The sequence below is a fragment of the Gossypium arboreum genome, chromosome 4 (assembly GCF_025698485.1).
Source record: "Gossypium arboreum isolate Shixiya-1 chromosome 4, ASM2569848v2, whole genome shotgun sequence".
NCBI lineage: Eukaryota > Viridiplantae > Streptophyta > Magnoliopsida > Malvales > Malvaceae > Gossypium > Gossypium arboreum.
In genome coordinates this window covers 106,653,192-106,725,280 of record NC_069073.1, presented here as the reverse complement: position 1 = coordinate 106,725,280, position 72,089 = coordinate 106,653,192, and the positions used below count along the sequence as shown (strand labels likewise).

The 72,089-nt window shown below is 34.1% G+C and overlaps 2 protein-coding genes, 1 long non-coding RNA gene and 1 other non-coding gene across 5 annotated transcripts; 2 read left to right on the top strand and 2 right to left on the bottom strand.

Moving 5' to 3' along the window:
- Window positions 1-12,615: 12,615 nt before the first annotated feature.
- Window positions 12,616-13,469, top strand: LOC128291834 (uncharacterized). Its single transcript, XR_008281771.1, has 2 exons — window positions 12,616-12,812; window positions 13,111-13,469. It is a non-coding gene; the product is annotated as an uncharacterized LOC128291834 (long non-coding RNA).
- Window positions 13,470-14,899: 1,430 nt separating this feature from the next.
- On the bottom strand, window positions 14,900-17,138 carry LOC108459365 (NADPH-dependent aldo-keto reductase, chloroplastic-like). Its single transcript, XM_017758724.2, has 7 exons — window positions 16,843-17,138; window positions 16,350-16,400; window positions 16,174-16,250; window positions 15,983-16,070; window positions 15,603-15,878; window positions 15,285-15,533; window positions 14,900-15,199 (listed from the first exon to the last, which is right to left on the bottom strand). Exons 1-7 carry the CDS (start codon window positions 16,960-16,962, stop codon window positions 15,113-15,115), a joined length of 948 nt encoding a protein of 315 aa, XP_017614213.1. The 5' UTR covers window positions 16,963-17,138; the 3' UTR covers window positions 14,900-15,112.
- A 21,240-nt stretch (window positions 17,139-38,378) lies between these two features.
- Window positions 38,379-40,559, bottom strand: LOC108457895 (NADPH-dependent aldo-keto reductase, chloroplastic-like). Of its 2 annotated transcripts, none has more exons than XM_017757096.2 (7): window positions 40,250-40,559; window positions 40,086-40,136; window positions 39,816-39,892; window positions 39,572-39,659; window positions 39,218-39,493; window positions 38,746-38,994; window positions 38,379-38,636 (listed from the first exon to the last, which is right to left on the bottom strand). In XM_017757096.2, exons 1-7 carry the CDS (start codon window positions 40,376-40,378, stop codon window positions 38,550-38,552), a joined length of 957 nt encoding a protein of 318 aa, XP_017612585.1. In that variant the 5' UTR covers window positions 40,379-40,559; the 3' UTR covers window positions 38,379-38,549. The 2 variants fall into 2 exon arrangements, with proteins under 2 accessions (XP_017612585.1, XP_052882412.1); XM_053026452.1 differs by having other exon boundaries at window positions 40,086-40,165; window positions 40,250-40,380.
- Window positions 40,560-57,839: 17,280 nt separating this feature from the next.
- Window positions 57,840-57,945, top strand: LOC128292067 (small nucleolar RNA R71). Its single transcript, XR_008282052.1, has one exon. It is a non-coding gene; the product is annotated as a small nucleolar RNA R71 (small nucleolar RNA).
- Window positions 57,946-72,089: the final 14,144 nt, after the last annotated feature.

Genomic DNA, 72,089 nt, shown 5'->3' with positions numbered 1-72,089 from the left:
TTTAATCCTTTTTTTATTTAATTTTCCATTGATGAATCATCATACTTATCTACTAACTCTTTTTAATGGTCTACCACAGAAGGACCTCAAATTTTGAATTTTATAGCTATTTGATAGCTATAGCTACTAGAACTCAACTTTTGCATTTTATGCAATTTGGTCCTTTCCATCTAATTAGACTGTAACCGATAAAATTTCTTTACGAAATTTTCATACGATATTTAAATCATAATGAAGACCATGAAATAATATTAAAATAATTTTCCTTTCAGATTCGGATTTGTGGTCTCGAATACCACTGTTCCGATTTCACTGAAAATGGACTGTTACAATATGCAAATTTCATGGTTTAAAATATATGAAATAAGTCGAAAGGTATGCCTCATTAGAGTGAGAAGTTTTAAGTTTTTTATTCACCAATTCAATTTCAAGCAATGTTTACATCTTTTGTTTGATAACATAAAGATTATTAGACATCCATCCATTACAAATAAGAGTATGGTTTCTAAACATTGCAACACTATTATTGAAAGTCACGATCAAGCCATCTTTAAATAAACATGCAAAAAAAAGAGTTTCTTTTGAAACTAGGTACATAGATTACGTCATTCAAAATAATCTTCTTAAAATTATCAAAATAAAGATGTAAATCTCCCACTGCTTCAGCTGCTACACTTGTTTCATTTTTGGCCCACAATGATAGACACTTATCTCTAAGATCTTTCATTTCCTTGAACTCTTGTAGAGAAACACACATATGATTAGTGACTCCAAAATCAATGACCTAGGGGTCTATTGAATCTTCCACTAAACAAATTTCTACTATAAAGAGTTCCATACCTTTTCCTTTAGTGGCTAGGTAATCCTTCCACTATTTTCAATTGGTCATGAAGTGCCCTTCTTGTTGTAGAAGAAACATTTGGACCTAGAGAAGTCTTTAAGCTTCTTGGTTCTTTTTCTTTCCACTTTAGGTGGCTCAGAAGACTTAGCCTTATTTCTCTTAGCATGTTTTCCCTTTCCTTTAAAGGAAGAAGCAACCGTTATGTTTGTTTCTGCTTTTTGAACTAGTTGACTACCATTCAACATCAACTCATAGGATTGTAACTCCTTCATTAGTTATGTAAGCGTTAGATCCTAAAGCTTGCTAAATCCTTAGACGAGCTTTTGAAAATCATCTCTATTTACGTGTTTTAGTCCAGATTGGCCTCATTACCTGCGGCCTCAACAAAGTAACCTATAAGTGTAATCATATGGTTTTTGACAAGAGTACCAAATTTTGATGGACATTCATCAAACTAGTTATAGTCGACTATCGAGCCAAGGCAGCTTGGGCTCTGAACATGTCCTCTAGTTTGTCTAGAATCACTTTGAAAATCTTACAACTCTCTAGTTTCTTATAAAGAGTGTTGGTTACACTTGCCAATATATAGAAACGATTTATCTCATCTGACTCCTCCAAATGCTTTCTAGCTTTAGCTTGAGTGACCAGTGGGCATTTATTATCAAGAACCATTTTGAGTTTCTCACAACTTAGGAAAATCATAAGTTTCCTTTTTTATTCCTTATAGTTATTTTCATTCAGTTTGTTCTTAGTAAGTATTTTAGTAAGAGAGTATGTGTCATTTTTCGAATTGAAAATAAAATATTCATTTATTAATATCTTTGTATTAAGAAAATATTAAAAATCTTTTGCAACAAATGATATGCATTAAGATGGTGTACAGGTCATACATTAACCTTGAAAACATTTGTAAGGTTTACAGCTCGTTTTTGGGTCAAATTGAAACAGTGGTTTTGGGACCACAAATTTGAAGTCAAAATATTTATTTTATTATTTTAATAAGGTTTACAGTATGATAGATTAATTACGTGAAAGTTTCGCAAAGAAATTTTACCGTTTAAATGCTTAATTCGGTAAAAAGGACTAAATCGCGTAAAGCGTAAAAATTGAGTTCTATTAGCTAAAAGTGTTTAAATGCTATAGAATTTAAAGGAGGAAGTCCTTATGTGTTAATTAGTCCAGTTATGAGATAGTGGCTGAAAATGGTTTGGTAATGTGGTAAATTGAATTAATTTTTAAGGTTAAATTTGTAATTTGGTAATTAAGTAAAGTAAAAATAAAATAAACAAAGGTGTCATATTCTACCCATTATTTTTCCACTGAAAAATGAGAAAGAAAACACCATGGATATAGCTTCAAAGGTTCAACCATCTCAAGGTTTAATTGTAAGTTCATTTTTTACTCAGTTTTTAATAATTTTTACGTTTTTGAAATCGTTACAGTCTAATCTAGCTAGCATGTATCTCCGATTTTAAAAATTGTTATAGTATTTGAATGTTGCCATTGAATGCATGAGTATTTTTTAGTTGATGATGGAAAATAAATCATTATTGTTAGATGTACAAGTTTTGTAAAGTGAGTTTTGGTAAAAATGTCAATTTTGGATTAAAATGTGAAATATGAAAATTTAATTGTTGAGTTTTAAAATAAAAATATGGGCTGATATGAGAATGGGTAATATTCAGCCAGCATGAACTTGTATTAAATTGAATGAATTGTGATTTTATGCGATAAGGACTAAATTGTAAAAAAATATGAAATAATAGGAACAAAAATGTAATTTTGCCAAAATGTGTAAATTGTTCTAAATTGAATGAAATGATGATTAAATAAGTAAAATTTGATATTATATAGATTGAGATAAACGAGATTTGGATCTAGAATGGGGAAAAACAAAGTATCGGATTAGTCGACCTAATTCGTCGTTACAGCGAATGAGGTAAGTTCATATGTTTAATAAGCATTAAATTATATATGTATAAATGCCTAATTGATATAATTGTGGTAAATTCTATATTATTGAAATGAAATATGAATGCTTTTGAGTACAATACTACAGAAATGACCGATAGAGATTTGATACAACGAAAGTCTCGGTTGAACCTTAGGAATAGATAAGATACAAATGTCATGACATTAGGGTTACTGAGATTTCATGTAAGACCATATCTGGGATATGGCATCGATATGAGACTTCGTGTAAGACCATAGCTAGGCTATTGCCATCGATATGAGATTACATGTAAGGCCATATCTGGGATATGGCATTGATACGATATTGTGTGTACGAGATTCCTAAGTATCCTTTAGCATTCCAATGGTTCAACGGGAAATGTTGGCGAAACATGGTTACAAGTGATGGTACGACTCAATCAAGGTACTCGTGACAGAAATCAACAAGTGTTAAAAGTAAATTTCATATGATGAGTAAGTGGGAAATTATGAGTATTCATATGGTTTAATTGAATATATATAAATGTGATGGCTATGAAATTGAATATAGTTCATTTCTATTTACTTATGCTTATGTAAATGTGAATGAATTGATAAGAAATATTCAAACCATATAAGCATTGAAATGAATAAACTTGTGAAATTCTTGGTTAACTATGTGAATGGATACATGACATAAAGGTGGAATTATACAAGTTATATTATAGTATTTATAATGGCTTAAAATGAGTTTATTTGATGAAATGAGTTGTTATTATACGAGCTTACTAAGCTTTATAGCTTACTTACTTGTTTTTTCTATGTTTATAGTAATTCGGAGGCTTGCTTGGGTTGAAAGTTATCGGAGATCATATCACACTATCCAGCTATGATTTGATACTTATAAGCTTTGTGATATTGGTTATATGGCATGTATAGGTTTTGTGGTTATTTGTTGAGTATAAGTAATTTGTTGGTTGATGCATATGTGCTTGATATGTACTTAGCCATGAGATTTGGTCTGATAATGATGTAAGGTTTGATAAGTATAGGCTATGGTTAATTTGGTTTGGTTGTTGGAAGTGTTTTTGACTATTTGAAATGGCATGATTAAGTTATGTGGTTTAAAGTATATATATTCCCATGTGATATGGGTTATTTTGGTAAGCTTAATGATCGTTTAAGATATTCAAATGGCCATTTTGGTATGTGTTGTGTAATAGTTTAAGATGTGCTTGGTTTTGGTTTGGTATTTGAATGCCAGATTGGTTAATAAAGTACGTTGATTTAGTATATGATATATATGTGAATTTTGGCTTATGAATCATGCTGTTTGGTATGTGATTTAGTTAAGTAAATGATTGTGATATAAGCTTTGAACAGATTGGTATTGAAATTGTTTATAATGTGATGATTTGAGATTGATTTGGCTGTTTAATTGTGTATGAAAATGGTATCATTTACACTTGTATAGGTGTGTTTCCTTTGGGTGAGAAAGGTGGCTTGTAACTAGCTTATTTTCGTCCACACAGGCAGAGCACACGGGTGTGTGACTCAACCATGTGTGACACACGGTCATATTACACAACTGTGTGTCCCCTAGTGTTGCAATTGGAAGCAAGTCAGTATGCTTCACACGGCCTCACACACGAGCGTGTGAATGGCCGTGTGGCATAATTTAGTATACCTACAGGTTTGGCACAACCTAGTATATCGTCTGGACATGGGCGTGTGTCCCCTATTTGAAGCAAAATTTTCTAAGTTTCCCAAATTTGTTCTGAATTATCGATTTAGTCTTGAACCATTTCTAAAGCATGTTTAAGGCCTTGTAGGCCCTTTTAAGGGATAAAATGATTGTATTTGAATGAGATATGAATATGAATGTTGAATTATGTTATAATTTTAGTAATGCCTCTTAACCCTATTCCGACAACTGCTGCGGGTTAGGGGTGTTACAAGTAAGGACATAGATTTCCATCCAATAAATATGTTAACCTAATGCCTTTGGTATTCATACATACTAATAATCGCTTTATGTTTGACCATCACTTCAACTTAAGCATAGCTTTTTGGGAAGTTACTTAACTAGAATGATCTTGAGTGTATAATCATCAACTTAACAACTATCCTTCCATGAACCATGAATGAGTCATCTTGGGACAATCTCAACGAGTAACATGTATGACTAGTTTCCCTTTATAAAAAGAAAACTTCAACAAATTCCACATGATAATACCTACCTCAGGGTCGACAAATATCCTCAGTGAAATCCACATTACAATACCTACATTGGGGCAGGCAAATTGTCATGCCATCACAAAAGATTATTTATGTGAGTTATAGGTCTTATCCCACTCAATTTTTTTAAAAACATTCAAGGTTTTTATTTCCAATTTCAATCATGAATGATTAAAATGTTTTGACAAGTACATGCAACATTCTTCTTCTAAACTAAATGGCATGCTTATTATATAAAATTAAATGACTCTAACCAGCCAAAGTTTCCATGATTCCATCATTTAAAAAATAGATAATAATAAAAATTACAATTATTATACCAAAGCATTCTTTGGGTTTTCTGGTGAAAGTCAAATATCTTGGTTTTTGGTTTTTCAAAAACCCAAATGACCTGAAAAACATCAAAGGGATCTACTCTCAAACTATTATTGCCACCACAGATCTTTGTTGCCACCATCATTAATGTCACCATTATTGTTGTTGGGCTGTCACTAATCGCCATCATTAGTGTAACACCCCTTACCCGTATCCGACGTCGGGACAAGGTTCGACGTGTTACCGGACTTAAATATTCATAACATGCAAAATCGGGCCACAAAATTTTTTTCCAAAATTAAAACATCTCAAACACATGCATATCGTCCCTTATACAGGCCTTCGAAGCCTATAACATACATCGGGGTGGTTCGGGACTGAACCGAGAACTTTTGACAAACTTTTGACAACTTAACCAATTTTCTTGCTTTGGAGAGTCACACGCCCGTGTGAGTTGGGCCGTGTGGTCACACACGTCCGTGTGGCTTGGGACACGCCCCCGTGTAACTCTCTATTTATGACGTCAGCCAAACAAATAAATCCATACGGTCAAGCCACATGCCTGTGTGCTAGACCATGTCCTCCACACGGTTGAGACACATGGCCGTGTCTCTGCCCGTGTGGCCAACACTTAAGCTATTTTCCAAGCCTTATGTTGTCCTTAATTCTTTACAATACTTTACACATCATGGACCCAACTTATAGCATCAATTTAATGGTTAATCGACCTTGAGAAAGATTCAAATAAATAATTTGCATATTGTCTTACATGTACTTATTACCTAGCATTTAATCTCTACACATTCTACAATTGTCCATGTTTAATCATTATCAACTTACTACCAGACCACATATTTATTCCATGGCCACGACCACCTTGAATGGTTCTAGGAAATTCATCATATACATGTGTTATTCTAATTATTCATAGCAACCAATCATAATCACACGACATGCATTAACCCATAGCAGGAATAATTAGGCTTACAAGCCATAACCATAATAAGCCACATCTCATGGCTATATACAATAGATCAATATAAGTCGGTACATTTGGATAATCATAACAACATCTAATGTAAAAACTAGTCATTATACATGCCACTACTTGAAAGTGTTTAATACACGTATGGCAATACTTTAGAGTTGATAGCTTGATAGTGTGATGCTGCCTCCGACGATCTCTAACCCCGAGCCAACCTGAGAACACTAAGGAAATGGAGAGGAGGGAGTAAGCTTAAAGCTTAGTAAGTCCATATGAAAATAATAAGCATTATAACAACATGTTTCCTTAGGCGATCAACCATAATAACAATTTTACTCATATTCTGGTTAGGATGTTTTCTCGAGTCAAAGTTATTAATTTATTTATATCTAGAGTTACGGAACTCTAAATTAAGATCTGTTAATTTTTCCTGAAACTAGACTCATTTATCTTCTTACAATAAAATTTTTAGAATTTTTGCTCCAGCAAATAAGTACAGAATAATATTCTCCCCTGTTTTTCTGTTTGACAGCTTCGACCTTTCTTCACTAAAATTTATTTATCTTATGGTACGAGACTCGGATAATGTTCTCGTCTCTTTCTCCTGAAAGTATGATTCCTAACTCATAATTATTTTTGTACAATTTCTAGTGACTTTCCCAAGTCAGAACAGGGGATTCCGAACTCATTTTGACACTGTCTCATAAGAATTCAAATATCTCATCATATGAGATTCCTTTACTAGCACCATTTCCTATATCTAAAACTAGACCCAATAAGCTTTAATTTCATATTTTTTTCAGTCTCTAACTCAATTTCCACTATTTTTGGTGGATTTTCAAAGTCGGACTATTGCTGCTGTCCAAAACTATTTTAGTGTAAATTCATAGTAACTATCATAAGCTCATTAATCATGGACTCATCATTTCATGAAACCCATATCTCATTACACAATGTAAGTTAACATGATATTACAGCACAATTCATAATCATAAGCATAAGGATGGTTCATCTTTCAAACCTTTGTACTTGTTTATCATGTATACACATACATATGCATGAATTTGCTTACTCATCATTTATCACATTTCAATTAGGCATCACTTATGAGTATAATGTACATACCTGTACATATCCATAACATATCAATTAACTTTACCTTTATCACAGCGCCTATCTTGGGACTTTTATCGCATTATTCATTATAATACCCGTTGAATTTCTTGAAAATCTCGATGGATAATCCATTTACCATCAAGTCATACAAGTGATCATCTCGAGTACGCACTCCCGCAAACCTCACATCTTACGACAGGATTACCAGTCCAGGCTAACTCCACCGTAATATAAACTCATAGAGTATTTTCGGGATTACCAGTCCAGTCTAAATCCCCTACAATGACATATACTCAAATGAGATCGGATCCGAATTACAAGTCTAGGCTAAATTCAAATCCTAATCGAATTACCCGTCCGAGCTAAATCCTTAATGCACACATATTCTTCGGGAGGCTCGATCACTCAAGGAACACCCGTCCGGGCTAGATCCTTTTCTATATTTGAGATCAATGGATTACCCGTCTGGGCTAAATCCTTTTCTGCAACACATGCAAGATCTCAAGTCATGTAAGCCATAGTTTATCCATCGGATTTCCCTTTTTATTCAATCGGGATTTTCTATTTTCATCAAGTATCTCATTATGCATAGCTAATCATGCAATTTACATCCAATTCAACACATTTCCATGTTTATTTAAACATTAGTCCATGAAATAAACATGGTATTGCATATAATTATATTTAGGCATTTGTTACAATATATAATCTTTATATCAACTAAATAAATATCCATCACACTATGCTAACACATAAATTTAAGTTCAAGTATGAACAATAATATCGTTGCATTATCATTGACATATGAACTTACCTAGGTTTCGAGTACGACTATTTATTTTGAGCTTGTGCTTAACCTTGTTCAACCTCGTTCCAAGCCCGAATCTTGCATTTCTTAATCTATAATATCACATTTAGCCTAATAATTAGTCACATTATTCATATGTGTCCAAAAATCATATTTTTTACAAATTTTCATTTTGACCCCTAAACTTTCACATATTTGCACTTTTTCTCCAATGCTCGTAAAATTATTTTTATTCAATTTCCTTGCATTTCAAGCCTAGCTGAATCATTTTCATAACTATAGCAGCCTCCAATTTCCACTAAATCACCCTTTTATGACTAATTTATAACTTTTACGATTTAGTCCTTTTTAAGCATTTTTACCGAAAATCACTTAGCAAAAGTTGTTTATTACACACCGAGGCTTCATATTCTACCATTAAACATCAAAATACATGCATATAATTCATGGGTAAATTTTTAAACATAAACCCTAGCTCAAAATAATGGTAGAAATGAGTAGAGCATGTTACCAGGATTTCAAAAATGTAAAGAACATAAAAAATAGGGCTTGAATGCATTTACTATTGAGCTTGGAAGCTTGAAAACCCTAACCATGTCTTCTCCCATGCAATATTCAGCCATAGGCAGAAGATGGACAAGAAATTTGGCTTTTATTTTGTCTTTTAGTCCATTTAATGACCAAATGACCAAAATACCCTTTTAGCCTTTCTTTAAAATTTTATCCATCCAAGCCCATTTTTGTCCAAAATTTTAGAACTTGGTCAAATTTATATTTAAGACCCTTTAATTAAAAATCCAATTCAATTTCATACTAAAAACTTCTAGAACTCATATTTTTCAATTTATTCAATTTAGTCCTTAAAGTCTAATCGAGCACCTTAGACATAAAATTTCTTCATGAAATTTTCACACAAGCATGTAAACATATCATATTCTTTATAATAATCAAAAAATAATTATTTCTACTTTAGATTTGTGGTCTCAAAACCACTATTCCGACTAGGCCCTAATTCGGGATGTTACAGTTAGCCACAGTTGAACCATGGTTGACTGGCCACTATTGTCGACAACCACTGCCAGATTACCAATAAACATCGCCTCCCAACCATCGCGGGTTGGTCCTTTGTTGGTTGTTTAGGTTTAGTTTGTGTTGTCTCGATCAGTTCTAAATGTGTCTCGATTCTTTGGGATTCGTTGAAAAATTTAGTTACACAAAAAACTTAAGTTTGTTTCTAGCTCACATGAATTTTCCTAAAATAAATAAAATAAAACCTACGTGGAAATCATAGTTCATGGTTTAGTTACATCCAATCAAAATTCTAAGAATCACAACTTTGGCAAAATTACATTATCATATATATATAATAAAATAATAAAATACATTTATTCACAAACATAACCCAAAAAATTCATATAATTACAAGAAAATTCGGTATTGGTTTATACTATAAACAAAGCACAACCTAACTTCGATACCAATTATTGAAAAAAATTCGATTTAGAAAAATGGTGTTTAGTCACAGCGAAAAATCAAAATTTTGAAAATGAACCCAATTTGTGATATTTATAGTAATAATTTTTTTCCTGAAAAATACATGTGCTTTGTGCGATTCAGATCCTAGTTATTCTTGGCTTTGAACCAAATAGTCTTATCTACTATTCTTGTACCACGAATTGCTAAGAGTGGTAAAGTAATACTCTCTCAAAAGAAACCAGTAGAATTGTTATTCCTAGAAAATATAATTTATACTTAAAATAATGTAGTGTTGAAGTAGGCATGACATAATAATGAGGAACATTTTGACGTCGTGACATGACTAACTAAGTTAATGAGGTCGCGACATGAGAAAAGAGTAGTCGTGAAGTCAGATGTTGAGGTCGCGACGTAACTCACTAAGTTCACCCAAAACACTTAAAAATCATTCCAGAACATATCCCAAACATCACCATATCATTCCCACATAAATCATGTCATTATAAATCAAAACATAAACTTATTTAAGCTTAAAAACTTAGCATGAACACATCCAAAACAAAAGATACATATTTGTTTAAGAGAAACTCAAAAGAGGCTCAAGTTCATCATTTAACTTTACAGTTGCTCGAGTAATCTAAGCTTTTATATACATGCCAATAATCCAATATGAATGGTATTTAAACACTTGAATTACAACCTTAAAAGCTCGATGGATGATGCAATGCTCCCAAGCTAATACCATGACTTCTTGGTAGGCCCAAACCTACATGTCTTAAACAACTAATGCATGAGCTTAAAAAGCTCAGTAAGTAGCCAGGGAATATATCCGCAAAGCAATTTAAAACTGTGACGATGCGCCTTTCAGATCTCGTTTTCAGTTTCGATCACCTTTGATTAACTCTGAATAAATATTAAATGATTTTAAATTATTTTTAAAACTTTGAATCTTGTTTATAACATATTTTAATTAATTTATAAAAATGTTTTAAAACTTCCAATTCTTAAATGAATCCAAGATTTCTTACTCATACATGCTTATGTGGCTCTCTCATCCGTACTGATCGTCTGAAACCGGTGAAGGGTGTTACAGGTCTATATTTATTAAAATATTCTTATAACTATTTCAATTTAACTTATGCCATTGTTTGGCCTCCCTAATTAAGTAGCCCTCCTCTCATTAAACATCGCAGTAGCAAGTTGTTGATGCCACATGGTCAACTTATTTGTAGGTTGAATTTTGGAGATTAATGTTTCATCCGTATCTTCCCGATGTTATGTAAATTGAATCAGATTAGTCAGTTAAACTAGTTGGATCGAGAACCGGTTGGGGTATTGGTCCCATGAAAGGTAAAAAAAAATGATTAACTTATAAACTGGTACGGATTGGTTGAACCGAGCTAAAAAAAATGGTTGAATCGATAGTTGAACTGATTCCGAGTTGGTGTGACCAATTAGTTCCCAAAACCACCTACTTGATTGGTTCAAAGCAAATAAATTATTAAAAATAAAAATATTAAAAGTTATAAAAATCTGTTCACCTACCAATTCAATTGGTTTTTCGGCTCAGTTTAGCTAGTCCATATCGGTTTGTGTGTCAACAAGTTTTTAAAATTTTAAACTTTTTTAATCATCAACATTTACATTTTTTTGTCAATTTGGTCTATACTCTTTAAAAGTATGTAATTATTTTTCATATTTTAAACAAAAAATACAAAAATTTTAAAAAATATTTAAAATTAAAAATTAAAAATATTTTTAAAATACAAAAAAAAATTCAAAATTCAATCTTATCCAAATCGTATTGGATCGATTGGACTAAGAATCGACAAGAGTATCAATTCAAGGGAGGTAAAAAACTAGTTGGCTTGCGAACTAGTAAGAAATAGTTAGTAAGAAATAGTTGAACTGGTTTTTAAAATTTTGTTAATATTTTTATTTTTATTTTAAAATAATTTATTTGATTTGAACCAGTTGGACCGATCATTTTAGGAATCAATTGGTCAGACCAGTTCGAAATCAGTTCAACTGTCGGTTAAATAAATTTTTTAGCTCAGTTCAATCAGTCTATACTTGTTCATGAATCAACTGATTTTAACTCTCACTGGACTGATAATCTAGTCAATTTCCAGTCCAACCAATTTGGTTGGATGATCCGTCCGATTTAGATAACATTGAATTTTTAATTTTTATATTTTAAAAATGATTTTTATATTTTAAATTTTAAAGAATATTTTTCATAAAAATTTTAAATATATTTTTAAGTTTTTATTTAAAATATAAAAAAGTTAAAATTTTAAAACATATTTTATGTACTTTTAAAGGGTAATGATCAAATTAATGAAGAAGTATAAATGTTGAGGGTTAAAAAATATTTTACATTTAACATCAATAACTTTAACGATGAAATTAATAAAAGGGACCAAGATTTTAAATGGAAAAATGGAAAAAAATATCCCTATACTTTAACAAAACTTTCAATGCATTACTTTTTGTTTGATTTAATATCTATATTTTTGTTTGATCTAGTATTGTGGTACTTTTGTCTAAGTATGTTAATTTTAACAGAAATTAATACGCGAGGCAATGAAAGAGTGGGACCAAATGGAAAAGCTAAAATTTTACCTTTTATATTTTAAGGTAAAAGATATTAAATAGATTAAAACTTTTTTATTGAAAAAAAGTTCTTTATCTTTCAAACCCTTTTTTTTTATTTGTTAACATTCTTTTAATTTCTTTACAGGACGAAGGCAGAAAATTTTTTAAGAGGTCGGATGAAATTTTAATTTTTATAATTTATATTTTTATAATTTATAAATGATTAAATTAAATTTTTATAATTTTAGGGATTAAAGTAAAATTTTATCTTTATTAATTTAAAATTTAAAAAAAAAAATTCAGGAGCTAAAACTGGCTAGGCCCCTGCTTCTTTGAAACTTATTTTTCTCAAGACTATGTTAAAGATGAAAGCAAATTGCTTGGAAGACCATCACAAAAGGAAAAAGAGCAAGTTATTGCCTTTTTGTCTTTCTATTTTGTAGAGAGGAGGCCTACGGAAAGACCCATGGTATCCTTGAAAATCTTGGGAATAGCTAAAACGGGTGAGTTGCTCTGCTACCTTCTGCATGACAGTTGGGTGTTGAGACTGATCCGTACTGACTTCCCTTAAGAGTAGAGCTTGATTGGAGGCCACGAGAGATTGTTGCAGGACTCCGCCTTCCTTTGGCTTTCTCTAATAATATGAAACAAGTATTAAAAGAAAAAAGAAATCCTGAAATGGTGTTTCTTTTTGGGGGGTTTGTGAAAGTTAGAAGATAAAATAGGATTGTCTTTAAGATTCCATTCTTCATCAAACCTTTCGATTTTTTTTTATTTTTTATTTATTTTTTTTGGTTATAGATGTGATTCAAGATATGCCGGCATGGCCTGACTGCCACTTGTTCGAAGGCGAGGAGAACTGTAGATACTTGGATTGAAGACGGAGATGCACTGGATGGTTGAGTTGGAGAGCAAGAGTATGATATTTGGACTCCAGATGTGTTAAGGCTGCTCTCCATCGCTGCAGAAAAGAACAAGAGAAGTAAGATTTGTTGTGTTATTAGTTTTTGACTAAAAATAGATTAAAGTTTTGAATCAAAGCAACCAAACCCGTGTGTCAGAAGTTAGATTGGAGTACCATAAAGCTAGATGGAACACAAGCACAGGTTTTAATTTGGATCAATTAAAACTACCAATACCACATTGAAAGTTTTGTTGAAGTACGGGGAGATTTTTTTTGCTATTATCCCTTTTTCAAATGGAAAAAGGTAATAAGGACTAAATTTTAAATTTTAAAAGAATATAGAAACCTTATAAATCAATTTAAAATACGTATCCGTTCCTTAACAATTATCATAAATTTTAAATTTTGTAATTAACAAATGAGTATAAATGATATAATTTAATTCAAACTTCATTTTTATTATTAATTAAAAGGTTAATGTGCAAATTTACTTAAAGTTGAAAGTTTGCATTATATCTAATCCATATTTGTCATTATACCTTTGAGATAAAAATAAATTTACAACTGCATTTTAAATTTATTATGAATTTTTACACTTGACTTTTGTTATTCAATTTTAATTTTAAATCATTTTAAAGACAAATTTAATAATTAAAATAATAAATTAATATAGTATCGACAATTAATAAAAAATTTATTTATATTTTTAACTTTTCAAGTTTTTCTTTTATTAAATAAAAATTATTGGTTAATTTATTATCTTATTAAATAAAAATATTTATTTCAATATTTTATAATTTAATTTATTATTAACTAGTAAAATAAAATACTTGAACCCAAGTTGAATAGTTTGTATTTGAATCATTGTTGTATCAAAATAAATAAAAATAACACTAGAAACCCTATCACATGCATATGTATGTAGAAATCATGTATTTAAAATACAAAAGTTTATTTAAAAATAACATAAATAAATAATAAAATATATGATTTGAAACTAATAAATAATAACACGTAAAATATGTAGGATATTAAAATGAAAAATAAATTAAATTGTGACACCAATTTAATCAATAATGTTATTAATATAAAAATTTTATCACATGTGTATGCATATGAAAACCATTTCTTTAGACCACAGATATATAAAAATATAAAAAAAAACAAAAACACCTACATAATCATATAACTTACTTTACAAATAAAATTGGTTTTGTTAATTTCCTAACTAAGTTGAGACTTGATAATGAGTGACACAAATTCAGTTAAAAACTTAATAAATAGTATACATATGCTAATATAACTTATTAAAATTTTAAATAAAAAATAAAAATTACGTTAGCTCAAATAAATGAAAAGATTTTATATGTATGATGGTTCTAGTTCAAATCTCATAATGAATAATCTTTTATTAATCTATAAAATATAAAAAGACAAAACACCAACATAATCATAAAATAGATTTTAGTAATTCCCTAATGTCGATAAGTGACACCGACCATTTAAAAGGCTTAATAAAATAGTATATATAGATACTTGAAATAATATATTTTTATTAAATTTTATTTTCAAATCATGAAAATCAACATTAGTTGGTAAAGTTTAATGGCAAAATTCAGAAAAAAAATTTAGTGATAAAATTCAATGTCATAAAAGTTGTGTGATAAATTTAGTCATGTTCTCAAATTATAATGACAAATATTAATTAAAATAAAATATAGTAATAAATTTAAATATTCACGTGGTAAATTACATACTAACCCTTAATTAAAGGGTATTATTGGTAGTTTCAGTTAAACAAATCAACACTCAATATTGGTATTTGATCAAACGTCAGTTCTCCAAATGCTACAGCATTTTCTTATTTAATTAACAACACCTGATGCGATGTTCCTTTTCTCAGATTTCACCATCCCATAGTTCTTCAATGCTTCTATATGCACCCAATGTTTCGTGTACGAAAACGGAGCCTTTGATCAGCCTCTCCTGCAACATCCAAAAATTACATCATTTTCTTTTAACCTTAATCTACTCCAATAGAAACAGAATTGGATTAGCTTTTTTAGCTTGCCTGCTCTATTTCAGCAAACTTAGCCAACAAGTCTTCGGGTATGGACCAATCGAAAACATCAAAGTTTTGTTTGATCCTCACTTCATTTGTACTCTTAGGCAAAACACTATGACCCTTTTGCAGCCCCCAACGAAGGGCAACTTGAGCAGGGGACTTGCCCAATTTCTCTGCTACCATATTCACAACTGGATTCTTTAAAACTTCTTTCTTCACGAAACCTGTGCCTGGAGAGCCCAGCGGTGAGTACCCCTGAAACAATGGCACATTAATAAACTTAAATTGCTTGATACATATATGCATTCATCGCTTCATACTCACAGTTAAGTGAACTCCCTTGGATTTACATAATGCATGTAGCTTAGGCTGTTGCCATATAGGATGGCATTCAACTTGAACCACAGCTGGAGGAATTCGAGCCACCTCGAACAGATCTTCAAGCTTCTTGCAAGAGAAATTGCTTACTCCAATAGCTCTAGCCTTTCCGGAGTCGTAAAGTGCCTCCATTGCTCTCCATGTACTGGTTATATCAGGTTGTGTTAGGTCCTTTTGTTCAAAGCCAACTGCTTTCTTTCCCATGCTGACCGGCCAGTGCATCTTTCAATGTTAAAGAATCGCCATTTATGGTAAGAAAACATTTACAAAATCTACTTTGTGATAAGGGCAAGTCGAAAACATGGTTGCCATTAGCTTATACTTACCAGATAGAGATCTATATAGTCCAGTTGCAGGTCTTGCAAGGTACCATTCAATGCCTCTGGTACGTCCTCCGGTGCATGATTAGTGTTCCTGAAGAAAATACAGTACATTCATCTTTAAGCCTTCAAACGTTCTTCGGGTAGCAAATTCAATATACAAAACGCTTGAAAAGGATTTCGAAATCGGGACAAACCATAGCTTGGAAGTGATCCAAAGTTCTTCACGCTTCACCACACCATCTTCAGAAAGCTTCTTTAGAACCAAACCAATCTGCATGAGCAAACCAAAAGTTAAGGTGATATAAGAAATGAAACTTGAGTACTTAAGATGAGGAACCAACAAATTGTGAATTTTGTTTCATGCAATTACCTCTTTCTCGTTCCCATAGACTTGAGCACAGTCGATATGCCGGTATCCATGCTGCATTAAAAGCCAATATCAATCAATCTGCTATTTCCCAAAATTTTCTACTAGTCATCATGCTTCTTTGTTTCTTTAGGCTTAGGCCTTTTATGTTACCCCCAAAAAAATTTGTTTATCGCTTTCTTTTTCTCCTACCCAAGACCATTTAGGATAAATAGGATATTTCTACAATAACATGTGGTCAATATTCTATGGAATATTTTAATGAATTATCTAAAATATCAGTTAGGAGTTTATCATAGCTAGAAATTTTGACTCAAGAATCAAAACCCATACAATAATCTTTGAGTGTGCTCAAAGAGAGAGATGCAAAGCAAAACAGCCCCCAGAGTCCAATCCATGGTAAATTATGCAATATCAAGAAAGAGAACAAGGGGTGGGGGGATGGGAAAGAATTAAGAGAAATCATCATGCATAGAGTAGATATGAGAAACAATACCTTAATAGCAGTGGCCACTGCATTGCCAACGACTCCAGGAGCAGCCTGCCAAGTTCCTAGGCCAACAGAGGGAATCTTAGCCCCTGTATTAAGATCAAAATATCTAATTGCCGCAGCCATTTTCACCACAGAATCATCACCTGTGGAGTCCTTTTATATAGAGAGTAGAGACAGCAACTAAACGAGGTTGCCACAAAATACTAGAGTTGAAATGAAGATGTACATCTTTCACGTTTGGGAGAGACAACATGTGTGGTTGGGTTCGTTTGAGTTGGGATAATTATGTTGGGTTAATTCATGTTTATTTATTTATTTATTTATTTATTACATGTTTTGATTCTTTTCATTTTTAAAGGTGATTTTAGTTTGATTTTAGTAGGGTCAGAAACAGTGGTTTCAAGACTATAATTTTAACGAATAAGTTTGTAAATATTATTATTTAATATTTGTAAGTTAAATATGGTATTATTGTGAATTTTGATTTTATAGATTTTATCAATTAATCAGTTAGTCAAAGTACAAGTTGTTTGTACAAAAAATCAGTAGTTTTGAAAAAGGAGGTTTTGAGACCTCATTCACATAAAACGAGCCCATAAGTTATATTTTTGAATGTTTACGGAGTTATTATTTTAGTGAATTGAAGTTTGGTATGAAAATTTTAGAGTTTAGATGGTTAATCAAAGAAAAAAAAGACTAAATCATAAAAATAATAAAAGTTAATTATTATTGATTTCTATAAATTAAAAAAGCTTAAATGGTAATGATGTGAAGACTTATATGACAAACAAACCAAAATGGGAAAAGCATGTACAGTTAGATTTAACAGTAATAATGGTTGAAAGCATGAAAACATAAAATCATCACCTTATTTTGTCTTCCACCAAAAAGAAAAAAATATAGAAACACCATTGTTGAACACTCGAGGTTTGTCCAAACTTAAATCTTTGCATGGTAAGTCTTTTTAAGCATTTTTTTTTTGTAAATTTTATGTTTTTGAGATTGTTACAACTAGGTTCAGTTAAGTCATACCTCCGTTTTTTAAACTTTCAAAGATTTAAATAGTTGTCATTGATGTTATTTGAAGTTTTTGAATGTTTATGGTAGATTTTGAATCTTAGAATTGAAATAGGATTAATTTGTTAAATAAATTTTGTTAGTTTTGAGTTTAGGGACTAAATTGTGAATATATTGAAATTGGTAGGAAATTTTTATAAATTGTGGTAATAGGAGGCTGTATATGGACATAATTGAAGTGGGTTTAAAATTTGGAGTTCATATTTAGAAGATATGATAAGTTCGGTTTTAGGGACTAACTTGAATAAAATGAAAAAGTTTAAGGGGCATTTTAATAATAGAAGTACATTGATATATACTTATAATAGGATGATATAAGGTGTTTGGAATTGATAAATTGAATTGAATTATTGAATAGATTGGAAATTGGACTAAACTGAAGATAATTGGGGAAATGACAAAAGTTGTTGATTAGTCCTTAAAAGAGTCATTTGTTTGTTGTCTTGACAAGGTAAGTTCATATAATATGTTTGTATTAAATTTTTATACATTTAGAATTATAATTGTAATTATGTTTAATTGAAAATTTAATTATTTACGATTTAGTACAAAAAGGTAAGGTAAAGGATTAAATTGAATACGATGAATTGCAAACTGAAATAATTATAGAATTGACCTTAAATTGGATTAAAATAAGATATATTATGTAATGATGTGATTAAATGAGTTGAATTGATTCGATTTAGACATGTTGATAGTGATAAAGATCGAATTGAATATATGTGAAAGTATGATATAATGTTGTAAACGTGAAATTGAATCAGTATGGTTATGTGATGTGCTATTATATTTGAGAATTTATTGTTTGGTTGATGAAATCATGCAATGAAAATGAGAAAATGTTACCCTATTAAATGTTCAGAAAAGGTCAGGTATAGTTGGTATGCCATAGGATAGGAAGAGTTCAAGGTTATACGACTACGTACCAAGGAGTGTTGAGCACCCTATTTATCAGTTATACCGACCAGTGTTGGACACATCTATTTGTCGATTTTACCAATCAACATAGGGCGCAACTTATTATTTTTTAAATTATTCGACAGACACTGGATGCCTAATTGGTGTGTTGTTGGATCCGTGTATCTGTCCGAGTCCGAGTCAGGTTAATAGGGACATCTATATTGTAAATGGAATAAATGATATTTAGATTGATTTGAAACGATGATCGAATAATACTTATACATATTGGGAATTAGTTATACAAGCTTAGGGGGCCAATATGGAAACATGATAAATCGATGAATGCGATTTGAAATTCGTATTATGAAATGAAGTAGTAATTGACATTAAATTGACAATTGATATATATTTGGTATAAAGATGAATTAATATGATACAAGAATGAAGTTCATATGATTTAATATGAGAATTCAAATTATGAAATGAAAATAATGCTTGACATTAATTTGAAATGGGATGTATTGTGGGTAATTATTGTATAATATGATTAAGGTAGTGAATTGATTACATAATTATTTATTTTGTGAATGATAATGAAATGTTGAATTAAGTGAATTGAAATGTTATATGATTGAGTTACTATATGGTATGATAAATGTTGAACTCACTTATTTGATATTTGATTTGCCATGATAGGCAACTTTACTAAGCTAAGTAGTATGTAGTGTATATTTATAACCTACGGTAAGTTACTTGGTTTAGTACCTGTAAACTTATTAAGCATTGAATATGCTTATCTCGTTTGTTTTTCCTTTTCTCTGTAGATTGTCAACTTGAGAAACACATCAAGCGGATTGTCCGAAGTTCACACTATCCCAATATTGATAGTAATATTTCAATTGTTTAAAACTCGATATTATAGCATGTATATAGGCGATTCATTTTTTGGTCAATTTTGAATGTTAGAACTTTTTTTTTGGGTGGAATTGAATGTTAGAACTTTGGTTCTTGATTGTGGTTTGTGACTTGAATGACTATATGTTCTATATATATATATATATAGGCTATTTTGGGTTGATGGTTTAAAGTTACAAGTTGAAGTTGCAATTTGTTATAATGGTTGTCATGTATAAGGTTGTATTTAATGATTACTATGGTATGCATATATATGGTAAATGATGAAATGATGATAGTATGTGTGGTGTGGTATGCTTAATTTTGGATTGTGAAGTGGTTAGCAAATGGTTAAACTTGGAAGAAATGCTTGGTTTATGTGTTCGTTGATACTTCTAGTATATGCAATTTTGGTACTAAATTGTTTCATGAATTTGGTAAGTTGTGCATATGTACCAAAGTAATTGTGTGTTTGAGATTTATGTATGGATAATTTTGGTAAGAGTTAAAGCATGTTTTAGGTTGATGAAAAGGTAAAGTTCAGAAGGTATTTATGGTAAAATGCATATTGATGTTTATATATGCTTGTATGGATGGTTATGTTGGATGTTTTATATTGGTTGTGATGGTGCCAAAATGGTACATTGGTTAGACACTTAAGAATGATATTTTAAATAGTGTTTTGGGTATGTTTTGGTGTATTTTGAATAGGTTTAAAAATTGGTATGAAGTACATTTATGGTGTATGAGTATTAGTGTTTTGTAAGTTGCCTTGTAGGGTATTTATAGGTATACACAGTTTGTTACACGGTCTGACACATGGTCGTGTGCCTTACACAGGCAGATGACATGCCATGTGGTGTGTATAATTAGTGACAATTAGGTCCACATGGCCACAGTTAGTTACATGGTCTGACGACACAACCGTGTGACCCTAAATTACACGACATCAATCTGTTACATGATTGGGGGACATAACTGTGTGGTTCAGCTCCACATAGCTTCAACCTGTCACACGGCCTGGCCAAACGGCTGTGTGACAGCCCTAATGTGACCCTAGTCGGGAAGTGGTTTCAGGACCACAAAACCGAGTCATAAAAATAATTAACCGTCATATTTGATGCTTATTATATGTATATATGCATGTGTGAAAATTTCATATTTGAATTTTGTTAATTGTAAGTGAATTTTAGTAAATAAGACTTATGTGAGAAAATTTAGAAATGTGCTAGGCAAATGTAAAGTGGCTTATTAATGCATGTTATAAAAATGATGGGTTTGCATGTCAAATTACCCAAAATTTGAGCTAGTGGCCAGCCATGCTATGGGTCATAGAATATTATAAACATGTTGTGTTAATGTTTTATGTTAGAAATAATAAAATAAAAGGGTTAGTAATAAAATAAGGAGATGAAGGGTGATGAAAACAAAGAAAAGAAAAAAAAAGTGTTCATCCTTTAACATCTTTGGCCGAAAATTCTAAGGAGAAAGGAAGAAAGAAGGAGTTCTCTTGCTTCATGTTCGGCTTGGATGAGGATTAGGAAGAGGTAAGTACCTTGAAATTCTTGGAAAATTATGTATAAAGAAGGTGGCTAGTTCAAGTTCTATTCATTCCATGGATTAAATTTTGATTGATTGGAGGTTTAATATTCGGCCAAGTAGTTTGAAGCTCTTAGTACATATATTTTTTTCTTCTTTCTTGAAGGTTGAAATTGGGTTGTTCTTAAGGGGTGCCGAATGTGGTCATTGAAGGGCCTTGAGGAACAATATGTGTGGCTTAGGTTATAACATTCGGCCATGGTAGTAAATGGAAGAGATAAATGGTAGCTAGGTGAAGTAGAGTCTAGCAAATGAGCACATATGTGCATTAGTTACTAAATGGAGAAAAATCGGCTAACAAGTGTGTACTAAGGCCGAATATGATTTTGAATATTATTGAGTAATGTATGTGTTTTGAATTGATGGAATGGAGAGGATGCTTTAATTGTGTTATGAACAATTATATGCTAAATTAAGGTTTGCTAAGCTAGCTATTAAGGTGAAGTGCAAATGTTAGTATTTGATTACTAGTGTATATATGTGTATTAGCCGAGTTTTGAACTTGAAACAAAATGGTATTTAGTCAATACAAGTAACCATATTGTAGAATGTATTAAGTATATAATCGGCCTCAACATAGACATGCATATTCGGCCACATGAATGAATACATAGATTGATGTTGTACGTTCGGCTATAGGTAAGCATATTGATGGCTTTATCTTGACTTAGAAAATCGGCTAAAGGAGAATATTGGCTAATATGTCGAATTTGATTCATGATTTCATACACATATGACTCTAATGCCTAATATATATGGGCTAAGTACCTTAAATTTCTCTTTGATGTTCAAAATGATTAAATCAATTTATTTGTTAAATTAAGCTCAAGAGCAAAGGAGAACTAAATCCGATAAAGGAAAGGAAAAGGTGATCGAATAGCCGTTGAAATCGTTCGACAACATCCGAGGTAAGTTTTCGAGTAATGGAACTTAGATTATGATTCGATTAGATCATGTTATAAGCAAATCAAAATCATGCTCTTTGTATGTAGCTATTGAGCCGAAAATGATAATGCTTGATAAGTGACTTGTGTTGGAATTCTAGTTATGAAAATGAAATATAGATGTGTCATGATTTATTGATATGTGCATGAATATTCGGATGATAACCGGGCTAAGTCCCGAAGGTGTTTGTGCTAGTGACTAATTCCGGGCTAAGCCCCGAAGGCATTTGTGCTAGTTACTATATCTGGGCTAAGTCCCGAAGGCATTTGTGCGAGTTACTATATCCAGGCCAAGTCCCGAAGGCATTTGTGCGAGTTACTATAACCGGGCTAAGTCCCGAAGGCATTTGAGCGAGTAGCTATATCCGGATAAATCCCAAAGGTACTTGGTTTGGGAATGAGCAATCTTGCTGTAATAATTTCAATTAATACGCTCGTAAAACCCCAACGATGAGGTATGTTTTGTATATGCATTGGAATAATTGATTCCTTTTAAATAGTATTCGCTCAATCGATTAACAAGCTTCCGGCCTTTAGTCAAGTTGATTCCTTATGTATGAATATAAGGGTTGGAAATGTGAAGTAGGTATGATTGTGAGAATATGTGTATATGAAATTATTCGTTTAGTCATATGAATGCTATACTTCAGTTGTGCATGATTTCATTACTCAAAACTTACTAAGCATTAAATGCTTATTCCGTTTCTTTGACTCTTTGTTTTATAGATTTTGGTTAAATCACCTATCGGATTCGGGAGTGTCAAAGTCAAGTCATCCACACTATCAAAGCCCTTTTGGTACTCTTTTAGTTGAACTCTGAAAATGGCATGTATAGGACTACCCTTTTGTTGTTGGTCATGTACCTTTCGGTAATGTATATATTTGGATAGCCATGCGAAAATGGCTTATATATATTTTGAGCATAGTGTTATAATCATTTTGTATGTTGTTCATGGAGTGTTATGGAAATGTTGGTAACAATTAGCCATTGGAATGGTTAATCACGATCATTTTGGTGCTATGTATGACAAAATTTTAGTTGATCCATGGAAAACCATGAAATAGGTAAAGTTTACCTTAAAAATAGATGCTGACAGCAGCAGTGATGTGGATTTGAAAAATCACTAAAAATAGTAGGAATGGAATTAAATAGTGATTAAATTATTTAATCGAACCTTGATGAACCTATTTTCATATGAAAGTAACGAAACGATCATATGAGCCTTATTTTATGAGATGTTTAAGTTTTCGTGAAATAGGGATAGAGCGATTTCTGGATCCCCTGTTCCGACTTTGGAAATTCACTATAAATTAACCAGAGATAATTAGAAGTCATGCCCTATATTTACAGATTCCTTTTCGAGTCTAGTTTCTTTAGAAACAAACGTCATAAGCATTGAAGCCCTGTACAGGGAGATATCTAAGTCGTAATGCATGAAGGTCAGAGTAGTCAAACCCTGAAACAGGGGAGAATTTAACTAATAAAATGTACTAATTGGCTTGACCAAAAATTCTAGAAAAAAATTTGTCGATGGAAATTTGAGTATAGCTTCAGGAAAAATTTACGGAACTGGTTTTCGAGTTTTGGAACTCGAGATATGATTTTTAAGATGACAGTGACGCAGTTAGCCAGCTTGTCTGGAAATTTTAAAATGGACTGTGCAAATAAATGAATTAAGTCTGTTAGCACCTCGTGTTCGACTCCGGCAACGGTCTTGGGTACGGGGTGTTACAATTTTATTGGTATCAGAGCTACGGTTTAGTCAATTCTAGGACTACCGTAATACGTTTGGGTCTAGCTATACATGCCATTATGTGTTTATTTGATAGTGTGGTGATTTCTGACAGTTAAAAGTGTGTTTACTTATAGAAATGGATCCCGATCCCAACCGAGTGGTAGCTGATGATCTTGAGAGTGTAGCGCCTGCTCCCGCGCAAGGGACAGCACCGGCGGACTCTTAACCTATTGCTAGTAATCAGAATGATGAAGCTAGACAAGCTTTTTATAGCGTGATGAATGATTGGTTCAACCAATACATTCGAACTAATACGGCTGTTCCACAACCTCCATTCCCGACTAATACAACCCCCGCACCTACAATACCTCCGATGAATCGACCAAATAAGGTCAAATAAGCCCCAGTTGATGAGAATCCGAAAACACGGGGCTACTGAATTTAAAGCTACGGACAGCGATGATGCCGAGCAAGCTGAATTTTGGTTGGACAACACTATTCGGGTACTCGATGAGCTATCTTGCACGCCCGATGAGTGCCTAAAGTGTACTATCTCCTTGCTACGTGATTACGCCTACTATTGGTGGAATACGTTGACTTCACAGCCCAGAGAGCAAGTAACTTGGGAGTTTTTCGGACCGAGTTTGAAAAAAGTATATCGGTCGAGATTCATGGATCAAAAACGGAAGGAATTTCTTGAACTTAAACAAGGTTCCATGTCGGTTACTGACTATGAACGAAAGTTTGTAAGGCTTAGCCGGTACGCTAGAGAATGCATTTCTTCAGAAGCTGTGATGTGTAAACATTTCGAGGATGGAGTGAACGATGATATAAAGCTGTATGTTGGCATTTTAGAAATCCGAGAATTTGTGGTACTTATCGAACGAGCTTGCAAAGCCGAAGAGCTCAGTAAGGAGAAAAGAAAAGCTGATATGGGAGCAAAGGAGTTTCGTAAGAGATCTGCGGGAAAGCCCTTTCAATAGTCATCGAAGAAATTTAGAGATGACTTAGGCCGGTCTAGAGACACTTCGGGTTTTTCTAGACGAGATCGTGATCGACCCCCTGTGAGTACACGAGTCACTTCAGTCACCAGTGTTGGAAATGATCGTCGAGACAGAACGGAGTGCCAGTATTGTGGTAAATGGCATTCGGGGAGTTGTAGATTCCATGACCGCTCCTGTTACAAGTGCGGATCAGTTGACCACTTTATTAAAGATTGCCCGAGATTGTTTGAACAGAATGTAAATCAGAGTGGGAAACCGGGTGCTACCACTGCTCGAGAAAGACCATCTAGAAACACGGGAAATGCTAGTGGCGGTCAGAGAGGATCTAGAGATGCTACAACCAGATCTGAGGCTCGTGCTCCTGCTAGAGCTTATGCTATACGCGCACGCGAGGATGCTTCCTCGCCAGATGTTATTACCGGTACTTTTACTCTTTTTGATACTAATGTGATTGCTTTGATTGACCCTGGTTCTACTCATTCTTATATATGTGAAACCTTAGCATCCAAGAAGATTTTACTTGTTGAGCCTCTCGAGTTCGTAATTGAGTGTCGAATCCTTGGGTCGTTATGTACTTGTTGACAAAGTGTGTAAGAAATGTCCCTAGTAATTGAGGTTCTGTTTTCGGCCGATTTGATGCTTTTACCGTTTGATGAATTTGATGTTATCCTCGGTATGGATTGGTTGATCAGTACATGATGCAATTGTAAATTGCAAAAGAAAAACCATTGATTTGAGGTGTGTAAATAACGAGATAATCCGAGTTGAGTCTACGGACTTGAATGGGTTGCCACCGTAATATCATCGACGTTGGCTCGAAATATGTAAGAAAGGGTGTGAAGCATACCTTGCGTATGTACTTGATAACAAAGAGTTAGAAAAGAAACACGAATCTGCGCGGTGGTTTGTGAATACCGGATGTTTTTCCGAAGAATTACTGGGTTTACCACCTATTCGGAGGTAGAGTTTGGTATTGAGCTTGTACCAGGACTACACGATTTCGATAGCTCAGATCGTATGGCACCAACCGAGTTAAAAGAGTTGAAAGCTCGGTTGTAAGAGTTGATGAGATAGAGGTTTCGCCGACCAAGTTTCTCACCTTGGGGTGCACCAAGATTGTTTGTGAAAAGAAGGACGGAACCATGAGGTTGTGCATCGACTATCATCAGCTGAATAAAGTGACAATAAAGAATAAATATTCGTTACCGCTTATTGATGATTTGTTTGATCAACTAAAGGGAGCCTCGGTGTTTTCAAAGATAGATTTGAGATCGGGTTATTATCAGTTGTGAATTCGAGATTCGGATATACCCAAAACTACTTTCAGAACGAGATACGGTCACTATGAGTTCTTAGTGATGCCGTTTGGACTCACTAATGCCCCTGCGGTATTTATGGATTTGATGAATCAGATCTTCAGACAGTATTTGGACCGGTTTGTAGTTGTGTTTATTGATGACATCTTGGTCTATTCAAGAGATGAGACCGAACATGCTGAGCATTTGAGATTAGTGTTGCAGATTTTACGGGATAAGCAGTTATATGCCAAGTTCAGTAAATGTGAATTCTGGTTGAGAAAAGTTAGCTTTTTGGATCATGTGGTATCTGCATCGGGTATTCGAGTTGATCCAAGCAAAATTTCAGCCATACTTAACTGGAAGCCTCCGAGAAATATCACTGAAGTTCGGAGCTTCTTGAGACTTGCCGGTTACTACAGACGCTTTGTAAAGGGTTTCTCGATGATAGCCACATCAATAACAAAACTACTCCAAAAAGATGTTAAGTTTGAATGGATAGAAAAGTGTCAGAAAAGTTTCAATCAATTGAAAACTCATTTGACTGAAGTTCCAGTACTAGTGCAGCCCGAATCAGGCAAAGAGTTTGTCATTTATAGTGATGCATCCCTACTTGGGTTGGGTTGCGTATTGATGCAAGAGGGTCGAGTTGTGGCTTATGCGTCGAGGCAATTGAAGCCACATAAGAAAAATTATCCAACCCATGATCTCGAACTGGCTGCCATCGTATTTGCTTTGAAAATATGGCGACACTACTTATTTGGTGAGAAGTGCCATGTATATTCGGATCACAAAAGTCTCAAATATCTGATAACTCAAAGAGACTTGAATCTGCGACAAAGACGTTGGCTTGAGTTGTTAAAGAATTATGAGCTTGTCATTGACTATCACCCGGGAAAGGCTAATGTGGTTGCGGATGCTTTAAGTCGTAAATCACTGTTTGCTTTACGAGCGATGAATGCACACTTGTCTGTTCTATCCGACAATATGTTAGTAGCAGAATTAAAGGCTAGACCATTGTTGATTCATCAAATTCGTGAAGCTCAGAAAGTCGATGATGAATTAGTTGCAAAACGGACTGAATGTGTTCCGAATATGGAATCAGAGTTTCAAATTGATGATGAAGATTGTTTGAGGTTCAGAAGTCGTTTGTGTGTTCCAAGAAATTCGAACTCATTTCGATGATTACGAACGAAGCTCATTGTAGCCGAATGTCAATTCACCCGGAGTACGAAAATGTACAATGATCCGAGACGTCGCTTTGGTGGCATGGTATGAAACGAGACATTTCGATTTTGTTTGAAGTGTTTAATATGTCGCAAGTGAAGGCGGAACATCAAGTGCCTACGGGTTTACTTCACCGATCATGATACACGAATGGAAATGGGATCGAGTCACGATGGATTTTGTATCCGGGTTGCCGATGTCGGCAAGTAAGAAAGATGCGATTTGGGTTGTTGTTGATAGACTGACTAAGTTGGCTCATTTTATTCCCGTACGTACGAATTATTCACTGGATAAACTAGCTGAATTGTATGTTTCTCAGATTGTAAGATTACACGGGGTACCTATTTCTATTGTGTCGGATAGAGATCCGAGATTCACCTCACGATTTTGGAAGAAATTGCAAGAAGCTTTGGGTACCAAGTTGCATTTTAGCACCGCTTTTCATCCACAAATCGATGGTCAATCCGAGCGGATAATTTAGATACTCGAGGATATGTTGAGATGTTGCATCCTTGAGTTTAGTGGTTCATGGGAACGGTATTTACCTTTGATTGAATTCGCTTACAATAATAGTTTTCAGTCAAGTATTAAGATGGCACCTTACGAGGCTTTGTACGGTCGTAAATGTCGTACACCATTGTTTTGGACCGAGCTCAGTGAAAGTAAAATTTTCGGAGTTGATTTAATTAAAGATGCTGAACAGAAAGTAAAAGTAATCCGTGAAAGTCTGAAGGCAGCCACAGATCGTCAGAAGTCGTACACGGATTTGAAATAAAAAGACATTGAGTATCAGGTGGGAGACAAAGTGTTTCTTAAAGTTTCACCTTGGAAAAAGATACTCAGATTTGGGCGTAAGGGCAAATTGAGTCCGAGGTTCATCGGGCCATATGAAATATCCGAACGAGTTGGTCCAGTTGCGTATAGATTGATTTTACCCCCTGAACTTGAAAAGATTCACTACGTCTTTCATGTTTCGATGCTTCGACGTTATAGATCTGATCCATCGCACATAATTAATCCATCAGAGGTTGAAATTCAATCCGATATGAGTTATGAAGAAGAACCAATTCGTATCCTAGCTCGTGAAGTGAAAGAGTTACGAAACAAAAAGGTTCCGTTAGTAAAGGTATTATGGCTCAAACACGGGATCAAAGAAGCTACTTGGGAAACCGAGAACTCTATGAAAGAACGTTACCCAAACCTATTTACCGGTAAGATTTTCGGGGACGAAAATTTCATAAAGTGGGGGAGAGTTGTGACATCCCTAATGTGACCCTAGTTGGGAAGTGGTTTCGGGACCACAAAATCGAGTCATAAAAATAATTAACCGTCATATTTGATGCTTATTATATGTATATATGCATGTGTGAAAATTTCATATTTGAATTTTGTTAATTGTAAGTGAATTTTAGTAAATAGGACTTATGTCAGAAAATTTAGAAATGTGCTAGGCAAATGTAAAGTGGCCTATTAATGCATGTTACAAAAATGATTGGTTTGCATGTCAAATTACCCAAAATTTGAGCTAGTGGCCGGCCATGCTATGGGTCATAACATATTATAAACATGTTGTGTTAATGTTTTATGTTAGAAATAATAAAATAAAAGGGTTAGTAATAAAATAAGGAGATGAAGGGTGATGAAAACAAAGAAAAGAAAAAAAAAAGTGTTCATCCTTTAACATCTTTGGCCGAAAATTCTAAGGAGAAAGGAAGAAGGAAGGAGTTCTCTTGCTTCATGTTCGGCTTGGATGAGGATTAGGAAGAGGTAAGTACCTTGTAATTCTTGGAAAATTATGTATAAAGAAGGTGGCTAGTTCAAGTTCTATTCATTCCATGGATTAAATTTTGATTGATTGGAGGTTTAATATTCGGCCAAGTAGTTTGAAGCTCTTAGTACATATATTTTTTTCTTCTTTCTTGAAGGTTGAAATTGGGTTGTTCTTAAGGGGTGTCGAATGTGGTCATTGAAGGGCCTTGAGGAACAATATGTGTGCCTTGGGTTATAACATTCGGCCATGGTAGTAAATGGAAGAGATAAATGGTAGTTAGGTGAAGTAGAGTCTAGCAAATGAGCACATATGTGCATTAGTTACTAAATGGAGAAAAATCGGCTAACAAGTGTGTACTAAGGCCGAATATGATTTTGAATATTATTGAGTAATGTATGTGTTTTGAATTGATGGAATAGAGAGGATGCTTTAATTGTGTTATGAACAATTATATGCTAAATTAAGGTTTGCTAAGCTAGCTATTAAGGTGAAGTGCAAATGTTAGTATTTGATTTCTAGTGTATATATGTGTATTAGCCGAGTTTTGAACTTGAAACAAAATGGTATTTAGTCAATACAAGTAACCATATTGTAGAATGTATTAAGTATATAATCGGCCTTAACATAGACATGCATATTCGGCCACATGAATGAATACATAGATTGATGTTGTACGTTCGGCTATAGGTAAGCATATTGATGGCTTTATCTTGACTTAGAAAATCGGCTAAAGGAGAATATTGGCTAATATGTCGAATTTGATTCATGATTTCATACATATATGACTCTAATGCCTAATATATATGGGCTAAGTACCTTAAATTTCTCTTTGATGTTCAAAATGATTAAATCAATTTATTTGTTAAATTAAGCTCAAGAGCAAAGGGGAACTAAATCCGATAAAGGAAAGGAAAAGGTGATCGAATAGCCGTTGAAATCGTTCGACAACATTCGAGGTAAGTTTTCGAGTAATGGAACTTAGATTATGATTCGATTAGATCATGTTATAAGCAAATCAAAATCATGCTCTTTGTATGTAGCTATTGAGCTGAAAATGATAATGCTTGATAAGTGACTTGTGTTGGAATTCTAGTTATGGAAATGAAATATAGATGTGTCGTGATTTATTGATATGTGCATGAATATTCGGATGATAACCGGGCTAAGTCCCGAAGGCGTTTGTGCTAGTGCCTAATTCAGGGCTAAGCCCCGAAGGCATTTGTGCGAGTTACTATATCCGGGCTAAGTCCCGAAGGCATTTGTGCGAGTTACTATATCCGGGCCAAGTCCTGAAGGCATTTGTGCGAGTTACTATAACCGGGCTAAGTCCCGAAGGCATTTGAGCGAGTAGCTATATCCGGCTAAATCCCAAAGGTACTTGGTTTGGGAATGAGCAATCTTGCTGTAATAATTTCAATTGATACGCTCGTAAAACCCCAACGATGAGGTATGTTTTGTATATGCATTGGAATAATTGATTCCTTTTAAATAGTATTCGCTCAATCGATTAACAAGCTTCCGGCCTTTAGTCAAGTTGATTCCTTATGTATGAATATAAGGGTTGGAAATGTGAAGTAGGTACGATTGTGAGAATATGTGTATATGAAATTATTCGTTTAGTCATATGAATGCTATACTTCAGTTTTGCATGATTTCATTACTCAAAACTTACTAAGCATTAAATGCTTATTCCGTTTCTTTGACTCTTTGTTTTATAGATTTTGGTTCGTCAGTTATCGGATTCGGGAGTGTCAAAGTCGAAGTCATCCACACTATCAAAGCCCTTTTGGTACTCTTTTAGTTGAACTCTGAAAATGGCATGTATAGGACTACCCTTTTGTTGTTGGTCATGTACCTTTCGGTAATGTATATATTTGGATAGCCATGCGAAAATGGCTTATATATATTTTGAGCATAGCGTTATAATCATTTTGTATGTTGTTCATGGAGTGTTATGGAAATGTTGGTAACGATTAGCCATTGGAATGGTTAATCACGATCATTTTGGTGCTATGTATGACAAAATTTTAGTTGATCCATGGAAAACCATGAAATAGGTAAAGTTTACCTTAAAAATAGATACTGACAGCAGCAGTGATGTGGATTTGAAAAATCACTAAAAATAGTAGGAATGGAATTAAATAGTGAAAAAATTCTGTAATTGAACCTTGATGAATCTAGTTTCATATGAAAGTAACGAAACGATCATATGAGCCGTATTTTATGAGATGTTTAAGTTTTCGTGAAACAGGGCCAGAGCGATTTCTGGATCCCCTGTTCCGACTTTGGAAATTCACTATAAATTAACCAGAGATAATTAGAAGTCATGCCCTATATGTACAGATTCCTTTTCGAGTCTAGTTTCTTTAGAAACAAACGGCATAAGCATTGAAGCCCTGTACAGGGAGATATCTAAGTCGTAATGCATGAAGGTCAGAGTAGTCGAACCCTGAAACAGGGGAGACTTTAACTAATAAAATGTACTAATTCAATCAACCAAAAATTCTAGAAAACAATTTGTAGATTGACATATGAGTCTAGTTTCAGGAAAAATTTACGGAACTGGTTTTCGAGTTTTGGAACTCGAGATATGATTTTTAAGATGACAGTGACGCAGTTAGCCAGCTTGTCTGGAAATTTTAAAATGGACTGTGCAAATAAATGAATTAAGTCTGTTAGCACCTCGTGTTCGAATCCGGAAACGGTCTCGGGTACGGGGTGTTACAGGCTGTGTGACCGTTGTTTTGCATTTTTGCCACAATTTTCTAAAATGTTTCAAATTAATCTTTGTTTTGTTCAGGATTATTTTAGAGCTTCCGTTGGCTCAATTTAGCATTGATAATGCATGAATAACATGTTTTTGACTATATGATTGATGAATGATTATCAATTAGAGAAATTTGAATTGATATAGCATGATTTTGTTCTATTATGTGTTGTAGTATTCTGTAACTCTAATCTGATGATAGAGACGGTGAGGGGTGTTACATAAATTATTTTGGATTTGAAATTTGAATTTTTTTTAAAATTTTAACAATTATAATAGAATCAATCATTACCATATTGAATTGAATAAGTTAACTAACTAACCAAGGTAAATTTGAGAGAAAATTTCAAATTGAAAATCTAAAAAATTGTTAGGGCTTCAATATTGCCATCAAGCTAAAGTTTAATTAGATTTTGTTGGATCATTATTGGTTTGTATAATTTTGAGTTCATGTCACTTTTGGCTCAATTATCCAAATCGTTTTAAATTTAAATGGTTTTAAATTTTGGTTATTTTGAGGTCAAATAATTTCAACTAAGGTTAAGATCTAAAAAGTTTCACTTATTGCCTTCTATGCTCAAATTAAATTAGATTTTTTTCCGTCAAACAAATTGCATCATATTTAAGCTTAATTTGAGGAAATCAAAATTTTGAGTTGGAATTAAAATTAATATTTTAAAACAAGTATATGAAAATTGATTTATTCAAATTATTGGATATAGACGCTACTAAATTTTTTTTATTTTTAGTAATTTATATTGATAGTCATTCAATTATTGGTAAATTTCTTTCAAATTGATATTGAATTTTTTTCTACAATAGTCTCAACATTTGATTGTTTTTCCAATTTGATCTTGAACTTGAATCGTGTCGAAGGTTGTAAAATTTTCAAAAATATATATAAATAAATTTTTACTTTTAGATTTTTATACATATTTCTTTATTTCGTAACCATGATATTATATGATATTAGAGTGTTAAATCATTATAGTATAAATGAATCCAATAACAAAGACCAAACTGTTAAATTCTGAAATTAATATGAATCAAAAAAAAAAAAGAAAAAAGAAAAAAAAAGAACCAAGTTGTATCACTTTAAAAAGGTGTTCGGATGCCAAAGCTTCTCGGATAAAGAGTGAGTGTGGAACACTTGAATCAATTGGTACTTAAAATTTGGGGTGAGCATTGATCAAATTGAATCGAACCAAGTAAAAAAAATCCAAGATAATAAGTTACAAGTTCTATTTCATCATTCTAACCCGATTTGAAATTTTCTGAATCGAGTTGGGTAAAATGAGATTTGAGTCAAATCAAATAAATTTATTCGAGTTAAATTAAAAAGATTAAAGTAATCATAAATCTTATTGACAATATGACTAAATTCCAAGTTAAAAACATAAATACCACGTAAAAAAAGATAATCAATATGATAAGCCTAGTTTGATAATTTACTTATTTAAGGCCTCAATTTTATCATTCGGAATTTAAAAAAATTAATTTAGGATTTTAATATTTTTAAGATTTTTAGTAATTTTAATTCTTGAATATATGTTTATAAAATTTTGGAAAAATATTTTATAAATTTTTTGAATTTTGAAGATCATTTTTTTGTTTAATTGTTTTTTAGAGAGACCAAATTGCACAATTTTGAAATTGTCAGAGACTTAATGGGGTATTTCCATCATTTTGTTATTCGGGTTGTAAAATTCAACTTACACATCACGGGCATCTTGCTTTTTTTTTTTATGTTATATGGACTTATAAGTGATTGTTGAGAGTGAAGATATTATACATAAGGTGAATATGCCACCAAAAAGTTTTCTTTTAATTCAAAATGATCCATATGTAGAATCAAAACAAGTGAATGTTGAGATTCACGCAGGAGCATGCACTTTAAATTTGAAAGGCATTGGAGCACCATGCAAAGAAATTACTACATGTATCATTGGGAACATGATGAGATTCATTGTGAACCCTCGTGTACCATTCGAAAAAAAATTATTTCTTTGCATTACCAACATTTCTCCACTTACGCAAAGAAATTAAAAATTTTGTAAACATGAGAAAATGTAAAACGTAAGAAGAGAAGCATCAAAATTAGCCGCTTAAGCACTAATATTTGTGGATTTGAACTAGTACGTAGTGAAATAACTGATTTTTTTATTTAACAAGTGAATGAATCTTGAACCTATTAAGATAGGGGTTAACTCATGACATACGACTAATCTCAGATTCAATTGATATTCCACGATAAATCAACAAGTTTTAGCCAATATACATCGGTGGCCGCCTCCAAACGTGTGAATGTTTAAAGTAAAAATGTGCAAATAAAAATGTAAATATTTAAGTGCGGTATTTGAAAGCACACATGTCAAATTGTAATATAGTTTTGTTTATAATGAAACGCTTGGTAAGTATTTCGAGGATCGTAACTAAGGAATTTCAGATTGGAGAAATTATTATTAAATTAATTACAAAAAAAGTATCTAATCGAGTCCCGAATTAGTAGTGTGAATCCAAATTAAAATATTAAGTAAACTAATTAAATTACTTAACTTAAATTAACCTATTGAAATTTCTTGTTTCTAGTGTCAACAACAAGCTTCTAGCCTATGATCGATTAAATTCCTAATTAAAGTTTTAATATGAATTAGCTATTAATTAACTAGTATTACCTCTCGGCATCTACTAATTAATTAATATACAGATACTCGCTTATCTTTTGATCTCACTTTCTCCATCGAGATAAATTATGATTTAGTCGGCAAACTTGTCTCTCGACCTCGTTTAACCTTTGATTACTTCTTAGAGTGTTAAGCCTAGGGTTTAAGAATACATAATTTATATAAACTAATTCTATAATAAACCCTTATTTTTTCATTAATTAATCAACTTAATTAATTAATCAGTTCAATAAGCGAATCATGCAAGATATGAACAAAGCGAAAGAAATTATTCTAATATTCATACAACGATTAATTGATCAGGTAACTAAATATAAATAAAAGAATGAAATAAAATAGTAGAAAGAATGTTCATTGATAATATATTGATGCGCGGATCTAAAGCAATCTTTGCTCGCTGTTGTCTTCACATCGAAATAGGAATAATTCTGATTAAACAAACATAAAAAGAAAATACAAATGAAAACTAAAGAAAACTGTTTAAGTCTAACTCTGCATATCAATTCTAGTGACCCTAAGGTGACTTATATAGGCTACAAGCTATTTGGTAACCACTTAACCTAGATACACTTTGGGATTCTAATTAATGCAATATTCTAAGAAATGCTTGGGGTCCAAATAAGAAAATATCCCAAAATTATTGTCCAAGGAATCAACCACATTTCTTCCATGCTATGTCGCGTCATCGCGACGTCCAAAAGCGCATGTCGCGACGTTGTGTCTTTTTCAGCCTTAGTAGCTTCATCGTCCTGTGTTGCAACACGACTTCCTTCCTGTGTTGCAACACGACTTCCTTTCTTTCGTAACCCGATCATTGTTCCTTGTATCCTTGGGCCTGAATTGGCACCTACACACTCAATTAGCCCATTAGTACTTCCCTAGGCTTGAGTTGGCCTTACAGGTCATCGAAACATCAGAAAATGCGTAAAAACACTTATTTTACTAATAATTAAATCCTAGGATACTAATACTAAAGATGCAGTAATTAATTATGAAATTCCTAGAAAACAAGCTCGTTAAGTGTCGAAATGTACTTAAATTACCACTGCAATTGGCACAACTTTAGTAACCTTGTTGCATCAAGTTGACATTTCAGTCTCAAGTTGATCTTGGGCCTTCAATGCCTAAGGTTATGATCCAGTCAATGCACATTGGACATAGACTCAAATTTGGTCTTATCTCAATCGCTAATGTAGTCTTGTCTATTCTCATTCATCTAACGAACACTCAAACTCAATGCCACAATACATAATCATCAAATTATAACCTTGAAGAACCTTTAATGGTATGACCCTTTGTCGAATGAATATTACCATGTCTTTGATACTAAAAAACGCATCCTTCTAGATGTGGCACCAACTGCACTCTTGCGGCATCCCACTAGATGCGTCCCCCTGGACGTAGTTTATGCCAATTGCCCTTTACGACACCAACACTAAGGTTCTCAACATGGGAAATTTAGACACATTGGTCATCCCCAACTTAGGCCTTTTCGACCTCTCTATAGTCACCCCATTGGGTGGCAATCTTGGTTAACCGTAACACATGCAACACTACTGTACTAGCTCAATCTCAATCTCAGACTTTGAAGCTCATACACGTAAACTCTGGCATGCCACTCATTTCTCTACACAATCTTATAGGTTGCATGAACAAGACATCCCCCATTTGTTCTCTTATTCAAGCTCTCGAACTATGTTTCTCTAGTCTTCTCTAGCTCAAAACTCGGTGATACTTTGGACTAAGTCCACAAATCTCATGTATTAGTAGTGCATCATGGATAAGGGTATTGTAAGTTTTATCCAAAAAACAAGGACCCAACAACTCACTCATGCTCCTTCGTCTAACTCGAACTCAAGTCTTACTTCTGTCTTGCTCAACTTAGTAGGTTCGCTGACTTGCACAACACAAAATACAAGATTGGCTTATCATGCCACAATCTCAAGTGGTCCTCTGACCACTTAATCTCGCTAGGCCTTCTAAGCCTATCTTGAACGCAATGGCCTACTGGCTAACACAGATGGAGTTTGCAACTGCTCTAACACTACTTAAGCGCATTCTTGCACTACTCAGGTACCCTAGAACTCAATTTCCTCAAGAGCACACTTCACTTTGTCACATACCGAAATGACCCGTCCCATCGAAGATCTCCACCACCAATCTCGTATTTGCCAACGTTGGCCTCGCACACATGGACAATGTTGGAGCTCTTGGATTGTCCACCATGGCAACCATAGTTTTTCAATATGCCCAATGAAATATTTCTTATATGGAAGATCAATTCAAACCACAACCACAGAGCATACTTTGAGTAACCTTCAGCTTTAATATTGCTTGTTGTCTGAATAAGGTAAAAGAGAATAAATTATTGTATTAAAAAACCACACTAGGTTCAATTCCAAAGAAAGATTAGAGGGGTCATAGACGGTCCCGCTTAAAACGTAATCTACTAGACAGAATCTCCCTCCAATTTAATTTAATAGCACAATATATCACTACAATTGTACCCCCAAAAAATACTGAAAGAAAGAAAAAATCAGAATCTTATACGTTGTTTTTCCTCTATTGTTGTTGGTACAATTTTTCAGGAGTAGAAGATGTCATATCGTTCTGCATACGCTAATCAATGGACTGACTTCGATGTATTTTTCCTCCCCTATCATGGTGAGCATTGGAAGAAGATGACTACTATTTACCCGAGTAATAGTAAGGTCACATATTCTGTGGGCGCTAAGAATCTGGTTCAAAATGTCATCTTCATTGTTCGTAGCCGATTATGAACTTGTTCATTGTGACAGATATGTTTAAACAGTAGTTGGGGCCTTGCTTCTAAATTGTTAGAAATATAAATGCTGACAAGAAAAAAACAATTGAGCCTAAATAATAAAAGAATCACTGTGTTGTGGGATAATCACTGCCTTAGAAGCAAATCCGTCCTGATCGGTGTAATTGAGTAGTGAATGTTGCCTCCAAGGTTAACACAGTACTTCAATATTTGTACACTCAAGACAATTGGTATTGCTCTTCTCGCAAAGGAATCAGAACCAAAAAACAAAAGCTCTGAAAGAAATAGACGAGTTGTGGGAGAAAAGATTGCTTGTTGTTGTTAAAAAATGAGAATAGTGATCTACTATTTATATTGTTTTCTGAAGGAGAAAATGGTAAAATAGCAATGTCAATTTCCAAAAATAGTAAATGATTAATATTCTGCAATAGTCAGAGAATTTACCTCAACTGAAAATATTCTGAAAAACAAAAAAATATTTCTTTCCATTACCATCAGGATTAAGATAAAAAAAACATTCATTATCTTTCTTCTAAACGAAAATATATTTCTAACTCCCAAATTACTTATTCAAATTGATATGAGAAAAATCAAATAATTAAATTCAATTAACTCAAAATTAAAAAAAAAAATTATTTTTCCAATAGACTTGACTTTTGCTGAGCCCACTTAAAATGCAATTATAATGAAAGAGATCCCTGGTCCAGGATTTTAGTGCCGGCCTATGCAGGGCTTCGTGTTACACCATCCATTTGATCATATTTAGATTTACTGCATAATCCTATCATCATAGATACTTTTTTTTTTCCTGTTAGAAGCCAACAATGAGTTTCTAATATTATTACATACCATAAAGTTATAGTCACCATAACTACATCCAAAGATCATATAGCATACTTAAATAGCAAAGGACTGCTTTACAAGAGCCATGGCAATATCTTCCCAAACATTTAAAAGCATTGTTGGTGGGCATACATATATATATAGGCATATATAATTGCTTAGACCTTATAGTTTTGGTGTATGTTCAAATCTCACCATCCCATAGCTCCTCAAAGGTCCTGTATGCCCCAAATGTGTCATGAACGAATCCGCTGCCTCTGATCAGCCTCTCCTGGAAGACATAAAACAAGCAATACATAATCCAAACTACACCCGAACCCCACATATTTTGAATCAGACACTAAAGTAATCCGGCCACGAAAAGAGGGTAAGAAACTTACCTGCTCAATTTCAGCAAACTTGGGAAACAATTCTTCAGGTATGGACCAATCAAAAACATCAAAGTTCTCTTTGATCCTTGTTTCATTTGTACTCTTAGGCAAAACACTGTGACCCATCTGTAGCCCCCAACGAAGAGCTACCTGAGCAGGAGACTTGCCCAATTTCTCTGCTACCATATTCAGAACTGGATGCTTGAGGACTTCTTTCTTGATGGTTCCGGTGCCTGGGGAACCCAATGGTGAGTATCCCTGAAACAATGAGAAGCAACTCACTGGTCATATGCTAGAAATGATGAGTGTTTGAGAACCAATAAACATAAACACATAGCTTTTCCTTTACATTCATCTTTAATTTTATTTTAGATGGTTGGACTTATCTAGTACAATTGTAGAAGCAGGCATCACAAAAATAATTGTGAATTTGAGCACCAATCGGTGTTTGTTGCTTTTGTGCTGGCATATGCGTACTCACAGTTATATGAATTCCCTTGGATTCACAGAATGCATGTAGCTTAGGCTGCTGCCAGACAGGATGGCATTCCACTTGCAGAACAGCAGGAGGAACACGAGCTACCTGCAGCAGATCTCCTAGCTTCTTAGACGAGAAATTGCTTACTCCAATAGCTCGAGCTTTTCCAGAGTCGTATAGTGCCTCGATCGCTTTCCATGTACTAGGAATGTCAGGCTTGGTCAGGTTCTCAGGCTTAAAACCAACTGAACCCTTCTTCATGCTGGCAGGCCAATGAATCTTCAAGCATTAAACAATCAAATAATCAATTCAACATTTGCTTATGTTAGGCCAAAATGGAAGAAAAATGGTAAATACCAGATAGAGATCTAGATAGTCCAGCTGCAAGTCTTGTAAGGTGTTATTTAACGCCACCGGTACATCTTCCGGTGCATGATTAGTGCACCTGCAGAAAGTTTTAAATCATCGGCAGATCCATATAACATGCCTCAAAAACAAGATAAAACTTGTAGTATCCTAAACAGAATTCAATTTTGAAGTGGCTTATTCGTGTATGGTATATGTAAAACACTTGGAAAAGGGTTTTGAGATTGAGGCAAACCAGAGTTTGGAGGTTATCCAAAGATCTTCACGTCGCACAACACCATCTTCAAACAATTTTTTCAGAACAGAACCAATCTAGATCAACCAAAATTATGGGGATATCAGTAAATTCCTTTCTTATTATAATCATCATCGAAATCAAAGCATCAAAAGCATGCCGAACATAAATTCTACAGCAAAAGATACAAATAAATGAATTATACGAATTTGACTATTAAAAGAAGTTGAAAATTCAACCCGGAAAAGGAATTGCAGCAAAGGTCATTACCTCTTTTTCATTGTCATAGGCTTGAGCACAATCAATATGCCGATACCCGATCTGCATATACAGAAAGATAAGCAGTCAACCTAAAAAAGACACCACAGCTTCAGTTCCTACAAAATTATCCAGAAAAAAATATATATATATATATATATAATAAATAAAAATACCTTGATAGCAGCAGCAACAGCAGCGCCAACTACGCCAGGAGAAGCCTGCCAGGTTCCGAGTCCTACAGAGGGGATCTTAGCTCCGGTGTTCAGCTCAAAGTATCGGATTGCCTGAGCCATTTTGTTCATAGAGAACCGATGAATGGACTGTTGTTTAAAGTAAAAGAGAGCTGCGGAAATGATCAGTAAAGGAGAAAAAACATGTTCTAGTATCAGAAACGTAACGGGGTTGATAATTGCCTATTTTGGTACGTCTATTAACATTGTATCTAGCTTTAATGGTACTAAAAATGGCATCATTTGACGCGTGTGCCTATCCTATGCTATCAAGTGACACTATTTATCAAGAAAAGAATTTAAAGAATCAAGTCACGACCATTTTGTTTTCAAGGAAAAATATCTCAAACTTAAGTGTCTTCTTTTACGAACAAAAGAATTTCATGGTGTTCATATTCATAATTTAAAAAATCATTTTCTTATTATTTTCGTCCCAAAGAAAATTGATACAATAAAAAAATTTACTTAAAATTTCAAGTTATTTATTAAAAAAATGAGGCCTAATGATTTTTCTCTAAAAAGTCATTTTAGTCATTCATTTAATTTTATCTCTTTTAACACTTAAATTTGTATTGTTTGTTAAATTACTCCAAAATAGATGGACAAGTTATCATTTGTTAACTTTGCTAACATGACATACACATTAACGTTGGCAATTAATTAATTTTTTAATTTAAAAATATTTTAATAATTTGTAATTTTCTAAAACAAATTAATTTTTTTATATTTTAAATTTTAAATATTAATTAATTGTTGATTTGGCATTCATGTGGCAATCCACTTGTATACAAATGTTAAATTTTCTATTAATTTTGGAGTGATTTGATAAACAAAACAAGTTTAAGGGCTAAAAAAAAGTGACAAATTAAATCGAAGGCTAAAATTATTTTTTAAAAATATAGAAATTAAATAACTAAGAACTCTTTATTGTCTAAACTTAAGTTGTAGGCGATTGAGTTTAAACCTAAAACAATTTTGTTGAGGTCTCCTCAATGAATTGGTTTTCTCCCCATTGGAGTTTTGTTTTACAACTCTGCTAAGAGTTTAAGTGCTCAAAGGGATGGCAGATTCACAAAGTGGAAGCATCTCGTCAAGTGCTTGAGAAGACAAACTATGCGTGTTATGCATGGTCACCCTCCAAAGAAACATCATACCCTATAGCATATAGGGCATTGTTGGGTAAATATGCTACCACTTGAACTTCACCTTCTCAAGCACCCGTAGCGTTCCCTCCCTATGAAATTATTGCCTCTTTAGACACTCAAATTCTCAACAAAGTTGGGAGACCAAGCCCCCACCGGGGGTACTCCAACCCATTAAGGGGTTCGTTGGTTTCTGGCAAATGATGCTTTGCAGGCTTCTCTTGATGGAGTTGTCCTCCTTTCAATAACTTCAATATAAAGAAGAAAAAAAGATTACCTAAACTTTAGTTTGAACTTAGAAATTGCTAAATATTAAAAAAAAAGGTATAAACAATTTATAAAATTGAAAATATTAACATTTGATATAACTTAAACTCGAAATTTTTAAAGTTTGCTAATCAAGAAGTTCGAAAATAATCTAAATTTACTTTAACCTACAATTATATAAAACAAATTCTAAATCAATCTTAGTTTTTAAGTGAATGCCATAAGTGCCCCTTAAACTATAGTTTAAGTCATGAATTATTTTCTGATAAAAAAAAAAGTCATGAATTATTTGTAAGAAGTAGGCTTAAATGCTAAAAAAGACCTAAAATAATTTTAAAAAATCAATTAAGCCTTAATTAAAAATTTTCACTCAATCAAAGTCTTAAGATGAAATTGAGGATTAATATGTGGCATTTAATGCCCTAGAATCCTTATAGGAAATGAATAGAAAGACTATAGAGGAGATAGATAGGTTGATAAAGAAAGAACCCCAAAATGTTTAAGATTTGGCCGTTGACCACATCAGTAAGAGTTTATATAGTGATTGGAATTACTAATAGTGATCCAAAGTTTCAAGGATTTTCATATGGTGACAAAGAGAGAGATCGGACGGTATTACATCTTAACATGTAACTTTGGTTGCTATTACTAATTAAGGTTATTGAAGGAGCTAATGAAAAGAAGAAAGTTTCTGATAAGGGTAAAGGAAAAGCACATGTTGATGATCAGTGGCGAATCTAGAGGGGGCTGGCATAGGCCCTGGCCCCCCTAAAATGTAAAATTGTTATTTAAGTCCTTTTTTTTTAAATTTTAAATTAGTAAAGGTAAAATTGTACTTTCCCCCCTAAAATTATAAAAATTTGATTTAATCCTTTAAAAATTATAAAGATATAGACTATAAAAAATTAAAATTTCATTTGGCCCCCCTAAAAGATTGTTCTAGCTTTGCCCTTGATGATGATGATGATAATGTACATCTTTCCAATTTGATGCCTCAAACTACTAGGAAAATGTAACAGCTCGATTTAGACCCTAATCGAAACGATGGTTTCGGGACCACGAATCCTAGTCAGAAAAATATTTTAAAATTATTTTTTGTGTTTATTTTGTGTAAGTTTATGCCTGTGAAATTTTCGTAATTTAATTTTGTCGTTTGAGTGTCCGATTAAATAAAAGGTCTTAATCGCGTAAAATGAAAATTTGAAGGTTGAATGATAATTAGTTGCTTTGATTATAAGAGCATTCAGCCAAGGAGAAAATATTCTATGAAAGTATAAGTTATATATGAATGGAATTAAAAGTTTGAGGTTGAATGTGATTACAAATGTATAATTTGAATTATTTGATTGAAATGATTTAATATTGAGATGTTGGTGTACCTTAATTGTTTAATTTGCTTAAGGCTTACTAAGCTAAGTTAGCTTACTTTGTGTATATATATTTTTCTTTGTTTTATAGATTTTGGATTCAAGTTACAAGCTCGGGGATCGTCAGCAAAGTCTATCACACTATCGGCCGTTTTCAGTATTTGATATAATGCATTATGGAATTATGGCATGTATAGGTTGGAACATAATTTAAAAATGCTGAATGTTGGTTTTGTATAAAAGCCATGCGAAAATGGCTTAATTCTAAGCTTGAATTCGGTTCTAGTATGATAATGTTTCAAGTCCATTTTGATTAATTTGCTATGTGCCATGAATGTATAAAATATGTATTAAGCACTATATGTTTGAAAATGGCTTGCTTATTATGTTTAAATTTGATCTTGAAAGTTCTTAGTAAAAACGTTTAATGAACATGTTCATTGGTACTTGATGATGAAAGTTTTGGAATATGTATGTGATTTTAGGTAGCAAGATTTGGCTATGAAAGTAAAATATTATAATATGTTTTTGGTGTGTTAATTAGTTGTGATGGATAATATGGATTGGATTATAATTTAAGTGATAGGTGTTTATGATTTAATTTGATTAATTCGGTGATTATATGGTAAATAATGCATGTGTTTCTTGAATATTTTGGTTGTCTGTTTGGTATACATACTTTTGGTGCTCAAATGTAAAGTGTGGTTTCGGCTTTAGGGTAAAAGCATATCATGCATATGTACATATTTATATTGATTAGGTTGTATGTAAATGTTTGGTCTTGTAATTGAATTAATAGGTAAAGAGAAAGATACATGAGTGATAGAAATTTTGGTGTTCATTTATGAATTAAGTTAAGACATGTTTATATGTCATTTGAATGTTTCGATTAGTATTTAAACTGTAAAGCATGCAAGTTCAAATTGACTATGACCTAAGCCGCATATGTATGTGGTTTAAGATATGTATTATGGATTATTAAGTTATAAAAATGTGTATGTGATTTGGTGGCTGTACATAATTACAATGGTGGTACTAGAAGTATGTTTGATCATGTTTGTAATAGTTAATGCTGTGTATATAAATGCATTATATGCAGTAGGCAATACGTTGAATTTGGTTGTGACTTGTTTATGTAAGATATAAATCAATGTATGTTCTGAATTGTGATATGTATATATTTTTAATTATAAATGAGTTTGACTTGAGTGAATATTAAATGTTCGGATTTGTGCTTTTTATTCGGTAATGCCTCATGACCCTAGTCCGACGACGGATACGAGTTAGGGGTGTTACAAAAAAGAACCAAGAGACCCAATGTTCCAAATGGTTCAACGGGTATATCAAAGATATGGATGAGTATGAGATTGATACGAGTTGATACAGGTATGTACATAAACAGTACAAGCTTTAAATCAAAGAAACTTGTGAATTTCATATCTAACCTTGTGAATGAATATGTGATAGGTTTGTGGATCAATATGAATTATATTATGATATGTTTAATTACTTAAATTGTGTATGTATGATAAGTTGAGTTTATTGCTATACGAACTTGCTAAGCTTTATAGCTTTGTTTATTTTTTCGTGTTTTATAGTGATTATCGAAGCTTGCTTGGATTTGGGTGTCGTCGAAGATCTCATCACACTATCAAGCTATCACTATGGTACTTTTGAACTTATGTATTTGGTTATATGGCATGTATAGGAGTTATGGTCATTTTGGTATATATGTTAGTAATGGATTTAGCCATTTGATTTGGCTTGTAAATGATGTATCGCTGGTTATGTGTTTAGCCATGTAATTTGGCTTACTTTGGCATGCTTGGTGATGTGTATATATATGTGCATATGGCATTTTTTTATGTGGTTCATAATGGCGATGTAATGCTTGTTGTGGATTGATATTTTGAGTATCATATGGTTGAAATTTTGAGATTTGGTATGTATGTGATTTGGGGTAAGAAAGTGTATATATGAAGTTAACTAGTTAAGTGATTTGTGAATGTGAATTTAGTATGATTTGAATAGGCAAAATATGATGTGATGAGTCGTATAGTTCTTGGTATGGAAATAGCATAAATTAGGCTTGGTTGAGATTGGTTGGAATGCCTATTTATGCCATGTTATTGCCATTTGATTTGTGTAGGTGATTGAAAGTTTGGGTGAGAAAGATAGCTTAGTAAATAGCCTATTTTTGTCCACACAAGCGTGTGTCTCAGCCGTGTGTGACACACGGTCAAGTGACACGGCCGTGTGTCCCCTGGTGTTTAATTAGAAACCAAGTCAGTATGCTCCACACGGCCAAGTCACACGCCTATGTGACTTGGCCGTGTGATATAAGTCAGTATACCCTATAGTTTTGGCATGGCCTAGCACACGAGCATGTGAGGTCATTTCGAAGGGTACAGAGGCTAGTCACACGGGTGTGTGGTTGGTCGTGTGACCCAAGTCAAGGAGTTACACGGGGTCGGACATGGGCTGGGACATGGCCTGTGACACGGGCGTGTGTCTCACACGGCCAGGCAATACAGGCGTGTGTCCCTTGTATTTTGAAAATTTTTCTAAGTTCCAAAAATTTCTTGAGTTATCAATTTAGTCCTGAACTACTTCTAATACATGATTTAGGCCTCATAAGCTCGTATTAGGGACTGTATGATTGATTGTGAATGATTTATATTTGGAAATGGAAATTGTATGTGAATTGTATGATTATTTATGAAATAAGTCTGGTAATGCTCCGTAACCCTATTCTAGCGACGGATACAAGTTAAGAGTGTTACAAATATTACCAAGTGATTGAAATTCACATGATCTCACCTTTGAAATTTCTGGATTTCACCTAAGACAAAAATGAAAAACTTTTCATAAGTTCCATTCAATGTTCAAATTTGTTCCAACAAAACTAGCTAATGCTTGTTTAAAATAAAACTAGAGCTTTTAAAAAAAAAATTACAAGGCTAAGTTGGTAATCATAAGTCTAATTTAAAAAAATAATTAAAAATAAGTAATTAAAATCATGGTTGTTTAAATCAGTTTGGGTCAACCGATTAGATCGATTGAACCAAAAAATAAATAGATCACTAGCTCAATCAGATTATTTAAGTTGTTTTAAGAATGAATTCCATTGAGCTAGATTCGAATGTCGAACCGTTGGATCGTTAATGACCAAAAAAATAGAAAAATCAGTTTTTCAAAATTTTAGCTTAAACCAACTCAAACTTACCCTAACTTGAATCCTTAGAAACCCTAGCCAAATCAACCCTTAAAAATTAAATTTAAAAAAGGAAAAAAAATCTAAGCACAAAATAAAAATCGAGGGTTATTTTACCCAAATGACCAAAAAATAATTAATTATAAAAATGACCCATATTAAAAAATAATCACTCTAATGACCTAAAATGAATAGTAAATTTGGGTTGGGGGGATTTAATGACCGGCACCACTTAAAGTTTTGACACAAATTCTGTCATGGGTTAAAAAAATATTTTTTGGAGTATTGGACACTAGATGGTCGGCACCCATATATATTTTTTTCAAATCGTAACATATTGGTATACATTTATACTAGTATTTCAAAAAAAAAAAGTGCTGGACAATAAATGGTTGGCTCCACTTTTTCCTTTAAAAAATAATTTTTTTAGGTGCTAGCACACTGATGACCGACACTCAATTTTTCAAGAAACAAAAAAACGCTCCTCACACGGGCCAATGAAGCCAGCCATTTAACTGGTCCGACAAGGCCCGATCAAGCAGGCCTGAACCCGGCTATTCACAGGCTGAGGCCTGGCACCTTTTGCTAGCCTAAAGCTGGCAATTTAGTGGCCTCGTCCAAACACCCTTTTTTTTTTCTTAAAATCTAATTTAGCCTTTCATTAAATTTATCCTATAATTATAATATAATTTAGTGATTTATTACTTTAAATATAATTTATCCTATTATTAATTATTTTAAATTTAATTTATCATTCAATTAATTATTTCTAATTTAAATTTATTGCTTTAAATATAATTTATCCTATACTTAATTATTTTTATTTAAATAATTTTATTTTAATTGAAATTTATTGTTTTAAATATAATTTATCATTTAATTAATTATTTTTAATTTAAATTTATTGCTTTAAATATAATTTATCCTATACTTAATTATTTTTATTTAAATTATTTTATTTTAATTGAAATTTATTTTTAAATATAATTTATCATTTAATTAATTATTTTTAATTCAAATTTATTGTTTTAAATATAATTTATCCTTTAAGTAATTATTTTATTTTAATTACTGTCCTAGCACCCAACAAAATTTTTGGTTCCCAACAAAGTGGGTACCGCTATTTACTTCCCCTAACAAAAAAAAATTATAGGAAAAAAGTGGTGCCGGCCATTTATTGTCCAACAGCCAATTTTTTTTTTTTTTTTTTGAAATGCTAGTATAAATATATACCAGTATACTATTGTTTGAAAAAAATATATGGGTGCAGGCCATCTAGTGCCCAGCAGCCCAAAAATATTTTTTTAACCTTTGATACCATCATTAGACAATGATTGTGTTAGAATTTTAAGTGGTGCCGGCCATTAAGTTTCCCAACCCAAGTTTACTGTTCATTTTAGGTCATTCTGATGATTATTTTTTAACCTGTGTTATTTTTGTAGTTAATTATTTGTTTGAAAATTTCAAAGCAATGTACAATTTATTTTACTTAAATGACTTGAAAAAAATAAACAATTACAGAAATGACCCATGTTTAAAAAGAATCACCCAAATGACCTGAAATGAATAGTAAAATGGGGCTGGGGGACTTCAATGACCGGCACCACCTTATATTTTGGCTTAATCATTGTTGCTGATTGTGTCAGAATTTAAAAAAATATTTTTTGGAGTTAGGGGACATAAGTGGTTGACACCTATGTATTTTCTTTTCAAAATGTAACATATTGGTATGCATTAATACATGTATTTAAAAAAATGGATTGGGGGAGAGAAGTGGTCGACGCCACTTTTTGAAATAAAAAAAAATATTTTTTGGGTGTTGGGACATTGATGACCAGCACCTACTTTATCAGATAAAAAAAATGGTCAGGGGTTATAGATGGCCGGCACCACTTCTTTCGGGACTCGAAGTTTTTTTTTTGGGTGCTGGCACACTAATGGCCGGCACCCTTGTAAAAGATTTTTTTAAAAAAAAATTGGGTGCTGGGACACTAATCGTTGACACCCACTTTATTAGATGTAACACCTCCTAATCCTTGTCCGTCCCCGAAATAGGATTACGGGGCATTACCAGTCAATACAGTTTAATTACAGACATTAATTAATATAATTGTTTACACTTATCCTAAATTTAATGTATTGTCCCTTTAATGGGCCCTCGAAGTCTAATATGAACAATAAAATCAATTCGAGACTAATTTAAAATCACTACGAATTTTTCTCAAATTTTCAAAATTTTCCTATCGAACAGTACCCACACGCCCGTGTCCTTTACCCGTGTAACTCTCTGACTTATTACTTATGAACAAATTAATTTTACACGGCCAAGACACACGCCCGTGTGCCAGGCCGTGTGAACTCAGAATGAGTCTTACAATTCAAGTTTACCAACCTTGCAAATCATAAACCACAAACAACATAATTTCTGATCTTTTAACTTACTCAAATTACGATCAAACACATCTAAAACATATTAAATCGACCATCTTAAGTGTCTAACCAATGTACCTTCATTGGTACCAAAAATTTTATCAACAAAACCTAGCGGTCATTTACTAATCAAACCTATTTATAATTATTCCCAAATTTGCATCTTTATACCAAACTTAATTAAGCTACATGCTCAACCATTATCATTTATAACAACATTTACAATAGTTTTTCTAAAATGACCACTTTGACATCCTAGGTACATGCCATTACAAATAATTTACATAAATCTCCACTTACAGTTTGGGATCGACTTGGGATGTTGATTCAACGATCTGACTTTTTAACTTATCTTGCGCACGGAAACAAACTGTAAACTGAGTATGAACTCAGTGGTATTTCTATAATCTGAACACTTAATAACATAACATACACTTAAAATCATATAATAATCATAAATATTCAATTATTCATTTCATGGATAAATTCTTTATAACTCATTCAATCTTTATCATCTATTAACCCGATTAGCTTTTCAAAATAAATTCACAAATCATTTAAAACAATAATATTTTCCATTCATATGTCTCACTTACACTTCTGTTCACTATTCAATTTCAGTAAATAATATTCAACTATTACATTTCATTCAGTAGCCTGTATAATCCAAGCTCAATATCAGTCAATATTTTTCAATGTCATTCAATTTATTAGTTTCATTTAGTAACATTCAATTATTCAGTAGCAATTAGTTATTCAGTAGCAATCATTTGCTCAGTAGCAATCAGTTATTCAGTAACGATCAATTATTCAAGAATATCGGTCATTCAAGACTTTTATTTACCCTATTAACATGACTCGGACATCGACGGATACATGGATCCAACCATCACACCGATCAAAGACGGCACATAGTGCCTCATCGCCAAGTCGAGTAAATAAGATAAGATGCAGTGCAGTACCTCATCGAAATAATCCGAAGTAATAGTAACAGTACGACACACAATGTGCCTCATCGACTCGAAGTCGAAGTAATAGTACGGCACTTATAGTGCCTCGTTGACTCAAGGTCGAAGTATCTCTGAACACTTCCAATCATATGGCATGCTAACTATATCCGACTTAGCCCGAATACTGTTAATAGGGTTTTCAATTTCACTTTCAATTTTTTTTTTAGCTGATATACATTTCAATTAATCACATATATTCTCAAATCAATACAATTCACCTTACTTTTCAATAACAAATATTTACATTTCACAATAATCACATATTCATAATTAATTTCATCACATTCCCAATCAATATATTTTTCAAATATAACATACATCCAATATTCAATTTTCATATCAACCACATATATCCATATAAATTCAATTCAATAACAATTACAAATACTTACCTTAAATTTCTTACAATAACATATAAATTAGAATATAACAGTTAGTAATTAAAGTTCGATTAATTACCAATTCAATTTAAATTCAATACCAATGCTCAAATATCATATAAATTATAATTTCATAAATACTCAATTCAATATCAAATATACTACACTTACCTTAATTTTCTTACCATAAATATTTAAATTAAAATTTAACAATTAATAATTAAATTTGGATTATAGAAATATAAACCGTAATTTTCGAGCTAACCCTCGTCGACTTTGCCTTTTTCCTTATTTAGCCGAGGTTTCCAGCACAATGTTAGCTACGGAAATCAATTAAAAATTATCAATTCACTACTATTTAATTTCACATTGAATATTTCAATTTTTTTATTCAACTTTTGTCTAAATTCCAATTTATTCACTAAACCGAAATTAACTTTTATTCTTCACATTTAACTCAATACTTTCATTCAATTCCCACTTTAAACTAACTTCAACTCTCTAATTTCACCATAAAACCATAATTTTGAAATTCTTTCAATTTAGTCCTTACTATTCAAAACTTATAATTTTCTTTGTAATTCAATCCTTACTTCACTTCTAACTTGAAATTCTATCAATTTAACCCTTAATTCTTCAATTTATTCAATATGAACCATATTTAGAAATCTAATATCTTTCAAAATATCAACTTAATTTCCCCAAAACCTTATTCCAAGGCTTCTAAAATATTAAAATTAAGTAAAAAGGGCTAAATTGACTTACCCATTAAAGTTTAAAGCTTCAAAACCTAATTTCTCCCTTTTCTTTCTTTCCACTTTCTTTCCTTCTTTTCTTCTCTGTTTTCGTTTCATATTTTGCTACTTTGTTTCTTTTCTATTTCTTTATTTCTTTTTATTTCATTTGTTTCATTTGTTTTATAATAATATTACAATAATATAATTTAATAATATACTTATATAATAAGTAAGCATATATGTATTTTACAAATGTATGTATACTACTATTACACATATCACAAATTTTTCCATACATTTGTTAAGATTTAGTTAAATATTACATAATAATATAATATAATATAATATAATATAATATATTTTATAATTAAATAATATATTTAAAACATAAAAAACTAAGATTTTATCATACTTATGCGGCCTCATTTATGGGACTTGGTAGATTTACCTATTTAGTCCCTTTAACTTTTCTTTAATTTATAATTAAGCTTCCACACTTTGTTCAATTTAATCATTATACCTAATTAACCTTAATTTAAGCTAAATTCACTTAATTAAAGCTTAATTAACCACTCAATTAACTTTATAAATATTTTTAATAAATATTTACAAATTCATTTTTCAGAAAAAGAGACCCGAAAATATATTTTTCGATAACAGTAAAATTCGGGTCGTTACATCAGATAAAAAATTTTTGGTCAGGGGCTGTAGATGGCCGGCACCACTTTTTTCGAGACTCGAAAAAAAATTTTAGGTGCTGGCACACTAATGGCAGACACCTTTGTACCAAATTTTAGAAAAACAAGTTGGGTGCTGGAACACTAATGGTCGGCACCCCTTTAATATATAGAGTTGTTTTGTCCTCCATTTGAGCTTTTTGTTTGTTTTATCAGTTGAAAATCAATATTAAAAATATCAATTTTTTTGTTGAGGAGGAAGCAGAAATTGTTGAAGATGAGTCCTTTTACAATTCTATTTGTTTATATTAATTTCGATGGAGAAATGATAAATACAGCTGAAGAAGGTTGTGTCTTTCAAAGTCGAAAAAAAATCGGAATTAGATTCAACAAGCGTGTTTTGTTGGCAGATTTGAAACAGAAGATAGATACTCGTTGCGAGAAGAAAATGTTGAGGCTATTTTACAAATTTCTGATTTCAACAGATCCGCTCAAGTTCACAATAATGGATATTGTAGATGATAATGATCTAGGGACAATGATAGCAATTTATTGCCCCTATGATATGGATAATCGCAGCCCGGTTGAGTTGTTTGCAGAGATAGTTGAACCGGAACCTGTTCAAGTTGTAATTCCAGTAAGTCAAAGTTTTGGAATTGATATTGATCTTAATGTCCGCTGGAAGATCAATCGGGATATGGAAGGTTAGTACAAACTCCCGAAAACCAAAACTACTGTGGATATTCGTACAATGTCCCAATCCCGTGTCATCGTCTAGAGATTCATCCAGAGGTATTGGCCACCATAGAAGATGGTGATGAAGGGGTCGATAACGAAAAGCAGTACTACCATGGTTGTGAAGATTTGAGTGACCCCGATTAGGATGACATCCCTAAAGGCATAGACGATGAAGGCTCGATGGACGATGAAAATATACATGCCCATTCAGCCGGGTACATAGGATTTGATATAGTTATCCGTAATAATCCAGGGGCTTTTATGACTGATGTAGATTCTAATGCAGTGCTTGCACGTGAGTTCTCTAAATATCCAGATATAGTGCCAGCTCACCTACTAGATGAAGAACTAGAAGCTGAAGAGTTGTTTGTAAGACAACAATTTGATAACAAGAAAGACTATTTACATGCAACAAAGCAGTATAGCTTGAAGCTGTCTGTCGAGTACAAAGTCACGAAGTCAACGCAGTCTTTATATGTCAAATAATGCTGGAAATCATCAAGTGGTTGTAAGTGGCGTGTTCGAGCTAAATTAATGCAGCGGACACAAATATGGACAATAAGGAATATCCAATGTCCACAGACATGCACGGTTGTTCATATGTCGCAAGACCATCGAAAGTTGGATGCAAAAATCATAAACGGTTGTTCATATGTTGCAAGACCATCGAAAGTTGGATGTAAAAATCATATGCAACTGCATCATCCTATTGATGAAAGACTCTCCCACCATCCCTGTATCTACGCTTATTGTGACATATAAACTCGATTCAAGTACAAGGTTTCCTACAGGAAGGCATTATGGATGAAGCAAATGGCGATGCAATAGTTGTATAGTGACTGATGGTAACTAAATTAACTATAAATACGACATAGGCAAGTGCACCTATCGAGCAAAAGTATAGCTATGGTGAGAAGGGAATATTGTATGTACGAGCTAAAAGTGCTAGTAATTACCGTCTTCTTATTATTTAGTCGACAAATTGGAGTGATTGTGTTTTAATCTAAAAATTACTAAACTAATTTAACTAAGAACTCGACAGAGAATGAATCAAAGAAATAATTGAATATTAACCAATGAGATAGACAATACCCAGGAAAGATTCCATCTAGACTTCACCTTTTATTATGAATCTGAATTAAACAATTTATTCACTTGTGTCTTGATCCGTAGAAATCCCCAAATTATGTCAATATCTTTTCGAGAGTAAGAACAATTGACTCTAGGTTGATTAATTGAAATCTCTTTCTAATTAAAACTCTTATTGTCGTATTAATTCGATCTATGGATTCCCCTATTAGATTTGACTCTAATTATGCAACTCCACTCAATTATGCTAGATCTACTATTAAACAAGGACTTTTGCTCCACTGAAATAAGCACATTAAACATGAATAAATACCCCAAAGATATTAAAACAGGAAATAAACATACATAATTGAGAACAAGAATCAAGTATTTATTGCGTAAAACATAAATTAAATAATAGGATTCATTATAGGTTTCATCTCCCCTAGGTATCTAAGAGATTAGTTCATAATCCTGAATGAAAACATCTTAAAGTAAAAAAAATCAGAAGACATAAAGAAATTCAATAAAACTTCGAAAGAAATTAAAAGGAGATCTTCAATCTTGATGGAGATCCGCTTCTGAGTTGGCTCCGATGGTGTTCTTCGAGTGTTTTCTTCTATCTTCTTTGATTTCCTCTCTTATGTCTTATTCTAATTGGTATTTATAGATTTTAGATTTCATAATTCAGTAAATCAAACAGAAGAGCATAATTAAACAACTAACCAAATCAAATCTTGACAAAAAGGGAGTCAATAAAACGAGAAAAAGTCTAAACGAAGAGATGAGTTATGGGTTAACATTAATGGGTAAATAAAGAAACGATGTGTTAGGCTTAACGAGGTTCACTAAGGGTTAATTAAAATGTAGGCTTTTTATGAGGTAAGTGGGTCAAAACCTAAGTGTCTTTATCATCTCAGTAGATCAAATCAAAGGTGTGGTCTCAACATGCATAATTGAAGCAAGTTCTAGAATAACAAATCAGGTTGACACACTCATAACTAATAATAAAATGAACAAGAAAAATGTATGCTCTAAAAGCTCAAAATCTCACAAAAAATCATGGTTAATGTCAATCTTGCAAATCTCAAACTTCAAGATAATACTTCAATTTAGAGAAACAACATAAAAATTTTTAATTTCTGAAAAATAACTTATCATTCTTGATCCTCTCATGTCTTCAATTTTAAATCAACCAACACACAATTATCTACAAATTAGTCTAAAAAATATCAACAAAAATTCCAAACAGACAAAAATTCATTCTGATGGAAGTATGAGAAAATTACTTAAATCCAAGACATAATTCAGGGATTTTCTAATAATTATATAAATAACCTCCCCACACTTAAGACGTACATTGTCCTCAATGTACAAATAGATATAATCACAGTATAAGCAGAATATCATAAGAGAGAGAAAACTGAAACTGCCCTAAATAATGGATGAAATTGTCAGAATGGTATAAAGTGGAATTGTAGACAAATCTAGATGTAGTGCATGATTCTGAGCAAATTAATAAGAAAATAAACACAAATAGTGAAGAAAATTAAAAGGGTACAACTCAATTAGAAACAACCATAAAAATAAAAATACAAACATAGTTCATAAGATAATAAATGAAATAAGTCTAAGAAAATAAAAATAAAGCAACTAAAAAACAAAAGAAAAAGAAAAAGAAAAGAAAAAGAAAAATAAAAAGAAAAAAGAAAAGAAATAAACTCAATGATACCAATAAAATGAAAGGTAATAGTAAGAATAATGGTAAAAAAACTAAAAATAATAGAATTAAATAAAATTAAAATCTAAGCATAAATAAAAATAAAATAAAATAATAAGAAAACAAATCAAATATATATAAATAATATAAAAATAAATAAATAAATAAATAATAAAATAAAGGGTAAAAGGGAAAGACCGACGGAAGACGGTGGCTAGAGTTACGACGGGGGGTTGCATGTGGGTGACAGTGTCGTGCGTGGGTGGGGGTGGGGTTGGTTGACTATGGGGAGAAGGGAGAGGAGGTAGGTAATTGGAGGAAAGGGGGTGGCTTGTGTGGGGAAGAAGAAAAAGATAAATTGAGAAAGAAATTTTAGAGTTTGGGCCACATAATCATGTCTTATGACCGTGTAAGGTGTTTTCAGCCCGTGTGCAATTAAAAATTAAGCCCAGTGTTCACACGGCCTCGAACACACCCGTGTGTCCAAGTCGTGTGTCCAGGCCATGTGGGTCACATGGCCATGTCGCCAGGCCGTGTAACTCACTGTTGAACCCCTTATAGTGCACACAGCTTGGGACACGCATGTGTGGTCAGGCCGTGTGGGTCAATTTTTTTTTTGAAAATTGATTAGTTTTAAAAAATAACGTGAAATAAAATTAAAAGAATTAGTAGTGTTAACATTCGGGTTGCCTCTCGAGAAGCGCTTATTTAAAGTCTAAGCTCGACTTACCTTAAATTCGCGCGATTACGGTGGTTCACGGAACCGAGGCTCCTCTTTCTCGCTATCAATTCTATTATCAAAATAAGGTTTAAGTCAACTATTGTTTACCCTAAATGTGCCAAATTTAGAATGAGTTACCTCGACTTTACTACAGGGGAAGATGTTTAATACCGTAAATGGGCTTGATCCGTTTGCATCAAGCTCCAAAGGGGCAATTTGTGGATCCGTTTTATCTAGTCGTACCTTGTCCCCAATCTTAAATTGGTTCATCATGTTCATATGCTCATCATGGCATTGCTTTGTCTCTTCATCATGTATTATCGGTTTCTCCTTGACATGTGTTCGTCATTCATCTAGTTCATCAATTTGTAACATTCGTTCATCATAAATTTTTATGTCATCAAATTGTAACATTCATTCATCATAAATTGTTATGTTTCTGTCACATTGACTGAAACATGGCTCCATTACATTTTTTCGAAGAGTTTCCTACAGAAAAGTTTGAGCTACATGGTCACTAACATTAACAGAATATTTAAAATCATCTTAATCACTATATGTTCAAATAAGATCCTAAGCTTGGAGAGTAATCGTTTCGTCACCTACATGAAGTACTAGCTCACCTGTAGCAACATCAATTATAGTTCTAGCAGTTGCTAAAAAAGGTCGTCCTAAAATTAAAGGTACCTCACTGTCCTCATCCATGTCTAACACAACAAAGTAAACGGGGAATATGAATTTATCTATTTTAACAAACACATCTTCAATAACACCCCTAGGATATCTAATGGTTTTATCTGCTAATTGAATGCTCATCCTAGTTTTTTTGGGTTTCCGAAGACCTAGCTCTTTAAACATTTTGTAGGGCATGACATTAATACTAACCCTTAAATTAGCCAAAGCATTATCAATATTTAAACTACCAATTAAACAAGGAATAGTAAAACTCCCTGGATCTTTCAGTTTGTTGGGTACTTCATTTTGCAATATGGCCAAGCAAATTGCATTTAACTCCACAGTCGACGACTCATCTAACTTGTTTTTATTTTCCAAAAGCTCCTTTAAAAATTTGACATAATTTGAATCTACGAAAGAGCTTCAACAAACGGTAAGGTAATGTGTAATTTCTTTAAGATTTTTAGAAATTTATGAAATTTTTCATTCATGTGGTCTCTCTTTGTCGCATTAGGATATGGCACTCGACGTTTATTCCTTAACAATTAGTTTTTGCTCTTTCTGGCTTACCTCAACCTTATCGTTATTTACCACAATTTCTTGCATCGGTTCTTGTTCAGATTCAACTAACCTTTCTTCATCTAGCACAGCAATTGCATGAAGTTTTTCCATTGGGTTAGTTTCAGTATTGCTAGCAAACTACCTTGTGGTTTTTCAGAGATTAGTTTAGCTAGCTGACCTATTTGGTTCTCGAGCCCCTAAATTGATGCTTGTTGATTCTTCAATTCTACCTTAGTGTTTTGAAAGCGGGTTTCTAACACTGAGATAAACTTTGTCAACCTCCTTTATGTTCGACTTTTTCTCTTGCTAGTAAGGTTGTTGATGGAAACCTATAAGGGGTTGTACTCTTTGATTTGCTTTACCACCCCAAGATAAATTGGGATGGTTCTTCCAACCTGCATTATAGTGGTTACTATAAGGGTTATTTTGAGGCCTAGAATTATTACCCATATAATTGATTTCTTCATTCTCTGTGCTAGGTGTGAAGGGTAAACATTCTGGATTATTCATTCCTCCTCCATTCCTATCACATTGCATCACTGGATGTAATTGCGTAGAAACATATAAACCATCAATTTTCTTATTTAATTGATCTACCTAATTTGATAACATGGTGACTGCATCTAAGTTGAAAACACCGGCTACTTTCATCAGCTTTTTTCTCATGACTTGCCACTGATAATTATTCAGTGCTATCTCCTCAATAAATTCATAAGCCACTTTGAGTGTTTTATTTTTAAGTGTGCCATTGGCTACTATGTCAATCAATTGCTTCGTTGAAGGGTTCAAACCATTATAGAAGGTTTGAACTTGTAGCCATAAGGGTATTCCATGGTAAAGGCACCATCTCAATAAGTCATTATACCTTTCCCATGCATCATATAACATTCTAAATCAATCTACATGAAGGAAGAGATATCATTCCTCAACTTGGTTGTCTTAGCCGGTGGAAAGTACTTTAGAAGGAACTTCTTGGTCATTTGAACCCATGTGGTAATGGAACCTCGTGGTAAAGAGTTCAACCACTACTTCGTTTTGTTCCTCAACAAGAAAGGGAATAACCGTAAGCGAATAGCATCGTCAGTGATGCTATTAATCTTGAAAGTATCGCAGATCTCCAGGAAATTGGCCAAATGAGTATTTGGATCTTTGTCTTGCAAACCATCAAATTGAACAAATTATTGTATCATCTAAATAGTGTTCAACTTCAGTTCGAAATTATTTGCAGCAATGGTGGGTCTCACAATACTCGATTCAGCCCCAGTCAGAGTGGGCTTGGCATAATTGTACATAATACGAGGGACATGATCTGGATCTGCAACAACTGCAGGGGGTAGCAAATTATTCTGGTTATCACCTATCTCCTCAGTAATAATAATGTCCTCTCATTCGTCTACTAAAATTTCTCTACCCTGTCTTACTTCTCTACAGTTTCTACGAGTTGTACTTTCAATTTCACTATCAAATAACAATGATCCCAACAGGTTTCTTCTAGTCATAAACTAAAGGAACCTACTAGAAGCAAATAAAAGAAAAATTAGAATGTAAAAATTAAACTAAAAACAAAAATATAGAACAAATAAAAATGGCTCAATTAATAAAAATCGAGTGTTTCTAATATTTTAGTCCCCGACAATAGTGCCAAAAACTTGATGGTCACTAAATTAACTATAAATACGATAAAGACAAGTGCACCTATCGAACAATAGTATAGCTATGGTAAGAAGGGAATATTGTATCCATAAGGACTAAAAGTACTAGTAATTACCGTCTTCTTATTATTTAGCCAATAAATTGGAGTTATTGTGTTTTAATCTAAAAATTACTAAACTAATTTAACTAATAATGTGATAGAGAATGAATCAGAGAAATAATCAAATATTAACCAATGAGATAGACAATACCAGGAAATAATCCACCTAAACTTTACATTTTATTATGAATCCGAATTAAACAATTTATTCACTTGTTTCTTGATCTGTAGAAATCCCTAAATTATGTCAATATCTCTTTTGAGAGTAAGAACAACTGACTTTAGGTTGATTAATTGAAATCTTTTTGTAATTAAAACCCCTATTGTCGTATTAACTCGATATATGGATCCCCCTATTAGATTTGACTCTAATCTAGTAGATTTATGTCATCTTATTTCTAGGATTACATGCAACTCCACTCAATTATATAGGGGACTATTAAACAGAGACTTTTGCTCCACTGAAAAGCACATTAAATATGAATTAATATCCCGAAAATATTAATAAGCGTACATAATTGAGAACAAGAATCAAGTATTTATCGCGTAAAACATAAATTAAATAATAGGATTCATCATAGGTTTCATCTCTCATAGTATATAGGGGATTAGTTCATAATCTTGAATGAAAACATCTCAAAGTCAGAAAAACCACAAGATATAAAGAAACTCAATAAAACTTTGAAAGAAATTAAAAGGAGATCTTCAATCTTGATGGAGATCAACTTCCAAGTTGGCTCCGATGGTGTTTTTCTAGTGTTTTCTTTGATCTTCTCTGATTGCCCCATTATGTCTTATTCTAATTGGTATTTATAGACTTTAGACTACTCAAAAAGCTTAAAAATTGGGTTTTTTTTCGTGTATTTGAGAAGTAGGGTGTGAAATTGACACGGGCTAGCACAAAGGCGTATGTCTAACCCGTGTGGGTCACAGGGCGTGTGCCCACCCCGTGTGGATCCTGAAAATAGCTCTTTTTATCTGATTTTGGCTCGCTTTTTGCTCCTTTCGCTCCTTAATGCTCTCCTAAGTATAAAACTATGAATTTAAAAGATTAGGAACATCAAATTCACTAATTTGCATAGTTAATAATCCATAAATGCATTAAGAATAGGATTAAAATATGTTTCTTTTATAGCTTATCAGTGACTTCGGTGCGTCGTACAACGAACTTCAAGGGTAGGTAGTCGCGATGCAGGAGTATGTGTCGGGTACGGTAACTGATTTGCAAACACTACTGCATAAAGGCCTAGGTAGTGAGATAGAACTGGGGAAATGAGTTTTCCACTGATTGTTTTGGACATTTGAGCTATGTGTTAGGGCCTTCCCTTATTGCAAACCAATAGTGCAGGTGGACGAAACTAGCTCTACGACAGATACACGCAAATACTCCTGATTGCTGTTGCACAAGATGACAACTAGAAGGTATTTCTTATCGCTTTTGCTATCGTGGAAAGTGAGAACTTCGAATCTTGGGAATATTTCTTATCAAATCTGTAGAGGCACATTGTTAGGTAAGAGAACATTTGCATCATCTCGGACAGATCGAAGAGACTACTTACTGCGATAAGGCATTCGGGGGTTTTGTGGAGGTCCGTTTATTTCATCCGACACATCGTGTCAGACTTCCAAAGAGAGTATAATAACAAAGAATAGCGCAGAGAAATTGTGAAAATGGGTAAAAAACACTGTTCCAAAATTGATCTGATCATATTTTATTTTTTGAATTTATTTGTATGTTTTTTTAAATCTGATCATATTTTATCAGATTGTATTTTTAAATTCTTTTTCTAAATTTCTAACTACGTAATTGTATTAAAATATTAGTTTGAAATTGCATACACAGGGCACGAGCTAGAATTGCAAAGATTCAGACAAAGGTTCTCGAGGCTTGAAGCTCAAATGACATCATTGCCCAAAAATCGCCGTCTCCGTCTGTAGTTGGGTAAAATGGAGGACTGGCAGTGGATTCAAAGTTACGATGATGGGTTCCGATATTGTCAGATAACGATCAATCTCGTCGAGGTGGTTAACTCGTTCTTGAGACGTACACTTCATCTACCAATTTCTACTATTTTCTTGGCAACATTCTATAGACTGGCCACGTTAATGCCAAAGATGGAGCTGAAATAAGTAAAGCAGATAGAGGTCAAGCACATGTACATTGAAGGTGCCTGAAAGGAACTGAAATTAAACGCGAATAGGATGCGGAGGATGAAAACAGATCTGTATTTACACGACTTGGAGACATTTCGAGTTCAAGAGTACGTAAGTTGTCGGTCAGTTATTCCACCCAAGTCGTACATTGTTGATCTGTGAAATAGGCGTTACGAGTGCATGAGGTTCCAGACTCTTCAATATCCATGTGCGCATGTTCATGCAGTGTGTGCATCACAAGCTAGATGTCGAACAATTCATAGACAAGGTCTACATACTGAAACGCACATTACATATTTGGGGGAACAAATTTCCCGTAATGTCAGATGTCTCTAACTAGGAAGTTTTGCCACTTGCTTTTGAGATACTGCTGGACCATAGTCTCTATAGACATCCTAAAGGTCGACCACAGTCGATGAGGATTCGAAACAATATGGATATCAGGGAGACGGGTGAAGCCAAATAGTGCACGGTCTATCAAAAATTCGGCCACAACCAATCAACTTGCCCACATCGTGTTTATGTTTGCGGTTAATCTTCCTGTTGATTGTGACAGGTTTTAAATATTTATAATGAATCGTTCTTGAAACAAACTATTATCACGATGAAGGCAAGTGTACCTATCGAACAGTAGTATAGCTTTAGCAAGACCAGATTGTCGAACCCAAAGGAACTAAAAGTACTAGTAATGACTGTCTTTTTATTATCTAGCCTAAGAATAAGGGGGTTTGTTTTAACTAACTAATTAACTAAACTAAGAATTCACAGAAAATAGAATTGGGGAATTACTTTTGGAAAACTCGATTGATTGAGACAATACCTAAGGAAAAATCCACCTAGACTTCACTTGTTATTTGACTCTAAATCGGACGATTTATTCATTTGACTTGATCCATAGAAATCCCTAAGTTATATTATTATCTCTCTTGAGACTAAGAACGTCTAACCCTAGGTTGAATAATTGAAGTCTCTTTCTAATTAACTCCCTAGGGTTGCATTAACTCGATCTATAGATCCTCTTATTAGGTTTCACCCTAATCTAGCAAAATCTTGTTACCCTATCTCTAGGCGGGCAACCAACTCCGCTTAATTATGACAAATGTACTCTTAGACAGGGTCTATTCCTCCTCTAAATAAGAGCTTAACTTGAATCAATATCTTGGAATATTAAAACAGGAATTAAGAACACATAATCAAGAACAAGTCAAATATTTATCATACAATTCAGATAATAATAACAAAATCTGTCTTAAGTTTCATTCCCCTTAGGTATTTAGGGTTTTTAGTTCATAACTAAAAAAGTAAACATATTAGAAGAATAATGAATACAAAACATAAAGAAAAACCCAAAACTCTTGAAGGGAAATTGAGGGGAAATCTTCAGTCTTGATGATGAATCCGGCTTCTGAGATGGATCAATCGGCTTTCCTTGAGCAGTTCCCTGCTTCCTTCTCTGTGTGTGTCCTTTTCCTCCACCTCTAGGGTGTATTTATGGGCTTTGGAATGCCTAAGATCCCTCAAAATTAGCCTTTTCCAAATTAGACTAAACTTGGGCTCGACAGGAACACGCCCGTGTGCGATTGCTTAAGGCCGTGGTCAAGCCTGTTAAATAGGCACGAGAATGTGGTCCACCCGTGTGAGTCGAGCTTCGATTCTGCCAAATTGACATGGCCGTGTGGTCTACCCGTGTGAGGAGGTCCAGGCTGTGTTGATTTCGTACGTTGGCCCATTTTCTCTATTTTTGGCCTGTTTCTCATTCCTTTCACTCTCTTATGCTCACCTAAGTATAAAACATGAAATTAAGGTATTAGGAGCATCAAATTCACCAATTTTAAGGAAAAATCATCCATAAAATGTGCTAAGCATGGGATAAAAATATGTATGAATTATGGTTTATCACCTGTACTGCCAGATTGGAAGACAACGAATAGGATGTAACACCTCTTATCCATGTCCGACGCTGGAGGATAAGGTACTAGGCATTACTGGACTTAAACATTCACATACATGCAAAAACCGAGCCATAAATTTTTTTTTAATTTAAAACTTTTCATACACATGCATTGAAAGTAGTTAGGGACAAAAATGAGAACCTTAAAAAGTTTTGAGAAAACTTAGAAAATTTCTTTCCATGAAACAGGGTCAAAGGCCCGTGTTGACATAGGGACACACCCGTGTGCCCAGGACACGCTCGTGTCCTCAGGCCATGTAACTCTCTGGCTATGACGTCAGCAAACAAAATTTAACCACACGACCAAACCACACACCCATGTACTAGGCCATGTCATCCATACGGCTGAGACACACGGCCGTGTCTCTACCCGTGTGGCTAACACTTGGGCTATTTTCCAAGCCTTTTGTTACCATTAATCTCTCACATCTTTACAAACATCAAAGTTATACATCATGGCATCATTTTAATGATTTAGCAGACTTCACTAAGGTGTATTCTTAACTTTAACATGCTATCGTTCACAAGTTTCACATACTCATATAATATCAAGTCTAGACACATTAATCCATATTCTTTGACCTTGTCAAGTGACCTTATTGATGCGTGATATTCGTAACAGGTTTTAAAAATTTATACATGAATTTTTCTTGAGACTAGCTTATTATCACGATTAAGGCAAATGAACCTATCGAACAGTAGTATAGTTTAGCAAGACCGGATTGTTGAACCCAAAGGAACTATGAGTACTAGTATTTACTTCCTTTTTATTATCTAGCCTAAAAATTAAGAGGTTTGGTTATCTAAACTAATTACTAACTAAGAATGTACAGAAAGAAAACTTGGGAAAATACTTTTGGGAAAATTTGATTGATTGAGACAATACCTAAGGAAAAATCCACCTAGACTTCACTTGTTATTTGACTCTGAATCAAACAATTTATTCATTTGACTTGATCCGTAGAAATCCTTAAGTTATATTATTATCTCTCTCGAGACTAATAATGTCTAATCCTAGGTTGAATAATTGAAATCTCTTTCTAATTAACACCCTAGAATTGCATTAACTCGATCTATGGATTCCCCTATTAGGTTTCACCCTAATCCGACAAAATCTTGTCACCCTATCTCTAGGCGCGCAATCAACTCCACTCAATTACGACAAATTTACTCTTAGACAGGGTCTGATGCGTGGTATTCGTAATAGGTTTTAAAGATTTATAAATGAAACATTCTTGAGACTAACTTATTCTCACGATTAATGCAAGTGTACCTATCGAACAGTAGTATAGTTCAGCAAGACCGGATTGCCAAACCCAAAGGAACTATAAGTACTAGTATTTACTTCCTTTTTATTATCTAGCCTAAAATTTAAGAGTTTTGGTTGTCTAAACTAATTACTAACTAAGAATGCACAGAAAGAAAAACTTGGGAAAATACTTTTGGGAAAATTCGATTGATTGAGACAATACCTAAGGACAGATCCACCTAGACTTCACTTGTTATTTGACTCTGAATCAAACGATTTATTCATTTGACTTGATCCATAGAAATCCCTAAGTTATATTATTATCTCACTCGAGACTAATAACGTCTAACCCTAGGTTGAATAATTGAAATCTCTTTCTAATTAACACCCTAGAATTGCATTAACTCGATCTATGGATTCCCTTATTAGGTTTCACCCTAATCCGGTAAAATCTTGTCACCCTATCTCTAGACGCGCAATCAACTCCGCTTAATTATGACAAATTTACTCTTAGAAAGGGTGTATTCCTCATCTGAATAAGAGCTTAACTTGAATCAATATCCTGGAATATCAAAACAATAATTAAGAACACATAATTAAGAACAAGTCAAATATTTATCATACAATTCAGAAAATAATAATAAGATCTGTCTTAGGTTTCATTCCCCTTAGGTATTTAGGGGTTTAGTTCATACTTATGAAAGAAAACATCTTAAAAGCATAAAGATAACAAAACAGAAGAAAATCCAAAACTCCTGAAGGAACTTAAAGGGAGATCTCCAGTCTTGATGATGAATCCGGCTCTTGAGATGGATCAATCAGCTTTCCTTGAGTAATTCCTTGCTTCCTCATCTGCATCCCCCTTCCTAAGTGCCTCATCAAGTGTTTAGATAGGCTTTGGAATGCCTAAGAGCCCTCAAAATTGGCCTTTTCCGAATTGCATTAAACTTGGGTTCGGCAAGGACACGCCCGTGTGACACGCCCGTATGCGATTACTGAAGGCCGTGGTCAAGGATGTTAAATGGGTACGAGCGTGTGATCCACCCGTGTAAGTCGTGCTTCAATCCTGCCAAATTGACACGGCCGTGTGACACACCCATGTGAGGAAGTCCAGGCCGTGTTGTTTTCCCATGTGGGTCTATTTTATCCGTTTTCGACTCGTTTCTCGCTCTTTTTACTCTCCTATTCTCTTCTAAGTATAAAACATAAAATTAAAGGATTAGGAGCATCGAATTCACTAAATCTAAGGAGAAACCATCCATAAATGCGTTAGGCACGGGGTAAAAATATGTATAAATTATGGTTTATCAGGGTCTATTCCTTCTCTGAATAAGAGCGTTAACTTGAATCAATATCTCGAAATATTAAAACAAGAATTAAGAACACATAATTAAGAAAAATCAAATATTTATCATACAATTCAGATAATAATAGCAAGATCTGTCTTAGGTTTCATTCCCCCTAGGTATTTAGGGGGTTTAGTTCATAATTGTAAAAGAAAACATCTCAAAAGCATAAAGATAACAAAACATAAGAAAACCCAAAACTCCTGAGGGAATTTTAAGGGAAATCTTCAGTCTTGATGATGAATCCAGCTTCTGAGATGAATCAATCGGCTTTCCTTGAGTAATTCCTTGCTTCCTACTCTACGTCCCCCTAAGTTCCTTCTCAGGTGCTTAAATAGGCTTTGAATGCCTAAGAGCCCCCAAAATTGGCCTTTTTCGAATAGGGTTATATTTGGGCTCGGCAGGGACACGCCCGTGTGAGATTACTCCAGCCTGTGGTCAAGGCTGTTGAACAGGCACGGGCATATAGTCTACCCGTGTAAGTCGTGCTTCGATCCTACCAAAGGGACACGGCCGTGTGACACGCTCGTGTGAGAAAGTCCAGGCTGTGTTGATTTCCCACGTGAGTCTATTTTCTCTGTTTTCAGCCCGTTTCTCACTCTTTTTACTCTCCTATACTCACCTTGTAACACCCCAAACCCGGCCTAGACGTTATGACCGGATCTGATGCGCCACATCGAAGCGTTCAAAACATTCCGTATTACTTAGTTGGAAAACTTAGTTGGTGTTGTAAAAGACACTTTTAAAAGTAGGTTAAAGTGAATGGAAGCTGTGCACCCGGTAGGAAACCAGGAAGGAGAGGAGGTGAGTCCGTCGGACTACTTAAGTACCAAGCTCCCTTCGGATCCAATCCTAGACATGCGCACCGCCATTGCCACACTCTAACATCTCGTATGTTTTGGAAAAAAACCGTTTGGTTATGTCTCATTTTAAGAAACTGATTAAGTTTGTAAAACGTTTGCTGAAAATATTTATTTTCTTGAAAAAAACATTTACTTTGCACGTCATCGTGATCTTTTAAAACAAGTAGTTTTTATAAAATGAACCCTAGTGCTAACCAGTTTAATAATCCCCAAAATAAAATTAATTAAAAAGAGCGACCTTATTACAACTTTGAGCATAATAAAAATAATCCAAATTAAATGCTAAACTTATTTAAAATCGGCAATCAATCTTCATGGCCACTCTGAATCCTGCCCAGCTCCAAGTCCACCAACTAGGGCTCACCTGCAAGGATGGAAGAGGAAGGGGTGAGTTTGGGAAAACTCAGTGTATACAGAAAACCGATCCAAAGCCCAAATCAGCTCGAGCCCATTGGGCCTAAGCCCTATTCAAATAACAGTACACAGTGGACCGAAGCCCTTTTCAGAATACAGTAGCAAGGCCTTAGCCCTTTTTAACATAACAGTATGGCCCATAGGCCCGTTCGATAACATAGGTAACAATAGTAATAATGCATGCAAGCCCAACTGGGAGACTACTCAACCCACCAACCGCTACACAGTCCCCTGCATCACCCTACACTCCATGTGGGAATATCTCAACCCACCCACCTACACTCCACAAAGGGCGACACGCTCAAATATCAAAAGTTGAGGCAAAGCCTCCAGTACGTGGATGAACCACATTCAGTACTTCCTCCATCAATACCCCAATCCCATGCAACATATATTATTAAAAGCATAATATGCAAAATACAGTATCAATTATTCATGCATTTCAGTCATTTTAAACCCTAAGGGTATTTCGGTGATTATGCTCTTCAGGGGTAATTTCGTAACTTACGCAACTACACAAGCTACTTCAGTAATTTTTAGCAGTTTTATGCAATTTGGTTCCACCATCTAACTAACATGCTACTTTGCCCATATTTTACCCATATTGGTCCGTAAGCCCATTGGGCCTAGTTTTGGCCCATCGAGGCCTCTTTTTCCGAAATACGCTAAAATGTCACCCGAACTTACTTACCACTTTGCGGTGCTAGATCTAACAATTACTCTATGTCTTAAGAGCATTCGCATACTCACAAGCCTATGAAATGCCGGAATTTCGGCTTTTGCCGAATTGAACTAAGGAAGGGGGGTTCGGTACACACCTGATTCGCGACGACTGCTATTGAGATCACTTTCGATGTCCTACAATTGATTAGCACAGTTCTTAATTACAAACCATAATCACTAAACCCCCAAAACTTACTTATCTATGATCGAACCATATCCCTAAAAAGCCTTTGAACCCTTACCTTTTTGCCAAAATCGATAGCTAGCTCCGAATCTGATTGTTCCAATGATTCATGCTTTCAATCCAACACTTAAGAAGGCACTAATCATTGATAGAAAACGTCAGTTAAAAACCCTTAGAGCCACATGCCCAAATCGACAGCCTCCCTAATTTTAGGGACTTCGGCTTTTCTTAACTTTGCAAAATAAGAACAGATCTGAGATGATAAGTACTTACCCCTTACTCCTACTTGATTTCCTCTTAATCCGATCAGATTTAACCTTAGAACAATGGTGAAACCCGAATCCAAGGGTTGATGAAATTTCGCTATAAGCCCTAAACCAAAGGGTACTTGACTTTTGGGTGGTGAAGGAGATGGAGATATGAGGCTATGACCTTGAAGAAGAATTGCCGTCGGTATCTAGGATTAAGATAAGATAATCGTAGATTTAATAAAACAAAGAACATAGAAGAACACGGCTTTGAAGAAATCGGCACAAGCGGTGATCACGGATTTCGGCTTTTATGGATTCGGCAAAAGTATTGATGAATAGCAGGTATGATGAATGGTTTTGAAGAAGAAAATAGAAAAATAAGAATAGGGAGGTGGTAGTTTCGCTAGAGAGGAAGAAGAGAAAAGAAAAACCCTAAGGTGTTTCAAAGAAAAGAAAACGGCACCACTTAACACCCTAAGTGCCGAAATACTAACCTCAAAACCCTCTCCGATTTTTCCCTCTTCAATTCCCAAAATTTGGCCAACTCTTAACCTCTCTCCTAATCCCTTAAATCTCTCCCTTATCCTCCTTAATCCAAGCGTTTGGGTGATCCAAACTCTCCTTTAGCGTAATCCACTTGGACTCCAACACTTACCCCTCCTGCACTTAAAAATAAATGCATCTATTTGCCAACACAGGGAATCGATCCCATGCCTTCCCCACTGCTCCACACACCACTTTCCTAGGAGCCTAGTGGCGTCACCCTTGCCACTTTACCAAGGCTCTTTTTGTGATGCAATTTACCCACAACTCTACTTAAGGGCCACTTAGCCAGAACCCCTAACTCCTAAGTCCAAAAATTCAAAAATTCAACCGGGTTTTGGCCAACACATGGGCCTTCTATAAGCCCATTTACCTACCCAAAATATTAATTTCACAACCAAATACAAAATTTTAAAATCTTTACAAAATATTGAAAACCGCGAATAAATCCGAAAATCAGGATGTTACAACTCTACCCTCCTTAAAGAAATTTCGGCCTCGAAATTTTACCTTATCAGAACAGTTAAGGGTACTGTTGACGCATAGCCTCCTCAGTCTCCCAAGTAGCTTCTTCTTTGCCATGGTTTCTCTAAAGTACTTTCACTAGTGGAACTGATTTCCTTCTCAACATCTTGACGTCACGATCAAGTATTTGCACGAGTTCCTCTTGAAAGTTAAATCGATCGTACCTCGATTTACTGCAATCGGTATGATATGAGTTGGGTCGATCGACATCACCAAAGCATGGATACATGAAAAACGTCGTGGATACGATGCAGTTCTGATGGTAACTCTAGCTGATATGCCACTGGTCCAACCCGCTTAACAATTCGGTAAGGCCCAATAAACCGTGGGCTCAACTTACCTTTCTTACCAAATCTCAAATTTTTCTTCCAAGGGGAAACCTTCAAGAAAACCATATCCCCAACAGCGAACTCCATCTCTTTGCACTTCAGATCCGCATACGACTTCTGTCTATCGGATGCCTCCTTTAACCGATCCCTTATCAGCCTAACCTTGCTCTCAGTGTCTGCCACCAACTCCGGTCCAAGCACTCGTCGTTCGCCCAACTCTGTCCAACACGTCGGCGTACGACATCTTCGCCCATAGAGCGCTTCATATGGAGCCATCTGAATACTTGCTTGATAGCTGTTATTGTAGGCAAACTCCGCCAATGGCAGGTAGTCCTCCCAACTTCCACGAAAATCAATGATACAACCTCTCAACATATCCTCCAGAACCTGAATAACCCTTTCCGACTGTCCATCTGTCTGTGGGTGAAAAGCAGTGTTAAAATCCAATCGTGTACCCAACGCTTCCTGTAACTTTCGCCAAAATCGAGATGTAAACCTAGGGTCTCGATCAGAAATTATCGACACTGGCACCCCATGCAGTCGCACTACCTCCGCCACATATAACTTGGCCAACTTTTGCAGTGAGTAGTCGGTACGAACATGTATGAAATGAGAAGATTTTGTTAACCTATCCACCACTACCCACACCGAATCTTTCTTGGTGGGTGTCAAAGGTAACCCACTCACAAAGTCCATTGTTACTCTTTCCCACTTCCATAGCGAAATTTTCACAGGTTGCAGTAATCCCGAAGGCAATTGGTGCTCAGCCTTAACCTACTGGCACGTCAGACATTTCCCAACAAATTCAGTCACCTCTCGTTTTAATCTGGGCCACCAGTACATCTCTCGCAAGTCTCGATATAACTTATTCCCTCCAGGATGCATGGCACAGAGTCCACCATGTGCCTCTTTCAGAATTAACTGCCTCAATTCAGGGTCCTTTGGAATACAAACCCTTCCACGAAAGCACAGAACTCCTTCAGTGTTCAACCCAAAATCCTCGTTCTCACCACTCTTAACTTGCTGGAACCGAAGAGCTAATGAATCGTCCTTCAACTGTTTTTCCTTAATCTCTTTCGGTCCAAGTAGGCCTTACTTGCGCTTTGCCAACAAGCTTCCATCGTCGTCATGACTTAATCGTGCGAACAAGGCTCTCAAATCAAGAACAACCCTTCGACTCAACGCATCCGCCACCACATTAGCCTTTCCTGGGTGGTACTCTATCGAACAGTCATAGTCTTTAAGCAACTCCACCCATCTTCGTTGCCTAAGATTCAACTCCTTCTAAGTCAACAAATATTTTAAGCTCTTATGATCTGTATATATAATGCACTTCTCCCCATATAAGTAATGTCTCCAAATTTTTAACGCAAAAATCGCTGCTGCTAGCTCCAAATCATGCGTAGGGTAATTCACCTCATGAGCCTTAAGCTGTCGCGATGCATAGCGACCACCTTGCCCTCTTGCATCGATCGCAACCTAACCCCACATGTGACGCATCGTCAGATACATAAAAAGTCCTTCCTGACACCGGTTGAATCAACACCGGTGCTTGGTCAATACCTTTTTCAACCGATCAAAAGCTTTTTGTGTTTCTCGGTCCGCACAAATGGTACTCCTTTCCTTATGAGTTTTGTCAAAGGTGCCGCCATTACCGAGAAACCCTCCACAAACCTTCAGAGTAACCGCCAACCCTAGGAAACTCGAATTTCCGATCTTCGACCTAGGTGGCTTCCATTCCGAATCGCTTCAATTTTATGAGGATCCACCTTAATCCCCTCGGCGAGACCACATGCCCTAGGAAAGTTACCTCCTCAACCGAATTCGACTTGTGAATTTCGCATAGAGCTCCTTTTCCCTTAATACTTGCAGTACAATACGGAGATGCTCATCATGCTTCGCCTCCATTTCAGAGTATACCAGGATATCGTCGATAAAGACAACTACGAACCGATCCAAGTAAGGTTGGAATACTCGGTTCATCAGATCCATAAAAGCTGCAGGTGCGTTCGTCAGCCCAAACGGCATGACCACAAACTCATAATGTCCATATCGAGTTCGAAATGCTGTTTTGTAAATATCCCCTTCTTTTACCCTTAGCTGATGGTATCCAGAACGACGATCGATTTTGGAGAATACCGAAGCTCCCCAAAGCTGATCAAACAGATCGTCAATTCTTGGTAATGGATACTTATTCTTAATCGTTAGTTTGTTCAACTGGCGATAATCGATGCACATGCGCATCGTTCCGTCCTTTTTCTTCACAAACAGGACCGGTGCTCCCCAAGGAGACACACTAGGCCTAATGAAGCCTCTATCTAACAACTCTTGAATTTGAGCCTTCAGCTCCACTAACTCCTTGATTGCCATCCTATAGGGTGCAATAGATCTGGAGCTGTTCGGGCAAAAATCGATTCCAAACTCAACTTCCCGATTCGGAGGTAATCCAGAAGCTCTTGGGAAAAACATCCCGAATTCCCTAACGATTCGATGGTCTCCATAGTCGATCCTCGGTTTGACTTGGCTTACCAAAGCCGGATATGCCTCGCATCCCTTAGCATCGCTTTTTCAAATTTCAACGCCGATACTACATTGGATAAGTAATCCCTTCGTTCTCCAATAATCATTACCTCTTCATCATTGACAGTCCTTAACACCATCCTCTTAGCTTCACAATAAACTAGGGAATGGACCCATGAAGTCGATACCCCAAACGTCAAATATTTCACATGAGAGCATATATGTCTGAGGCATTTCATCACGTTTGGATATATTACCTGTCCTTTGACAT

Coding starts and splice junctions, on each gene's coding strand:
- LOC108459365 (XM_017758724.2), bottom strand. CDS start 16,962: ATGGCTGCGGCAATTAGATATTTTGATCTTAATACAGGGGCTAAGATT. Junction 16,071..16,173: donor TGGATCACTTCCAAGCTATG/GTTTGTCCCGAT, acceptor TATTTTCTTCAG/GAACACTAATCATGCACCGG. Junction 15,534..15,602: donor CCAAGGGAGTTCACTTAACT/GTGAGTATGAAG, acceptor CCATTGTTTCAG/GGGTACTCACCGCTGGGCTC.
- LOC108457895 (XM_017757096.2), bottom strand. CDS start 40,378: ATGAACAAAATGGCTCAGGCAATCCGATACTTTGAGCTGAACACCGGA. Junction 40,137..40,249: donor CTGTTGCTGCTGCTATCAAG/GTATTTTTATTT, acceptor CTGTATATGCAG/ATCGGGTATCGGCATATTGA. Junction 38,995..39,217: donor CCAAGGGAATTCATATAACT/GTGAGTACGCAT, acceptor TCATTGTTTCAG/GGATACTCACCATTGGGTTC.